Below are 72,089 nucleotides of genomic sequence, written 5' to 3'. Positions count from 1 at the left end.
TCCCAAGACTTTTTACCATCTCAAGTGACATTACATTGACACTTGCTCCTGAATCACATAAGGCATCATCAAGTTGTAAATCACCAAGTGAGCAAGGTATAGTAAATCTGCCTGGATCTTCAAGCTTGGAAAGTGTTTTTGGACTGGGTTGTTGTTCACTTGGTAAATCAAAAATTCCCATGATTTCTTCCACCTTTTCTATGTTTGCTAGAATAGCTTTGATGAACTCTATATGGCTAGGAACTTGAGACAAGCTATCCACATAAGGCAAAGGTGCTCCAACTCTATTCATATTAGCTCTGAAACTTGAGAGCACTTTCTTTTTAGCCTTTATAAGAACCCTTTGTGGAAATGGAATTGGAGGACTATAAAGAGGAAGAGCAACACTTGGTTCATCTTTCTTTTCAACCTCCTTGGAAACTATCTCCTTACCCCTTGATCCTTTCTCAGTTTTCTCAACTTTAGCAACCACCAAACTCTCAATAGCAGAACCATATAGGAGAGAATAGATCTATTCAATGGACCTTTCATTCTCATCAGCATGGCTATCCATTTTTGATTTTTCTAAACTCATACTAGTAACCATGTTCACTTCTTCCTTGAAGATGGCATTGCAAAACTCCTTTGGGTTTGGTTCTGATTTTCCTGGTAGAGAACCCATTTGTCTTGTTGAAGAGGAAGAAGTTTGTCCCTGGACCTGTGTTTGCAACCTCTCAATCTTAGCATTTAACTCACCATAGACATTCTCAACCTTGTTGTGCATGGCTTTCATTTGTGTAGCAAGTTCAATGGCACCTCTTCCTTGTCCTTCTAGGAGTTGTCTAAGTAAAGCATTTGTGTCATCTACTTGACCTTGAGGATGTGGTGCATTCATTTGTTGCTGAGGGTGAGAATAATTTTGAGGCTTGGCTTGGTAGTTTCCTTGAGGTTTTGACTGATAGTTGGGTTGGGAAGGAAAACCAGGTGGTTTTTGTGGTGGATAAGTCTGATCTTGTGGGTTCTCCACATTGGTGCTGCGGTAAGAGAGGTTTGGGTGGTTGCGGTAATTAGGATTGAACTTGTTATACCCTTGGCCACCTACATAGTTGACTTCCTCTTGACCTTCAACACAAGCTTCCATGCCTTCTTGATAAAGTTCACATTCATTGACAAAGTGAACTTGCTTTTGATTGGCCAAAAGCATCTTATCCATCTTGTCATTCAATGCTTTGATCTCCTTTCTGTGCTGCTCATTCATATCAGAATAATCTCTTGAGGTTCTATCATAATCTTCTCCATAGTTCCCATCACTTTGAGCAAGATTCTCAACCAACAACATCCCTTGTTCTGCATTTTGGCCCAAGAAGTTTCCATTGCTTGCTGTATTAAGAAGCATTCTATACTTAGGCAAAACTCCTCTATAGAGTGTACTCAACTGTGACTCTTTGGAGAGACCATGATGTGGACATTGAGAGATGTACCCCTTGAATCTTTCCCAAGCTTCACAAAAACTCTCATTTCCCTTCTGAGCAAAGCTTGATATCTCATTCCTTAGTCTTGCTGTTCTTGTAGTAGAGAAGAATTTGGAGAGAAAAGCCTTCTTACATTGATCCCAGGTGGTAATGGTGTTGTGAGGCAGATTCTTTTCCCAAATGTGAGCCTTGTCACCAAGAGAGAATGGGAAGAGGCGCAGCTTGAAGGCATCTTCAGAGATACCATTGATCTTAACAGTCCCACAAAACCTATCAAATTGATCCAAGTGATCAAGAGGGTCTTCCATTGCCAAACCATGAAATCTTGATCCTTGCACCATGTTGATAAGACTGGCCTTGATCTCAAAGTGATTGTTCTCAACTGGTGGAGCTCTAATACCAGTTCTATGTCCATTGACATTTGGTGCATCATAGGCTCCAATGAGAGGTGCTTGTCTTGGTAAATGGTTTGGAACTCTGTCATCATTGGGCTGGTCATTTCCATTATGACCAGCAGCAGGAGGAGGATTGTATTCCATAGCTTGTCTTGCTAACCGGCGATTCTCTCTTTCCAAACGGGGAATGTCTTCAACAGGCTCTAACAGATTGGCTTGACCTTGACTTCTCAAGTTCATACACCTTGCAAAAGAGAATTCAAAACACCAATGCAAACCAAGTAAGTACCAATGTAAAAGAAATGAATAGGCTCAAGCAAAGTTGAAATCCTAATGGTTAAATTGAATGCAAATGGGCAACGGCGCCAAATTGATGTAGTAACTTTAGTATCAATTATTATCAATCCACAGTATCAATTAATCAACTCACTAAGAATACACAAAGATGCTTAATCTATTCTTAAACAGGAAAATGTTCTTTTGTCACAATCTTAACTAACAAACTGATTCAAATAAAGAAAACAAGACAAATCAAACAGAGCAAACTCAAAGAAACAGAGCACAACTAGCAACAAACTTTAAATCAAGAATAAACAAGTGAACCTTGGGCAAGGTAATTGACTTGGGAGATAGCTAATCAATCCTAGATGTCTAAGCAACAATCAAGAACAATCCTATGGCTAAGAACACTTATTGAAACAAGGTTTTTTTGGTGGCTAATGGATGATGAATGTATGCAACGGTGAGATATGAATGAATGGATGGTAAGGTGTTGATCAATTTCCATTGGCTAGGTAAGCAAAGCTCTTCATCAATTTCCATTGGCTAGGTAAGCAAAGCTCTTGAAAAGTTTGGTTCAGGAATTTCATCAAACACCTTGTGGACATGGAAATCCTAAAGTCTAGATTCAAGCTATCTAGCATTATTATCACTAATCAAGATAGAAAATGCATAAATAAAGCCCTAGACATCAAAGATCAACCATCTATCTCCCTAATCTACCAAGCCCAAAAGTCCTAAAAGATCTACTCACTCATGGTCATGATCACACAAAGGAAAGAGTTTTGTCTTTGTGAAATCATAACTAAAGATTGTAGAATAGGAGATTTGAAAGAGAAATTGCTATTAAAAACTGGGAAATCAACCAAGGATTCAATAAACCAAGAGTAAACAAGCTTAAGAACCCTAAGTGGCTGCTAAAACAATAGATAAGATAAGAGATAAGTCTCCTTCATAGGTTTAGAGTATTTATAGGAGAGTAGAAGAGAGCCTAGGTCAACCCAAAACAAACTGGGTCAAACCCGGGTCAAAAATAAAACAAGTTTGGTAATTGCTCCTGCGGCCATGGTTTGGCCGCTTGTCTTGGCCGCTGGTGCATCCGCTTGCTTCTTTGTGAACTCCATCGGCCATGGTTTGGCCGCTGGTGCATGGCCGCTGATGCATCCGCTCGCCTGCCTATAAGCTCCATCGGCCAGCTCTTGACCACTGGTCCTTGGCCGCTGGTGCATCCGCTCGTCTGCTTATAAGCTCCATCGGCCAGCTCTTGACCGCTGGTCCTTGGCCGCTGTTCCATACGCTCAATGCACGTCCTCTGGCTGTATATACGCTCACTAAAATAGGTATATCTCCTTACACACACATCCGATTGTCCTGAAATTTCTTCCATTGCAAGGATTACTCAATTTCCAATAACTTTGCTGAAGAACGCCAGAGCTAAATCCCAAGGAAAGGTCTTCATACGAGTCGATCTTTGAGGGACTGCAGACTGGTTCCGAATCATCAATCATCTTGTGCGCATCCAAATGTGTGTCTTCCATTATATTGCTAATTCTTGACTTATTTAGCTCCAAAGCACCCTTTTCTTGTACATCTCTACTCCAACATCTGAGATACCAAATTTGATGCAAAATGCAACCTAAACAACCTAAATGCTAATGAATATGCACAAAACAATGAATAATTAAGCTTTAAAATCATATAAAAACACAAGATATCATCGAGTGGTTGGTCCGTCAATTAACTCCAGTCTTCGATCTGGAATGATATAGGTTCAGTAAAACATGTATAACTCTTGAACTACAGCTCCGATTGACCTGAAACCACCGGAATTGGAAAAATAACTCGATTTCCGAAAACTCTCATGAACAAGAATGAAGCTGAATCGCAACGGAAGATCTTCATTCGAATGGATCTTTGAGAAGCATGTTGTGAATCCGACCATGTACTCGACTGTGTGCCTGCTCGAGTGGTATGGTCGAGTGCCTTCTTTTCCCTTCCTGATACTTCCAATCCTCTTGTTTAGCTCCAGAAATAACACCAAGTCCTTCCTTGCCCTTTTAGAGCTCCATAACACCTAATAGTACTCCAAATGCACAAATGTATGCAATGCATCATTCTAAACATCCTAAGTGCATATTTGGAAATGAATGGCTATAAAACCTAAGGAGTCACTTCTATATGATGCAAAACATGAACTAAACAAGGCCATAAATATGGTAAAATATAATGACATCAACACCCCAAACTTAGTCTTTGCTTGCCCTCAAGCAAACAAACAAGACAAAGAGAGGAAAGTGAGGTTTGAAAATGGGATCTCATAACCTAAAGCTTATTAATAAACTAGCTAGAATCAATGTCCAAGTTACTAGTACTATGATGCAAGGTGAATGAGCTATACTTAAAGACTTTAGACAAACCTATCACAACCTTAACTGATTCAAGCCTTAGACATCCACATGCATTCAGTTCAACCATTTCATTCAACATTCATTTAACAAGAACATGAATAAACTTATGCAATGTTTAAACTCATTTGGCTTGGTAGTAAAAGGTTTAGGGAGAATTGTTCTCTCTTTATAGTGGGGCTTATCAATATCAAGGTTCTTTCATATAAAATGGATTGAGCTTTAGAAGAAGGCTAAAGGTAAGAACACTTAGACACATACAAGAACAAAACATTGTCTACCCAATGGTACCCAAAGTGTTTGATCCTAACATTCTAATCCCAAATTGTCCTAGTTCTACCCTTTAGCTTCATCACTTCTCTTTTACCCTTTTCTCTATTGTTTTTAAGCCTTAGGAGAGGTCTCTTATTTGAATCATCTAGTGGAATGGGGGTTTCTTACTTATTTGCTATGGTTCCCTTTTCTTCTTACTCTTTAATACATAAAAGCTTTTTTCCATACTCTTCTTTTCTTTCTTTCTTTTCTTTGACTAGAACCATCTTCATCAATCTTATACTTCCCATTCTTTCACTAGAGCTTAAATTCTCTTAAACACATATTCCTCCTAAAGACTCTAACCTTTTCTTTCTGTTTTTCCTCTTTTCTTTTCTTTTTCAAATCAAACCAAGTCCCAAACCCAAAAATTAAATCACCTAGTCCTATCTAGTTTGAAAATTGTAAACTAGAACTACACAAGGCTTTACTCTTGTCAGCTCAAACATAACACTTTCTACCAAACTTAATCCCAAAAAGGCCTCACACACACAAGAATAAACATGGCTTGAAAGAAGGGTTGGTTAAGGGTAGGGGAAACTGATTTTAATGCTGAAATCAGCTACTTGGATCAACAAGAGTGGTAAAAAGGAGAAAGATGATCCAAATATGTATATGGTATCCATGAGTTTAAAACAATGAACAAACTGATAATTAAAAGTCAATATTAGGTTCTTATAAGTAAGAAATGACATCAAATCACAACATGCTTCAATTTAGACCAAAATGCAATATAGGAATTCAAGGCTTGATTCAATCTTATGTTTCTAACCACTCAACTAGCATCAAAGTACTATTAACTTGGGCATTGATCCTAGTTTAGTAAATTTAAACAAGCTAACAAGGCAAAACTCATCATAGATCCCTAATGCAAATTATGAAACAGTCATAAATGAAACATGCTAACAAGATCCTAATATGCAATGCAAACTACATGAACACTCTTTTTTTTTGAAAAGAATATTGTCAAAAAATTTCGAATTTTTATAGTTTTTCTATGCCTTAGATGGAATGCAAATACAAACATGATAATGCTAAAAATTTGAAACAAGAAAACAGAAAACAATGTCAAATGCTATCTCAAACCCTCCCTCAAACTTAAATTACAAAGTCCACTGTGTAAGAGAAATTTGAAAGAGGATTCAAGAATCAAGAAGCAACACAAAATCAAGAAATGTAATGGTATATACTCCCGTCACGAACGCCACACACTAAGACCATCTAACCATTAAAATTTAACTTTATGGTCTTAAAGAACACATAATCTTCAAAGAAAACAACTCTAATCCTCACATGCAATAGATCAAATAAGCGGATCAACATCCACATTTATGATCAACCATGGAATTCTCCTCAAACATTTAACTTAAGTTTATGGTTTAAAGAACACATAAACTACATGTAACAATGTAAAACCTCACATGCAATAGAAACAGATCAACATCCACATTCATGATCTTCCATGGAATTCCCAAACAAAATTAAATGCAAAACTTCAAAAAATCTACCAAGAAAATCAAGAAGATGCAACTATATGCACATGCAAGCCGAATATAGAATGGGTCTCCCTAGAACGGGTCTCCCAACTCCAAACTAGATCGGATCAATGCTCCCTGAACTCATTGTTTTCGAAGAACTTCAGCTTCTCCAACCCACTCTCTTGCTCGCTTCAACACCTCTTCTCACAGACGTAGCAAACAACGATTCAAGGTCTCCACACAAATTTCTCTCGACTTCTCACTGATCTCTTCAACAGCCTTTGGACATTCTCTCTCTCTTTCTCTTCTCCAAAATGATAAGTAGACGTGGTATTTATAGAGAGTGTGGGCGAGCTCTTTAGTCCACACGCAGAGGTGAGGTGGCGCGATGACATTTTCTCACTCAACACTTGTCCAAAGTGTGATAATGAGGTGTCTCTCTCACATTCTCCTATGTCACAAGTGGTGAGTGGGAATAAGGAATATTCATGTAAGCGAGAGGCTATATTTGTAATTATATGTTAACCTAGTTCCTCTTGTAATTCCCTATATATATTGTACTCACACATATGTAAATGATTAAGCATTCAATCATATATAGTATCAGAGCCACTCGATACCTAACCCTAAAAAAAAAAAAAATAAAAAAATAAAAAAATCTCTACCGCCGCTCTTCTCCTCCTCTCTTCTCTTCGTTCTCTTTCTTTGTTTTCCTCTGATCATGTTTGCATCTGATACACCAGCCACTGGCTCCGAGACCATCGTCGTCTCCACTACTCCTACATTGTTGAATATCAACATGTCCAACGTGACAAAGCTCACCCCTACCAACTTTTTGATGTGGCGTCGTCAAGTCCTCGCTCTCCTCGCGGGTTACAATCTCGCCAGCTACGTTGATGGATCTGGGGTCATACCTTCTCAGTCCACTGTTACCAATGGTGTTACCACTCCGATCAAAGACTACTCTCTTTGGAAGCGTCAGGATCAACTCCTCTATAGCGCTCTTCTTGGTGCGATCTCTGTCTCCATTCAACCTCTTCTCTCCAAGGCTGAAACTGCTGCTGATATATGGGCGACCTTGTCGACGACTTATGCGAATCCGAGTGATGGCCACGTTCAACAACTCCGACAACAGCTTAAACACTGGACTAAAGGAACCAATAATATTGCCGAGTACTTTCAAGGGTTTACCACCCGTTTTGATCAACTGGCTCATCTCGGTAAATCGGTTGAGCATGAGTCGCAGGTTGAGTTCATTCTCGAAGGCCTCCCCGATGACTACAAGACCGTGGTTGACCATATTGAAGGTCGTGACTCTGTTCCGTCCTTGCTTGAGGTTCATGAGAAGCTCCTTAACTTTGAGACAAAGTTAGCAGCGAAGGCAGCAGCTACTCCGTCACTTCCTCTCACGGCAAATGCGGCCACCTATCGTGGGAATCACAACAACTCCCGTCACCATGGCAAGTCCTCCCCACGGCACAACAACAACGGTTGGTCCCAAAATCAATCTTCTCGCTCTTCCTACTCACCGCGTCCATATCAGGGGAAGTGTCAGCTCTGTGGTATTCATGGACATAGTGCGCGTTGTTGCTCTCAACTTCAGCTTCCGAGTGCTCCGTATGGTTCCAATTCCCCCTCGATGCCATGGCAACCACGAGCTCATTTGGCAACCGCTTCACAGTACAATGCAGGTAACTGGCTGTTGGACACTGGTGCTACTCACCACCTTACTTCCGACTTGAACAACTTGGCCTTAAACCAGCCTTACAACGGTGGAGAGGAGGTCACCACGGCGGATGGCAATGGCATGCCCATCTCCCATACTTGTTCCGCTTTACTCCCTACTCCTACTCGTCCTCTCAAACTGAGTGATGTCTTATATGTTCCTAATGTTAAGAAAAATCTTATCTCGGTTTCTCGGCTGTGTAACACTAATGATGTCTCTGTTACGTTCGCTCCTGCTCATTTTCAGGTGCAGGATCTCAGCACGGGGCACGTCTCCTACAAGGCAAGTCAAGGAATGAAATCTACGAGTGGCCGTCTGCGAATCCACCAATGACGTCTCTCTTTGCTTCAACATCACCAAAAACAGACATCATCTCTTGGCATTCGCGACTTGGTCATCCGTCTTTTGCAATTTTAAAGTCTCTTCTTCATCGTTTTTTCTTTACCTGTTGCTTCTTCTTCACAAACACATTTATCATGTTCTGGTTGCTTACTCAATAAATCACACAAACTCCCTTTTTATTCTAATACAATCTCTTCTCAACATCCTCTTGAATAATTATACACTGATGTTTGGACATCTCCCATTCTCTCAATCGATAACTACAATTACTACTTGGTTATTGTTGATCATTTTTCACGTTATACTTGGCTTTTCCCACTTAAACAAAAATCACATGTCCGTGACACCTTCATTGCTTTTACTTCTCTAGTCGAAAATAAATTCAAAAGACGCATTGGCACTCTCTACTCTGACAACGGTGGAGAGTTTATTGCGTTGCGCTCATTTCTTACTTCTCATGGCATCGCTCACTTCACTACCCCAACGCACACGCCGGAACACAATGGTCTCTCTGAGCGGAAACATCGTCATATTGTCGAGACAGGTCTCACCTTGCTCAGCACCGCCTCCATGCCCGTGACATATTGGAGTTATGCTTTTAGCACTGCCGTTTATCTCATCAACCGCATGCTCACACCGGTGTTAGGCGATGTGTCACCTTATGCTAAGCTCTTTGCACAGCAACCAAACTACCATAAGCTCCGCGTGTTTGGCTGCTTGTGCTTCCCTTGGCTCCGTCCATACGCGGCACACAAGCTAGACAATCGCTCCTTGGAATGCGTCTTTCTCGGCTACTCATTAACGCAGAGTGCATACTTCTGCCTTCATCGTCCAACGGGCCGTATCTACACGTCTCGCCCTGTCCGTTTTGTTGAAGATAGCTTTCCCTTTGCCATGTCCTCGCCTATCCTATCCTCGCCGGTGTCTTGTTCCGGAGGTCGCACAAGGTGTACATCATTCGGTGGTTCCGCTTCGGTCTCCTGTATGCACTCCTCCTCCTTCCTTGTCGTCGTCATCGCCTCCACGCTCCGATCCTCACCCCATGCTCACGCCACAACTCACGCCATCGCCATCACCTGCTTCCTCCGCTCCTCCTCCTTCGCCTATACCACCACCGAATCTTTCTCCTACTGGACTGGATTCACCAACACCCTCAAGCCCAACTACAACCTCTGCTAACCAAAGCCCAGTTACCCGAAGCCCACTACACTCACCGTCTCATGAATCCACCTCCACTACGTCTTCGTCTCCTCGCCATATCACACCATCGCCAACACCACCTGCTCCTTCACCAATACCAGTACCTCCACCTCCTCCTCTTGTTAATCAACACCCAATGCAAACCCGCTCCAAAAATCACATTGTTAAACCCAACCGCAAACTATCACTGACCGCGACTTTCCGCCGCTCCGACCACAGATTCCTAAAACTGTTGCGGAGGCGTTGCTGGATCCGAATTGGAGGCAGGCTATGTGTGATGAAATCAATGCTCAGATTCGCAATGGCACGTTCCTCATCGTTCCTCCCTCACCTCATCAGAACGTCATCCGCTGTATGTGGGTATTTACTCTCAAATATCTCCCTAATGGTGATCTTGACCGGTATAAGGCGCGTCTTGTGGCGAAAGGTTTCCACCAAGAGTATGGCCATGACTTCACTGAGATGTTCAGTCCGGTGATCAAATCAACTATAGTCCGTGCGGTTCTTCAAACGGCGGTGAGTAAGGGCTGGCGAACAGATCGACGTCAACAATGCATTTTTACAGGGCTCTCTCACTGACGAGGTGTATGTTGCCCAGCCACCGGGGTTTGTTGATCAGGATCGTCCGCACTATGTATGCCATCTTCGCAAAGCCCTTTATGGTCTCACGCAGGCTCCACGCGTGTGGTATCACGAGTTGCGTAGCTACCTTCTCCAACTTGGCTTCATCAACTCTGTTGCCGATGCCTCCTTGTCCGTTAATCGCAGTGGTCCGGACGTCGTCTATGTTCTTGTCTAGGTCGACAATGTGCTCATCACTGGCAATGACAACGCTATTGTCACACGTTTTATCGCTCATCTTGCTGCTCGGTTCTCACATAAAGATCTCGGGGAATTGAACTATTTTCTAGGTCTTGAGGCTACCCGCACGTCCACCGGTCTTCATCTCATGCAGCGTCGCTACATCATTGATCTACTCACTAAGACGAACATGCTCAATGCTTGTCCAGTTACTACTCCGATGTCACCTACTCCCACACTCACGCTTAATTCTGGTTCCCCTCTTGAAAATCCTCGTCCGGCAGTCTTCAGTATCTTGCGTTCACTCGTCCGGATATTGCCTACGCTGTCAACCGTCTCTCACAGTTCTTGCACCGTCCCACCGATCTCCACTGGCAAGCGGCCAAAAGAATTCTTCGATACTTGGCTGGCACTACCACGTTAGGTATTTTCTTTCGTGCTAATACGCCACTCAGTCTTCGAAAAACCCTATAGCCCAAACAGGCTGAGCCCAAAAGGCCCGATTTTTTCTGGACATATATATTTAAGCCTGAGCCCGATGTTTTTCAGGGCTGGGCCGGGCCAGCCCGCGGGCTTTGGCCCTAATTGACATGCCTATTTATACTCGATCTCTCTCGAGTTTTGTTGTGTTTTTCTGTTTTCGATGGTGTCGAAATGAATGTGGCGGCCTCTATATATAGGGTATTGGCCGAAGTCTAGGCCTTAAAAGGCACCTATGAGACAAGTCCATTCGATCATGCACGTTCGGCCATACTTGTTCGGCCATGTATGTTCGGCCGTGCCCGTTCGTTCACGAGCTCCCCAGCTGACCTACACGCTGTCCACTATCGTACAGCTGGCCGAGCTGGGTCGAGCTCCTTGGCAGTTGGTCAAGCTAGTGGTTGCTGACTGGCAGCTGGTCAAGCTGACCATAGATAGCCGACAGCTGGTCGAGCTGTCCGTAACTGGTCGAGATCTGTCTGTAGCTGGCCGAGAACTGTACGCAGCTGACCGATCTTTCTCCCATACTTGGCTTATTTTCCCTCATTATCCAAGCTAACGAGTAGCTCCTTCCCGACTTGTCCGAGATCTCCCTACCATCTCGAATCAAGTCCCGGCGTACGATCCTATTCAGGATCGCAGTCGTTACACATCATTTCTCCGCATCCTTTCTGCTTGGATTGCTGAGATAATCAAACTTCCCAAAGTTGATCTTATTCCTTGGAATCTCAATGTTCCTTCCTTTCTCTCAAATTTTACTCGCCCTCGGTGACAGTCAATGTGAGCCTTGTACTTTCCCAACCAGTTCATCTCCAAGATAACATCATGTTTCTTTAGTGGAACAATGATTAGGTTAGTAGGCATATCGACACCATTGACAATGACCAAAATTCCTCGAACTATACCGGATGGGTACATCCTGCCCGTCGGCTGCTCGAACCATTCCATATCCGGTGTTTGGTTTTTTCTTGAACCCACCTTTCCCTATCATTTCAAGGCTCACAAAACAATGTGTGGCCCCCGAATCAAACAAGGTGTGCGTTTCCACACCACCTTTACTTAATGTCCCTACACATTCCTCTAGAATGCTAAGTACCCAAATCCTCCTTTCACATGCATTATGATGCTATGTAATGCACGAATTGGAACTTAGAAAGGTTCTCGAAACATACCAATAATCACCCTGAAATTCCCAGCAGCAGTTTCCTCGGACAGCTCATACACGCGTGGTGTGACGACATGTTTCTTTGGTGGTGGTGTTACAAATATATTTGTTAAAGGGCTTTTTGCAATCAAACAAAAATGTTAACAAAAAGGTACAAATAGATTTGTTAATGGGCTTTTCGGGCTGGCCCGAGCCTGGTCAGGCTAAGCTCGAAAAACCCTATAGCCCAAACGGGCTGAGCACGAAAGGCCCGATTTTTTCTGGACATATATATTTAAGCCTGAGCCCAGTGTTTTTCAGGGCTGGGCCGGGCCAGCACGCGGGCTTTGGCCCTAATTGACATGCCTATTTATACTCAATCTCTCTCGAGTTTTGTTGTGTTTTTCTATTTCCGATGGTGTCGAAATGAATGTGGCGGCCTCTATATATAGGGTATTGGCCGAAGTCTAGGCCCTAAAAGGCACCTATGAGACAAGTCCATTCGATCATGCACGTTCGGCCATACTTGTTCGGCCATGTATGTTCGGCCGTGCCCATTCGTTCACGAGCTCCCCAGCTGACCTACATGCTGTCCACTACCGTACAGCTGGCCGAGCTTGGTCGAGCTCCTTGGCAGCTGGTCGAGCTAGTGGTTGCTGACTGGCAGCTGGTTGAGCTGACCGTAGATAGCCGACAGCTGGTCGAGCTGTCCGTAACTGGTCGAGAACTGTCCGTAGCTGGCCGAGAGCTGTACGCAGCTGACCGATCTTTCTCCCATACTTGGCTTATTTTCCCTCATTATCCGAGCTAACGAGTAGCTCCTTCCCGACTTGTCCGAGATCTCCCTACCATCTCGAATCAAGTCCCGACATACGATCTTGTTCATGATCGCAGGCGTTACACATCATTTTTCCGCATCTTTTCTGCTTGGATTGTTGAGATAATCAAACTTCCCAAAGTTTATCTTATTCCTTGGAATCTCAATGTTCCTTCCTTTCTCTCAAAATTTACTCGCCCTCGGTGACAGTCAATGTGAGTCTAGTACTTCCCCAACCAGTCCATCCCCAACATAACATCATGTTTCATTAGTGGAACAATGAGCAGGTTAGTAGGCATATCGACACCATTGACAATGACCAAAATTCCTTGAACCATAGCGGACGGGTAAATCCTGCCCGTCGGCTGCTCGAACCATTCCATATCCGGTGTTTGGTTTTTACTTGAACCCACCTTTCCCTATCATTTCAAGGCTCACAAAACAATGTGTGGCCCCCGAATCAAACAAGGCGTTTCCACACCAACTATACTTAATGTCCCTACACATTCCTCTAGAATGCTAAGTACACCGGATATGATGCTATGTAATGCACGAATTTGAACTTAGAAAGGTTCTTGTAACATACCAATAATCACCCTGAAATTGCTAGCAGCAGTTTCTTCGGACAGCTCATACACGCGTGGTGTGACGGCTTGTTTCTTTGGTGGTGGTGGTACAAATATAATTGTTAAAGGGCTTTTTGCAATCAAACAAAAATGTTAACCAAAAGGTACAAATATATTTGTTAAAGAGCTTTTCGGGCTGGCCCGAGCCCGGTCAGGCTAAGCTCGAAAAACCCTATAGCCCAAACGGGCTGAGCACGAAAGGCCCGATTTTTTCTGGACATATATATTTAAGCCTGAGCCCGGTATTTTTCAGGGCTGGGTCGGGCCAGCCAGCGGGCTTTGGCCCTAATTGACATGCCTATTTATACTCGATCTCTCTCGAGTTTTGTTGTGTTTTTCTATTTCCGATGGTGTCGAAATGAATGTGGCGGCCTCTATATATAGGGTATTAGCGGAAGTCTAGGCCCTAAAAGGCACCTATCAGACAAGTCCATTCGATAATGGACGTTCGGCCATACTTGTTCGGCCATGTATGTTCGGCCGTGCCCGTTCGTTCACGAGCTCCCCAGCTGACCTACACGCTGTCCACTATCGTACAGCTGGCCGAGCTGGGTCGAGCTCCTTGGCAGCTTGTCGAGCTAGTGGTTGCTGACTGGCAGCTGGTCGAGCTGACCGTAGATAGCCGACAGCTGGTCAAGCTGTCCGTAACTGGTCGAGAACTGTCCGTAGCTGGCCGAGAGCTGTACGCAGCTGACCAATCTTTCTCCCATACTTGGTTTATTTTCCCTCATTATTTGAGCTAACGAGTAGCTACTTCCCGACTTGTCCGAGATCTCCCTACCATCTCAAATCAAGTCCCGGCGTACGATCCTGTTCAGGATCACAGGCGTTACACATCATTTTCTGCATCTTTTCTGCTTGGATTGCTGAGATAATCAAACTTCCCAAAGTTGATCTTATTCCTTGGAATCTCAATGTTCCTTCCTTTCTCTCAAAATTTACTCGCCCTCGGTGACAGTCAATGTGAGCCTAGTACTTCCCCAACCAGTCCATCCCCAACATATCATCATGTTTCATTAGTAGAACAATGATTAGGTTAGTAGGCATATCGACACCATTGACAATGACCAAAATTCCTCGAACCATAGCGGACGGGTAAATCCTGCCCGTCGGCTGCTCGAACCATTCCATATCCGGTGTTTGGTTTTTTCTTGAACCTACCTTTCCATATCATTTCAAGGCTCACAAAACAATGTGTGGCCCCCGAATCAAACAAGGTGTGCGTTTCCACACCACCTTTACTTAATGTCCCTACACATTCCTCTAGAATGCTAAGTACCCAAATCCTCCTTTCACATGCATTATGATGCTATGTAATGCACGAATTTGAACTTAGAAAGGTTCTCGAAACATACCAATAATCACCCTGAAATCCCAGCAACAGTTTCCTTGGACAGCTCATACACGCGTGGTGTGACAGCATGTTTCTTTGGTGGTGGTGGTACAAATATATTTGTTAAAAGGCTTTTTGCAATCAAACAAAAATGTTAACAAAAAGGTACAAATATATTTGTTAAAGGGCTTTTCGGGCTGGCCCGAGCCCGGTCAGGCTAAGCTCTAAAAACCCTATAGCCCAAACGGGCTGAGCACCAAAGGCCCGATTTTTTCTGGACATATATATTTAAGCCTGAGCCCGGTGTTTTTCAGTTCTGGGCCGGGCCAGGACGCGGGCTTTGACCCTAATTGACATGCCTATTTATACTCGATCTCTCTCGAGTTTTGTTGTGTTTTTCTGTTTCCGATGGTGTCGATATGAATGTGGCGGCCTCTATATATAGGGTATTGGCCGAAGTCTAGGCCCTAAAAGGCACCTATCAGACAAGTCCATTCGATCATGCATGTTTGGCCATACTTGTTCGGCCATGTATGTTCGGCCATGCCCGTTCGTTCACGAGCTCCCCAGCTGACCTTCACGCTGTCCACTACCGTACAGCTGGCCGAGCTGGGTCGAGCTCCTTGGCAGCTGGTCGAGCTAGTGGTTGCTGACTGGCAGCTGGTCGAGCTGACCGTAGATAGCCGACAGCTGGTCGAGCTGTCTGTAACTGGTCGAGAACTGTCCGTAGCTGGCCGAGAGCTGTACGCAGCTGACCGATCTTTCTCCCATACTTGGCTTATTTTCCTTCATTATCCGAGCTAACGAGTAGCTCCTTCCCGACTTGTCCGAGATCTCCCTACCATCTCGAATACAGTCCCGGCGTACGATCCTGTTCAGGATCGCAGGCGTTACACATCATTTTTCCGCATTTTTTCTGCTTGGATTGCTGAGATAATCAAACTTCCCAAAGTTGATCTTATTCCTTGGATTCTCAATGTTCCTTCCTTTCTCTCAAAATTTACACGCCCTCGGTGACAGTCAATGTGAGCCTAGTACTTCCCCAACCAGTCCATCCCCAACATAACATCATGTTTCATTAGTGGAACAATGATCAGGTTAGTAGGCATATCGACACCATTGACAATGACCAAAATTCCTCGAACCATAGCGGACGGGTAAATCCTGCCCGTCGGCTGCTCGAACCATTCCATATCCGGTGTTTGGTTTTTTCTTGAACCCACCTTTCCCTATCATTTCAAGGCTCACAAAACAATGTGTGGCCCCCGAATCAAACAAGGTGTGTGTTTCCACACCACCTACACTTAATGTCCTTACACATTCCTCTAGAATGCTAAGTACACCGGATATGGTGCTATGTAATACACGAATTGAACTTAGAAAGGTTCTTGTAACATACCAATAATCACCCTGAAATTCCCAGCAGCATTTGCTTCGGACAGCTCATTTACGCGTGGTGTGACGGCATGTTTCTTTGGTGGTGGTGGTACAAATATATTTGTTAAAGGCCTTTTTGCAATCAAACAAAAATGTTAACCAAAAGGTACAAATATATTTGTTAAAGGGATTTTCGGGCTGGCCCGAGCCCGGTCAGGCTAAGCTCTAAAAACCCTATAGCCTAAACGGGCTGAGCACCAAAGGCCCGATTTTTTCTGGACATATATATTTAAGCCTGAGCCCGGTGTTTTTCAGTTCTGGGCCGGGCCAGCACGCAGGCTTTGGCTCTAATTGACATGCCTATTTATACTCGATCTCTCTCGAGTTTTGTTGGGTATTTATACTCGATCTCTCTCGAGCTTTGGCCCTAATTGACATGCTTGGATTGTTGAGATAATCAAACTTCCCAAAGTTGATTTTATTCCTTGGAATCTCAATGTTCCTTCCTTTCTCTCAAAATTTACTCGCCCTCGGTGACAGTCAATGTGAGCCTTGTACTTCCCCAACCAGTCCATCACCAAGATAACATCATTATTCATTAGTGGAACAATGATCAGGTTAGTCGGCATATCGACAGCATTGACAATGACCAAAATTCCTCGAACCATACCGAACGGGTACATCCTGCCTGTCGGCTGCTCAAACCATTCCATATCCGGTGTTTGCTTTTTTCTTGAACCCACCTTTCCCTATCATTTCAAGGCTCACAAAACAATGTGTGGCCCCCGAATCAAACAAGGTGTGCGTTTCCACACCACCTATGCTTAATGTCCCTACACATTCCTCTAGAATGCTAAGTACACCGGATATGGTGCTATGTAATGCACGAATTGAACTTAGAAAGGTTCTTGTAACATACCAATAATCACCCTGAAATTCCCAGCAGCATTTGCTTCGGACAGCTCATTTACGCGTGGTGTGACGGCATGTTTCTTTGGTGGTGGTGGTACAAATATATTTGTTAAAGGCCTTTTTGCAATCAAACAAAAATGTTAACCAAAAGGTACAAATATATTTGTTAAAGGGATTTTCGGGCTGGCCCGAGCCCGGTCAGGCTAAGCTCTAAAAACCCTATAGCCTAAACGGGCTGAGCACCAAAGGCCCGATTTTTTCTGGACATATATATTTAAGCCTGAGCCCGGTGTTTTTCAGTTCTGGGCCGGGCCAGCACGCAGGCTTTGGCCCTAATTGACATGCCTATTTATACTCGATCTCTCTCGAGTTTTGTTGGGTATTTATACTCGATCTCTCTCGAGCTTTGGCCCTAATTGACATGCTTGGATTGTTGAGATAATCAAACTTCCCAAAGTTGATTTTATTCCTTGGAATCTCAATGTTCCTTCCTTTCTCTCAAAATTTACTCGCCCTCGGTGACAGTCAATGTGAGCCTTGTACTTCCCCAACCAGTCCATCACCAAGATAACATCATTATTCATTAGTGGAACAATGATCAGGTTAGTCGGCATATCGACAGCATTGACAATAACCAAAATTCCTCGAACCATACCGAACGGGTACATCCTGCCTGTCGGCTGCTCAAACCATTCCATATCCGGTGTTTGCTTTTTTCTTGAACCCACCTTTCCCTATCATTTCAAGGCTCACAAAACAATGTGTGGCCCCCGAATCAAACAAGGTGTGCGTTTCCACACCACCTATGCTTAATGTCCCTACACATTCCTCTAGAATGCTAAGTACCCGAATCCTCCTTTCACATGCATTATGATGCTATGTAATGCACGAATTTGAACTTAGAAAGGTTCTGGAAACGTACCAATAATCACCCTTAAATTCCCAGCAGCAGTTTCCTCGGACAGCTCATACACGCGTGGTGTGACGACATGTTTCTTTGGTGGTGGTGGTACAAATATATTTGTTAAAGGGCTTTTTGCAATCAAAAAAAAATGTTAACAAAAAGGTACAAATATATTTGTTAAAGGGCTTTTCGGGCTGGCCCGAGCCCGGTCAGGCTAAGCTCTAAAAACCCTATAGCCCAAACGGGCTGAGCACCAAAGGCCCGATTTTTTCTGGACATATATATTTAAGCCTGAGCCCGCGGGCTTTGGCCCTAATTGACATGCCTATTTATACTCGATCTCTCTCGAGTTTTGTTGTGTTTTTCTGTTTCCGATGGTGTCGAAATGAATGTGGCGGCCTCTATATATAGGGCATTGGCCGAAGTCTAGGCCCTAAAAGGCACCTATCAGACAAGTCCATTCGATCATGCACGTTCGGCCATACTTGTTCGGCCATGTATGTTCGGCCGTGCCCGTTCGTTCACAAGCTCCCCAGCTAACCTACACGCTGTCCACTACCGTACAGCTGGCCGAGCTGGGTCGAGCTCCTTGGCAGCTTGTCAAGCTAGTGATTGCTGACTGGCAGCTGGTCGAGCTGACCGTAGATAGCCGACAGCTGGTCGAGCTGTCCGTAACTGGTGGAGAACTGTCTGTAGCTGGCCGAGAGCTGTACGCAGCTGACCGATCTTTCTCCCATACTTGGCTTATTTTCCCTCATTATCCGAGCTAACAAGTAGCTCCTTCCCTACTTGTCCGAGATCTCCCTACCATCTCAAATCAAGTCCCGGCGTACGATCCTGTTCAGGATCGCAGGCGTTACACATCATTTTTCCGCATCTTTTCTGCTTGGATTGCTGAGATAATCAAACTTCCTAAAGTTGATTTTATTCCTTGGAATCTCAATGTTCCTTCATTTCTCTCAAAATTTACTCGCCCTCGGTGACAGTCAATGTGAGCCTTGTACTTCCCCAACCAGTCCATCACCAAGATAACATCATTATTCATTAGTGGAACAATGATCAGGTTAGTCGGCATATCGACACCATTGACAATGACCAAAATTCCTCGAACCATACCGGACGGTTACATCCTGCCTGTCGGCTGCTCAAACCATTCCATATCCGGTGTTTGGTTTTTTCTTGAACCCACCATTCCCTATCATTTCAAGGCTCACAAAACAATGTGTGGCCCCCGAATCAAACAAGGTGTGTGTTTCCACACCACCTATACTTAATGTCCCTACACATTCCTCTAGAATGCTAAGTACCCAAATCCTCCTTTCACATGCATTATGATGCTATGTAATGCACGAATTTGAACTTAGAAAGGTTCTCGAAACATACCAATAATCACCCTGAAATTCCCAGCAGCAGTTTCCTCGGACAGCTCATACACGCGTGGTGTGACGGCATGTTTCTTTGGTGGTGGTGGTACAAATATATTTGTTAAAGGGCTTTTTGCAATCAAACAAAAATGTTAACAAAAAGGTACACATATATTTGTTAAAGGGCTTTTCGGGCTGGCCGTAGCCCGGTCAGGCTAAGCTCGAAAAACCCTATAGCCCAAACGGGCTGAGCCCGAAAGGCCCGATTTTTTCTGGACATATATATTTAATCCTAAGCCCGGTGTTTTTCAAGGCTGGGCCGCCAGCACGTGGGCTTTGGCCCTAATTGACATGCATATTTATACTCGATCTCTCTCGAGTTTTGTTGTGTTTTTCTATTTCCAATGGTGTCGAAATGAATGTGGCGGCCTCTATATATAGGGTATTGGCCGAAGTCGAGGCCCTAAAAGGCACCTATCAGACAAGTCCATTCGATCATGCACGTTCGGCCATACTTGTTCGGCCATGTATGTTCGGCCGTGCCCGTTCGTTCACGAGCTCCCCAGCTGACCTACACGCTATTCACCACCGTACAGCTGGCCGAGCTGGGTCGAGCTCCTTGGCAGCTGGTCGAGCTAGTGGTTGCTGACTGGCAGCTGGTGGAGCTGACCGTAGATAGCGGACAGCTGGCCGAGCTGTCCGTAACTGGTCGAGAACTTACTGTAGCTGGCCGAGAGCTGTACGCAGCTGACCAATCTTTCTCCCATACTTGGCTTATTTTCCCTCATTATCCGAGCTAACGAGTGGCTCCTTCCTGACTTGTCCGAGATCTCCCTACCATCTCGAATCAAGTCCCGGCGTACGATCCTATTCAGGATCGCAGGCGTTAAACATCATTTCTCCGCATCTTTTCTGCTTGGATTGCTGAGATAATCAAACTTCCCAAAGTTGATCTTATTCCTTGGAATCTCAATGTTCCTTCCTTTCTCTCAAAATTTACTAGCCCTCGGTGACAGTCAATGTGAGCCTTGTACTTCCCAACCAGTCCATCTCCAAGATAACATCATGTTTCATTAGTGGAACAATGATCAGGTTAGTAGGCATATCGACACCATTGGCAATGACCAAAATTCCTCGAACCATACCGGACGAGTACATCCTGCCCGTCGGCTGCTCGAACCATTCCATATCCGGTGTTTGGTTTTTTCTTGAACCCACCTTTCCCTATCATTTCAAGGCTCACAAAACAATGTGTGGCCCCGGAATCAAACAAGGTGTGCGTTTCCACACCACCTATACTTAATGTCCCTACACATTTCTATAGAATGCTAAGTACCCAAATCCTCCTTTCACATGCATTATGATGCTATGTAATGCACGAATTTGAACTTAGAAAGGTTCTCGAAACATACCAATAATCACCCTGAAATTCCCAGCAACAGTTTCCTTGGACAGCTCATACACGCGTGGTGTGACAGCATGTTTCTTTGGTGGTGGTGGTACAAATATATTTGTTAAAAGGCTTTTTGCAATCTAACAAAAATGTTAACAAAAAGGTACAAATATATTTGTTAAAAGGCTTTTCGGGCTGGCCCGAGCCATGTCAGGCTAAGCACGAAAAACCCTATAGCCCAAACGGGCTGAGCTTGAAAGGCCCGTGTTTTTCTGGACATATATATTTATGCCTGAGCCTGGTGTTTTTCAGGGCTGGGCCGGGCCAGCCCGCGGGCTTTGGCCCTAATTGACATGCCTATTTATACTCGATCTCTCTCGAGTTTTGTTGTGTTTTTCTGTTTCCGATGGTGTTGAAATGAATGTGGCGGCCTCTATATATATAGGGTATGGGCCGAAGTCTAGGCCCATAAAAGGCACCTATCAGACAAGTCCATTCGATCATGCACGTTTGGCCATACTTGTTCGGCGATGTATGTTCGGCCGTGCCCGTTCGTTCACGAGTTCCCCAGCTGACCTACAAGCTGTCCACTACCGTACAGCTGGCCAAGCTGGGTCGAGCTCCTTGGCAGCTGGTCAAGCTAGTGGTTGCTGACTGGCAGCTGGTCGAGCTGACAGTAGATAGCCGACAGGTTGTCGAGCTGTCCATAACTGGTCGAGAACTGTCCAAAGCTGGCCGAGAGCTGTAAGCAGCTGACCGATCTTTCTCCCATACTTGGCTTATTTTCCCTCATTATCCGAGCTAACGAATAGCTTCTTCCCGACTTGTCCGAGATCTCACTACCATCTCGAATCAAGTCCCGGCCTACGATCCTATTCAGGATTGCAGGCGTTACACATCATTTCTCCGCATCCTTTCTGCTTGGATTGCTGAGATAATCAAACTTCCGAAAGTTGATCTTATTCCTTGGAATCTCAATGTTCCTTCCTTTCTCTCAAAATTTACTCGCCCTCGGTGACAGGCAATGTGAGCCTTGTACTTCCCCAACCCGTCCATCTCCAAGATAACATCATGTTTCATTAGTGGAACAATGACCAGGTTAGTAGGCATATCGACACCATTGACAATGACCAAAATTCCTCGAACCATAACGGACGGGTACATCCTGCTTGTCGGCTGCTCGAACCATTCCATATCCGGTGTTTGGTTTTTTCTTGAACCCACCTTTCCCTATCATTTCAAGGCTCACAAAACAATGTGTGGCCCTCGAATCAAACAAGGTGTGCGTTTCCACACCACCTATACTTAATGTCCCTACACATTCCTCTAGAATGCTAAGTACCCAAATCCTCCTTTCACATGCATTATGATGCTATGTAATGCACGAATTTGAACTTAGAAAGGTTCTCGAAACATACCAATAATCACCCTAAAGTTCCCAGCAGCAGTTTCCTCGGACAGCTCATACACGCGTGGTGTGACGGCATGTTTCTTTGGTGGTGGTGGTACAAATATATTTGTTAAAGGGCTTTTTGCAATCTAACAAAAATGTTAACAAAAAGATACAAATATATTTGTTAAAGGGTTTTTCGGGCTGGCCCGAGCCCGGTCAGGCTAAGCTCGAAAAACCCTATAGCCCAAACGGGCTGAGCTCGAAAGGCCCGTGTTTTTCTGGACATATATATTTATGCCTGAGCCCGGTGTTTTTCAGGGCTGGGCCGGGCCAGCCCGCGGGCTTTGGCTCTAATTGACATGCCTATTTATACTCGATCTCTCTCGAGTTTTGTTGTGTTTTTCTGTTTCCGATGGTGTTGAAATGAATGTGGCGGCCTCTATATATATAGGGTATTGGCCGAAGTCTAGGCCCTAAAAGGCACCTATCAGACAAGTCCATTCGATCATGCACGTTCGGCCATACTTGTTCGGCCATGTATGTTCGGCCGTGCCCGTTCGTTCACGAGCTCCCCAGCTGACCTACACGCTGTCCACTACCGTACATGATGTGAGCACCGGATCGGACATCCGACCAGGAACACTCGCACAAGACCCGGACACCATTGGAACACTCGGATCACCCGCAGGACAACTCCGGACCAGCATGCCTAGGATAACTCCCGGTGCAACCACTCGCTCGAAGAGCTCGGCCAGAACATCCAAGCACAAGATTAACCACTTCGTCCAAGCTTTCGTCCAAGAAGACCAAGAGAGCGACTCGGACAAGGCAACCATCGGCGAGACCGTCCGTACAGCCTTCGTCCTTAACCAAGGATGAGGGCGCCAAGACGTCAGGATCATGACTCGTACTCTTTTCCCTTACTACGGGTTTTTCCCATGAGGTTTACCGGAGAAGGTTTTAACGAGGCGACGAGTCCTGATGCACAACACCGCGTTTTGAAGCCAGTGACGCGGTTCCCGCGTTCAGCCTAAGGACGTGGCCTATTTTGTCTTTTTCTTTAAGCTTTGCGTTTTGAACCTTTTCTAGATCCTTCCCTTGTGAACGTTGGAATAGTGTGACGTGTTCACCGTCTGTGGAGACGCGTCAAGGGCTACGTGTGCGGTCCATTATGAGTCCGCGTGCCCTAGTTCCCTTTAAACCCTTACGCTATTTAAGCGTCCAACGCCACGAGCTTAGGTTCTTCAGACTTGAATAAAATATAACTTTTCCCAAAGAGAGATTCTTTGTGTTCTTGTCTCCCCTCTCTTTCTCGCATCTTAGTCCGGGACTGGGCTTGAAAGAAACCCTAGAAAGACCGATCCGGGATCGATCTCTCTAGACGGCGTATGACGCTTTCCACCGCTCGTGTACACCGCCGTTCGAACCATATCGTCTCTATCACACCGCGGTCAAACCGATCGTTAGTTGTGTTTCCCTTTCGCCCCCATCTCTTCCTAGTCAACCGAGGTCGAGTTTCTTACTCGGTTCGCTAGCCATCGTTCGTCTCCGTCCGTCCGTCCGTAGCGTCCGTCCGTCCGTGCGACTCGGCAGACGACCGCGTCCGGCGTTCACATCAGCTGGTATCAGAGCTCTAAAAGCTCCTGACTCAAAGGTTGTGTCTTTCTAACCCAGAAACTCCTTCCTTTTGTTTAAAGTTTCGATCTTTAGCCTTTGTCTTAGTCTAGATCGCTTATTCTTGTTTCCGCTTGCTGAGTTAGTCTTTAGTTTTATTTTTTGGTGTTTGTGTTGTGTTATTAGACGTGTGCTTAGGTTGTTTCGTGTTCTTCCTGTTCTTCTTTTTGTTCGTCGTTGTTCTTGTCTAGGACTCCTTAGATCCATAAAGTAGCGCGTTTGCTTTTGGGTTTGTGTTGTGGTCCCAAAAGTTTTGCTTTTTGTGCGTGAGTTCGCTTTTAGGCGCGTGTAGGTTTCTTTTTGTTTAGTCATAGGTTGTCGTTAGCTTTGCTGTCTTCAATCATTGACTGTCCCAAATAAATATCTCATCCGTCAGTTTTAGACGCATTATACTCACGAATATTCGTTTTGGTTTGGACGAGGTACGTGACTCATTCGGCCAGCGCATCGCGTACGGACGAAGTCCACGTCACCGTTCGAGAATCAGCTCCCGACCGTGATATCTACCGTTCTTGACCCGAAGTCTATCCGAGATATCAACCGTCCGAGTTTCCTGTCAATCCCTCGGCTCCAAGTACCGTATCTCCGTCAATCCGTACGACCACCATCCGTACCACGGACGCTATGGCTGCACAACAACAACCGGAGATTCCATTACCCCCGCCGGAGATCGGTGCCACCTTAACGGCCCTTCGTAACGGCATAGAACATCTGGCCGAACGATTAGCCCGACTTGAACTTGCCAATCCTCCGAGAGAAGATCCGCCGCCCGTGCGACGACGTAGGCAAGAACCAGAACCGAGTGACCAGTCCGACGACGAGTATGAACCGCGTCCAAGACAACGATACCGACGCGATGATCGGTACGAACCAGGGCACAAGTTGTCACCTCCGACCTTTGCCGGCAAGTCCGACCCCGAAGCATACCTCGATTGGGAAAGCCGGATGGACCACATCTACTCGTGCTACAACTGTCCGGAGTTACGCAAAGTTTCTTACGCCGTGGCCCAACTCACCGACCACGCACTCACATGGTGGGATCGTCTGGTCGCTGATGAGCGTCGCAATCATGACCGACCGATCACCACTTGGGAAGTCATGAAAACCGTCATGAGACGTCGTTATGTTCCACCACTTTACCATCGCGAGCTCCAAAAGAGATTTAGGAGACTCACGCAAGGTTCGCGATCCGTGTAGGAATATTACGAGGAGTTCGAGCACCTAAGCAACCGACTCCAAGTAGAAGACTCCGAGGAGTCTCTCATGGCTCAGTTCCTTGATGGATTACAGGACCGGATTGCGCGTAAGGTCGAACGCCAACCATACCAGGGGTTCGAAGAGCTGCTGCACTTAGCAGTGCAAATCGAAGCCCAAGTCAAGAAGAAGATCGCCACCACGAGCCGGACCAGAGCCCAAGGTGTTCCCAACTGGTCGCCAAGCGCATCACCTTCCAACCGGCCACAAGAGAAGTCCCAAACGGCCGTCGTCGACTCGCGATTCAAGTCAAGAGAAACCACCAAGGATAGCCGACAAGATCCTCGCAAGACAACCAGCGACGCGCGCAGTCGGGACATCGTCTGTTTCAAATGCCAAGGCCGAGGCCATTATGCCCGCGACTGTCCGAATGCCCGCACCATGATCATTACCGAGTCCGGAGAACTCGAGTCCGAAGGAGAAAGGTCCGAGGCAAATGACCAAGACAATGCGGACTTGGAGGAAGCCATAGCTGAGCCCGAAGTTGGAGAGCTGTTGATGATCCGAAGAATCCTCAATGCCAGCCAAGAGCCGGACGACTCCAACCAACGAGACAACATCTTCCACACGCGATGCACGGTAAGCGGGAAGGTGTGTGGCTTGATCATTGATGGAGGCTCCTGCACGAATGTAGCGAGCTCCTACATGGTCAAGAAACTTTCCTTGCCCACCACATGCCATCCCAAGCCCTATAAGCTTAAGTGGTTAGACGATAAGACCGTGATACGCGTAAAGGACCAAGTCCTCGTCCCATTTAGTGTCGGACCGTACAAGGACCAAGTCCTATGTGATGTAGTACCGATGCAAGCTAGTCACCTCTTACTGGGGAGACCATGGCAGTTTGATAAGGGAACGTCACATTGCGGACGCACCAACCAGTATACGTTTGTACACGATAACAAACGTATCAGTTTAAAGCCTTTAACACCGACGCAAGTCCGCGAAATGCAATCCAAGTTGTCTAAGGATTCGGACTCTAAAATGAACTTCCTGATCCAGTCAAGTGACGTTAGAAAGTCCCTTAAGGACTCCAACCAAGTGTTATTGATGGTTTTTAGAGATTTGTTGGTTGAAGGAACAGGAGACTTGGGGGATACACTCCCGGACGAAATCAAGGACGTGCTTAAGCGATACTCGGACGTGTTCCCAGATGACTTGCCCGAAGGTCTACCACCTCTTCGAGGAATCGAGCATCAGATCGACTTGATTCCTGGAGCCCAGCTACCAAACCGTCCCGCATATCGAGTAAACCCGGAGGAAGCTAAGGAACTGGAGCGGCAAGTATCCGAGCTCATGTCGCAAGGATATGTCCGAGAGAGTCTTAGCCCCTGTGCCGTCCCTGTCCTACTTGTTCCGAAGAAAGATGGATCTTGGCGCATGTGCGTCGATTGCCGGGCCGTAAACAACATCACGATCAAGTACCGGCATCCGATTCCGCGTCTTGACGACATGTTAGACGAGCTCAGCGGATCAACCATCTTCTCTAAGATCGACCTCAAAAGTGGATACCATCAAGTGAGGATGAAAGAAGGAGATGAATGGAAGACCGCATTCAAAACCAAGCAAGGTTTGTACGAATGGTTGGTTATGCCATTCGGTCTATCTAATGCACCTTCGACCTTTATGCGTCTAATGAACCATGTGCTTAGAGCTTTTATCAACAAGTTCGTTGTGGTCTATTTCGATGATATCCTCGTTTATAGCTCTTGCCTATCTGACCATGTCGAGCATTTGGAACTTGTTTTAAGCACTCTCCGCGAAGAGCAATTGTACGCTAACTTGAAAAAGTGCGTCTTTGCTGCTAATGAACTTGTCTTCTTAGGTTTTGTTGTTAGTGAACAGGGGCTTAAGGTGGATGGCGAGAAGGTCCGAGCCATAGAGGAATGGCCAACACCTACCAGCGTTTCCCAAGTCCGATCGTTCCACGGGCTGGCCAGTTTCTACCGACGGTTCGTGAGAGACTTTAGCACGGTCGCCGCACCCTTTACCGCGGTGATCAAGAAGAATCAGGAGTTCAAGTGGGGAGCCGAACAAGAACGATCCTTCCTGGAACTCAAGAAGCGACTCACTCAAGCTCCTCTCCTTGTCTTACCCGACTTCAACAAGACCTTCGAGGTGGAATGTGACGCATCGGGCGTCGGCATTGGAGCCGTTCTCACGCAAGGCGGCAAACCGATGGCCTATTTCAGCGAAAAGCTCAGCGGGGCCACTCTTAATTATCCCACTTATGACAAAGAGCTGTACGCGTTGGTCCGAGCCATGGAGACTTGGCAGCACTACTTGTTAGCTCGGGAGTGCGTAATCCACACGGACCACGAGACTTTGAAGCATTTGCGCGGCCAAACGAATCTCAAGAAGAGGCATGCGAAATGGCTGGAGTTCATCGAATCCTTTCCATACGTCATCAAGTATAAGAAAGGAAAGGAGAACGTTGTCGCCGATGCCCTATCCCCAAGACACGCCTTAATCACCACCATGGACGCCAAAATTTTGGGGTTCGAGAGCATCAAGGATGCGTACGCGGAAGACGCTGAGTTTGGGGAATGTTTCAAAAATTTCGGTAAAGGCAACTATGCGGAGTTCTATGTATATGAGAGCTACTTATTCAGAGGTCGGCGCCTTTGCATCCTAGCCGGCTCTATCCGCGACCTATTAATCCGAGAAGCGCATAGTGGAGGTCTGACCGGACATTTTGGCGTGGCTAAAACTTTAACCATGCTTCAAGAACACTTCTTCTGGCCAAGGATGCGGAGCATGGTCGAGAAGCATTGCGGCCAGTGTGTGGTGTGTCGAGCCTCAAAGTCAACCACTCATCCCCACGGACTCTACACACCGCTACCAGTCTCGACAGGTCCTTGGGTCGACTTGTCCATGGACTTTGTCCTCGGACTACCGCCTATACATCGGAATGACACTATTTTTGTGGTGGTCGATCGTTTTTCCAAGATGGCGCACTTCATCCCATGCCAGAAGAGCAACGATGCAGTGCGCTTAGCCAATCTATTCTTTAGCCATGTAGTCCGTCTTCATGGCCTCCCGCGGACGATCATCTCGGACCGAGAACCGAGATTCCTTGGTCACTTCTGGCGTACCTTGTGGAAAAAGCTGGGCACGAAGTTACTCTATTCCACTGCCGCGCATCCTCAGACCGACGGACAGACCGAAGTCGTCAACCGGACACTTGGCGCATTACTCCGAACGGCTATCGCAAGCAACAAAGGAACCTGGTTAGAATGCATTCCTCTCATCGAGTTTGCCTACAACCAAGCGGTTCACTCGGCCACCAAGAAATCACCATTCGAAGTCGCCTACGGATTTAAACCTTTAACACCGATGGACTTGCTACCATTACCACCGGACGAGACCGTTTGTCAAGATGGAGCCACTAAGGCCGAAATGGTTAAACGTTTGCACGAAGAGGTCCGAGCCAACATCGAGAGGAAAAACGAGCAATACGCACGCTTTGCCAACAAGGGCCGAAAGCCAATGCTCTTTCAACCTGGCGATTGGGTCTGGCTGCACCTACGGCCGGAGCGTTTCACGCAAAAACGGAAAGACAAACTAAGCCCCCGAGGCGACGGACCATTCCGGATCGTCGAGAAGATCAACGACAATGCCTACCGCCTCGAGCTGCCCGGTAAGTACAATACGTCCACATCGTTTAACGTTGCTGATCTTGTTCCGTTTGATGCAGGTGATGACGAAGATGTTTTGGGGACAAAACCTTCGCAAGGGGGAGGGAATGATGTGAGCACCGGATCGGACATCCGACCAGGAACACTCGCACAAGACCCGGACACCATTGGAACACTCGGATCACCCGCAGGACAACTCCGGACCAGCATGCCTAGGATAACTCCCGGTGCAACCACTCGCTCGAAGAGCTCGGCCAGAACATCCAAGCACAAGATTAACCACTTCGTCCAAGCTTTCGTCCAAGAAGACCAAGAGAGCGACTCGGACAAGGCAACCATCGGCGAGACCGTCCGTACAGCCTTCGTCCTTAACCAAGGATGAGGGCGCTAAGACGTCAGGATCATGACTCGTACTCTTTTCCCTTACTTCGGGTTTTTCCCATGAGGTTTACCGGAGAAGGTTTTAACGAGGCGACGAGTCCTGACGCACAACGCCGCGTTTTGAAGCCAGTGACGCGGTTCCCGCGTTCAGCCTAAGGACGTGGCCTATTTTGTCTTTTTCTTTAAGCTTTGCGTTTTGAACCTTTTCTAGATCCTTCCCTTGTGAACGTTGGAATAGTGTGACGTGTTCACCGTCTATGGAGACGCGTCAAGGGCTACGTGTGCGGTCCATTATGAGTCCGCGTGCCCTAGTTCCCTTTAAACCCTTACGCTATTTAAGCGTCCAACGCCACGAGCTTAGGTTCTTCAGACTTGAATAAAATATAACTTTTCCCAAAGAGAGATTCTTTGTGTTCTTGTCTCCCCTCTCTTTCTCGCATCTTAGTCCGGGACTGGGCTTGAAAGAAACCCTAGAAAGACCGATCCGGGATCGATCTCTCTAGACGGCGTACGACGCTTTCCACCGCTCGTGTACACCGCCGTTCGAACCATATCGTCTCTATCGCACCGCGGTCAAACCGATCGTTAGTTGTGTTTCCCTTTCGCCCCCATCTCTTCCTAGTCAAACGAGGTCGAGTTTCTTACTCGGTTCGCTAGCCATCGTTCGTCTCCGTCCGTCCGTCCGTAGCGTCCGTCCGTCCGTGCGACTCGGCAGACGACCGCGTCCGGCGTTCACATCAGTACAGCTGGCCGAGCTGGGTCGAGCTCCTTGGCAGCTGGTCGAGCTATTGGTTGCTGACTGGCAGCTGGTCGAGCTGACCGTAGATAGCCGACAGCTGGTCAAGCTGTCCGTAACTGGTCGAGAACTGTCCGTAGCTGGCCGAGAGTTGTACGCAGCTGACCGATCTTTCTCCCATACTTTGCTTATTTTCCCTCATTATCCGAGCTAACGAGTAGCTCCTTCCCGACTTGTCCGAGATCACCCTACCATCTCGAATCAAGTCCCAAGGTATGATCCTATTCAGGATCGCAGACGTTACACATCATTTCTCTGCATCCTTTCTGCTTTGATTGCTGAGATAATCAAAATTCCCAAAGTTGATCTTATTCCTTGGAATCTCAATGTTACTTCCTTTCTCTCAAAATTTACTCGCCTTCGGTGACAGTCAATGTGAGCCTTGTACTTCCCCAACCAGTCTATCCCCAAGATAACATCATGTTTCATTAGTGGAACAATGATCAGGTTAGTAGGCATATCGACACCATTGACAATGACCAAAATTCCCCGAACCATACCGCACGGGTACATCCTACCCGTCGGCTGCTCGAACCATTCCGTATCCGGTGTTTCGTTTTTTCTTGAACCCACCTTTCCCTATCATTTCAAGGCTCACAAAACAATGTGTGGTCCCCAAATCAAACAAGGTGTGCCTTTGCACACCACCTATACTTAATGTCCCTACACATTCCTCTAGAATGCTAAGTACCCAAATCCTCCTTTCACATGCATTATGATGCTATGTAATGCACGAATTTGAACTTAGAAAGGTTCTCGAAACATACCAATAATCACCCTGAAATTCCCAGCAGCAGTTTCCTCGGACAGCTCATACACGCGTGGTGTGACGGCATGTTTCTTTGGTCGTGGTGGTACAAATAAATTTGTTAAAGGGCTTTTTGCAATCTAACAAAAATGTTAACAAAAAGGTACAAATATATTTGTTAAAGGGCTTTTTGGGCTGGCCCGAGCCCGGTCTGGCTAAGCTCAAAAAACCCTATAGCCCAAACGGGCTGAGCCTGAAAGGCCCGAGTTTTTCTGGACATATATATTTAAGCCTGAGCCCGGTGTTTTTCAGGACTGGGCCGGGCCAGCCCGCGGGCTTTGGCCCTAATTAACATGCCTATTTATACTCGATCTCTCTCGAGTTTTGTTGTGTTTTTCTAGTTCCGATGGTGTCGAAATGAATGTGGCGGCCTCTATATATAGGGTATTGGCGGAAGTCTAGGCCTTAAAAGGCACCTATCAGACAAGTCCATTTGATCATGCACGTTCGGCCATACTCGTTCGGCCATGTATGTTCGGCCGTGCCCGTTCGTTCACGAGCTCCCCAGCTGACCTACACGATGTCCACTACCGTATAGCTGGCCGAGCTGGGTCGAGCTCCTTGGCAGCTGGTCGAGCTAGTTGTTGCTAACTGGCAGCTGGTCGAGCTGACCGTAGATAGCCGACAGCTTGTCAAGCTGTCCGTAACTGGTCGAGAACTGTCGGTAGCTGGCCGAGAGCTGTACGCAGCTGACCGATCTTTCTCCCATACTTGGCTTATTTTCCCTCATTATCCGAGCTAACGAGTAGCTCCTTCCCGACTTGTCCGAGATCACCCTACCATCTCGAATCAAGTCCTGGCGTACGATCCTATTCAGGATCGCAGGCGTTACACATCATTTCTCCGCATCCTTTCTGCTTTGATTGCTGAGATAATCAAAATTCCCAAAGTTGATCTTATTCCTTGGAATCTCAATGTTCCTTCCTTTCTCTCAAAATTTACTCGCCCTCGGTGACAGTTAATGTGAGCCTTGTAATTCCCCAACCAGTCCATCCCCAAGATAACATCATGTTTCATTAGTGGAACAATGATCAGGTTAGTAGGCATATCGACACCATTGAGAATGACCAAAATTCCTCGAACCATACCGCACGGGTACATCCTGCCTGTCGGCTGCTCGAACCATTCCCTATCCGGTGTTTGGTTTTTTCTTGAACCCACCTTTCCCTATCATTTCAAGGCTCACAAAACAATGTGTGGCCCCCGAATCAAACAAGGTGTGCGTTTCCACACCACTTATACTCAATGTCCCTACACATTCCTCTAGAATGCTAATTACCCAAACCCTCGTTTCACATGCATTATGATGCTATGTAATGCACGAATTTGAACTTAGAAAGGTTGTTGTAACATACCAATAATCACCCTGAAATTCCCAGCTGCAGTTTCTTCGGACAGCTCATACACGCGTGGTGTGACGGCATGTTTCTTTGGTGGTGGTGGTACAAATATATTTGTTAAAGGGCTTTTTACAATCAAACAAAAATGTTAACAAAAAGGTACAAATATATTTGTTAAAAGGCTTTTCGGGCTGGCCCGAGCCATGTCAGGCTAAGCTCGAAAAACCCTATAGCCCAAACGGGCTGAGCCCGAAAAGGATTCTCGCCACGGTTTCCACGTTGGTCAAGCTTGGGACATTCCCTCCTAAAATGTCCGTCTTTCCTGCATAGGTAACAAGTCCTTGGCCCATCGCCATTTTCCATCCATGGACTGTTCCGGATCGCAAGATCTTTGCTTTCACAGTGACCGCATGCACCTACAGCCTTCCACCAAGAACCGCTGTGGTGCTTTCCGCAAGTCCTACACTCCCCATACTTAGCGTCGGACCTTGCGTTGTCCACCTTGTCACATTTCCTCTTCCTGTCCGTGGTTTTGGTTAGGTGGGTCGAACGCAAAGAAATCCTCTCACACCTAAGTTGTTTCTCTTCCACCAATCCAGCTTCAATCATGGCCGCCCTGTCCACCACTTCAACGACTGTAATAAAGACACCGGTCAAGAAAACCCAATGGGACAAAACTTAACAAGGGAAAAAGAGTGCATAAGCCTCACTTAACCCTTTACTGAGCACCTTGAGCTGTGATCATCATCAAAGTGGTTTGAGCCACGTCTTCTTGCTTCTTGTCCAGCTCCCAAAGTAGTCCATTGATTGCTTGGTTAAGCTGTGATCATCATCAAAGGACCCGCCTGAACGATCAATACTTCCTCTGATGCTTCCTCTAGTACAAGTTATTCCTCGGCTGCAAGCTTCTCCTTGGCTACAAGCTCCTCCTTGACTTTTTCTGGTTCATGTGGTTGGGTTGGGCTGGTCATGATTGTAATGCCGCCGAACCGTCCTATGGCCAGAAATACCCAGAGCGGCCCTGGAACGACACTTTGGAAACAGTCACCAACGATCCGGCCAAGGTTTTAAAACCCATTATTAGCCTTGGCCAGTCAATCAGTGAGGTTTTCACCACTTTCGCCACCACTTGGGCTATTCAACCTTTGCGATGCCCAAGTGTTGCGCTGTCTCGGACTAGGATCTATGAGCCGATACTCGTATTCAAATATAAAACCGATTCTTTCATTAATTAAAATATTTCACAAAGTTTAACAAAAGATTTATAGCGTTTTTATGGCCAGGCCTAATGCCAAAAAAGATTATATAGATTTTTCTTATAATATATAAACAAACTTTTTCTTTACACAAAGGCGCAAAAAACTACTTTCTGGGCTCCTATCGTCCAACACGCCCTCTAACACCCCTCTACTGGTTACCTGCAGGACAAATATTATCATAAGTAATCTAATATTACTTAGTGAGTATCAGGGGTCCCTACAGAAGATTAGATTCCCACCCGAACCCCAAAATCCCAAGGAATCAATCAAGCAACATGCAACAAGCAATCATCACACAACAATCAAGCAGAGAAAGCATGCATAAGCTAAATAACAGCAAATGCAAGCAATCAACAACATGCCAACTTGAATAAAATGAGATAAATTTTTTTAACAAGTTTATTAGGGCCCAAATATGCTGCCTTTCACCATTCCACCAAATTTTCTCCGCATTGCAACCACAAAGGCATGCAACCAGAATTTCCCCACTTATACTACACAGTCGTGTAGAAGCGTCGGCCATGGTAGCTAACCAAGTCTCTCCGAGCATTCGACATGCAACACAATCCTTTTGTCTGGTGCATGTCGTAAACAACCAGGGCGAAGGTCAGACACATCCTTGTCTTAGTGTGCTTATGGCTGTTGGACCTCTTGTCACAACGCCACACACTTAGACCTTCCATTTCATGGGTACTTAAGTTTATAAGCCTTAGAGAACTTATAAAACACTAAGTACCACCACTTAACCTCACATGCAATAGTTCAAAAATGCAGATTTGAGATTATGCATATGATCTACCATGGAGCACATCCCACACTTAGCAACCAACTCAAGGTGCATGCAAAACTCAAGAAAATCTAAAAAGAAATTCAAGAAAATGCAACTATATGCACATGAAAACTAACACTAGATTGAGTCGTTGACCACAATCTAGCTCAGATCAATGCTTTCTGAACTCACAGAATGTCGAAGAACTCAAGAGAATACCGTTGGAATCTTTGGTAGCTTCAACTTCACTTCGTAGATGCAGCAACTGATCGGCAATCTCCTTGGCAAAAATTCTTCAAAGCTTCGCTCTCTTCTCTTCTCTCTCACTTTCGACAGCCTTTGGGCACTCTTCTCTTTTCTCTTCTCCAAATGAGAAAGAACTGTTGTTTATATAGAGGTTTGGGCAAAGGAGTGATGACATGCAAAATAGGTGTGGTGTCGCCTCCTCATCTTTCAGACGTGTGGTGTTGACACCTTAAGGGGTGAGGTGTCACGCCTACATTCTCCCAAGTTGCATGGCATCAAAGTATATTCCTCTCCACTCACTACATTTTTGATGGCATCAAGAATATTCCCTTCCATTCACTCTATTTTTGGCTTAAATAATGCTTAGTGGAATCTTCCACCATTAGTGCTATTATTTTAATAATTTCTTTAAGTTAGTGGAGAAGCCACTTCGCCCCCTCTATATAATTAATACAAGATTTTAGTGGGTTCCTTCCCACTAAAACGCAGCACCTGCTTGGTCAGTGCTTGGTTCGACAGTACCTTTTACGCTGGCCCATCTGTCCGCATGATCGACCATAACCTCATCTGTTTGGTCAATTGCATCTCTTTGGTCATGTCCCAATATATTCTTTTGGTTCGACCTATCCTTCCCTCCACGTACGTCTGGTATGCCCGTCCGTTCCACGTACGCCTGGTACGTGTGTCCGTCTGTGCGGCCAACGGTTTGCCTAACTTCTGATTAAGTTTTCTTCGGACATCTTTCATCATCTCTTCTCTACCTTGTCTCCTCTTCCCTTTCAACTCCTTTCCAGGTCGTTTCCTCAGAAAATTTTGTCATGTAGTGAGGGTCACTACAATAATCTCATCAGTGTGCCTCCTTCAGAATTTCCTCCCTAATCTCCTTTCTTTGCGGCACACACACTCGACCATTCATCACAACGGTGCAATTGTTTGACGTTTGGAACTCCGTCTTATTATTTTCCGCCCAACTCTTAAGTTCCTCGTCTTTCTCTTGAGCCAAACAAATTCTACTAAGTAGATCCGCTTGATCGGCCGCCCCTAGGCCTAGTGGTTCAATCTCCTTAGGCAATGCATTTTAAATGCAAGGTTCCCATCATGTAAACCAATGCTTCTTGATTTTTCTCCGCTTCTACATCGAAGCTTCTCCTACTCAAGGCATCGGCGACTTGATTTGCCTTTCTTGGATGAAAAGCAATATCTAAAATCATAGTCCGCGACAAACTCCATCCAGTTTCTTTGCCTTAGATTTAACTCCGGCTGGGTGAATATGTATTTTAGACTCTTGTGATCGGAGAAGATTTGGACTTTTGCTCCATAGAGATATGATCGCAAAATCTTCAACATGAACACTATCGCAGCCATTTACAAATCATGCATTGGGTAATTCCTCTAGTGTTTACGCAACTGCCTTTACGCATATGCGATTACACTACCCCTTTGCATTAGTACACAACCAAGCCCCATTATTGTGCCATCGGTGTACACCACATATGGTTCATCCGCCTCCTGCAACACTACTACTGGAGCACTTGTGAACATTGCCTTTAACTCCGAGGAACTTTTCTCACATTCCTCTAACTATAGGAATTTGGTATCTTTTCTCGTTAATCACATCATTGGTTGAGACATACTCGCAAAGCCTTTTACGAATCTTCTGTAATAAGCTGCCAGCCCAAGAAAACTTTTTATCTCGGTGGCGTTCTTTGGACGTGGCCAGTCCTTTATTGACTTGATCTTTTCTGGATCCACGGACACTCCTTGGTCCGAGACAATGTGTCCAAGGAATCCAACGCTCCTTTGCCAAAACGAGCATTTGCTTAACTTAGCGAAAAGCTTATGCTCCCTTAGCCGCTCCAAGACTGCCCTTAAGTGATTTTGATGGGTTTCCCAATCCTACGAATTGTAACATCCGCGAACCAAAATGTGCGTTTTGGAGATGGGTGTCGGTCACACCAATAAATTCTGGTTTGACCAGATTGACTTAATTGTCTATTTGGATCGGTTTGGTTTAGGGAAAACCAATGTTTTTAAAACCGGACCGGTAACTGAACCGGGAAAGCTTCTGGGTCATGAGTTAATATGGTTCGACCGGGGTCAACCGGGTTCAATTGATTTTGATGATATTTTTATAAATAACAGGTAAGGATATGTTTTCTATTTTTTCTCCAATAATTGCAACTATGATATAATTGATTATACCAAATAAAATACTTCAATAATCATAATATATTTTTTTAAGTAATAAATTCAAAGTGTAACAAATTAACCATTACCAATAAAAGATATTTTAGTAATCATTCTCTTCCATTACGTACACTAGGGAAAAAAATAAACACCAAATTGAGTACCAAAACATGCACTGATCAAACATCTTTTATTATAAAAATAATTGGTTTCAATAAAATTACCTTGATTTTGAAGATTTGTGGTGTGAGTTGCAGAGAATTCAAACTAGAAGGAAAAAAAAAAACTAGTATGAAAAGTAAAAAATTTAATTACAAGAATTTTTATTTTAAGAAACCCTATTACTGCTAAGAATAAAACTAGAAAGGTAATTAATTGCACTTGTTTTTACAAAAAAAAGTTATAACCTGGTTTTATCCGGTTCAATGGCTCACCGGTTTTTGGGTTTTTGGCGGGTTGATATGGTTTTTTACCGGTTCAATTTTCTTTGGGTTTTAAATATTAACCCAACCAGGGTATGCTGCCGGTTCACGGGTTAACGTGGTTTGACCGCCAGTCCGGTCCGGTTTTGCAAACATTGGGGAAAACCATGGAACCGAGATATTTAATGGAAAATTCGACGAGAAGGGTCTTGGGAAGTGTTATTTGTCGCCGTTTCTTGAGTTTTGAGAGAGAAAGAAGTGTTCTTAAGGTTTTGGGAGAGATTGTGAGATTTCTTGGCTATTTTTGGGAGATCTGTTCATGTGGAGTGGAAATCTAGAGCTAAGAACGAAGAAGAAGCTTCCCAAGGTGTTGGATTCGTCATCTTTTGGTCAGAATCTTCCTGTAAAGACGTGAGTGCATGACCATGGCTGATCTAAGTCTGAGATTTCCTTTGTCTTGCTTGTTTAGTGTTGGTTGTGGTATTTTCTTGCTCGTTATGGTTGCTATAGGGTTCTTACGGATTCATACGGCTTTGGGATCGAGTTTTAGACGGATTAGAGGTGATGGGAAGCGAGATTTGACTCTCGGATTCAAGCAGATCGTGTCTGCGGAGTCAGTGTCGATCGACACCAGGTGGGTGTCAGTCGACACCATGGAGCAGCATCGATCGACACTGTGGGGTAGTGTCAGTCGGCACCAAGAGTGAGTGTCGTCGACACTTGGCTGGTGTCGGTCGACACCTCCCTTCCTGCGAAAACGATACTTGTTTCCTGGTTTGCATGTCTTGTTTGTTGATTGTTTATGACATTGTTATCTCAGTTGCTTGTGTGTATAACCCAGTAGATTGGAGGATTGCCTCACTGATTGTTTATAAATACTCATGCATCTCAATTTGTGTTTGTGGTGCAGGTAAAGAAAAAGTGTGATCGCGGAATCAAGGCAATGAAGAGGAGGATGTTCTAGGGGCTCGATTGGTTGTTGTCTTGCTTCGGTTAGGTTGCTAGAGTTTAGTTAGTTGAACATTGCTAGGTTGCTGGTTCTTTGTTTCATGTTGTTTGGATTATTGGTTAATGTTATGGTTTAATACTTGTTATTGAGTATTGGTTATTCAATGGTTTATTGGTATTGATTATTTTCCGCTGTTTGGTTTGATTGTGGTTAGGGGACTAGTGGGTATGGAACCACTAGTTTAGATTATTATTATTGTTATTATTATTTATTATTAAAAAAAATAGGTTGGGTTGTCTCAGTTTGGTATTTGAGCCCTTATGGTTCTACGTTTGAGTTCACTAGGCTTTGTGTTGTAGATGTTCGGGATTTGCATAATTTGATTGATTATGTGAGTTAGTCAATTGTGTGTGGCATGGGGTCCTAGAACATCCTCTTTGAGCCTACAGTGTGATTCCATGGTGAGTTATGTTTTTTTTGTGTGTACTATTTAATTGCTTGATTAGCCTTCTGTTCTTGGTAGTGCAGATGGTTAGAGAGGATGTTGTTGCTGGTTGTGGATGCGGTCGTGGTTGTGAACGCGGTTGTGGACATGGTAGGGGCAGAGTCCCAGCAGTTAGTGAGTCTGTTGAGCAGAGTGTGGAAGTTGAAGGTGTTGGCGAGTCGCAGGGCTTCCAGGAGGGGTCCACGAGTTTGGCCGGTTTGGCCAGTAATGGTGCTAGGGTTCCGGGTGCGGGAGTCCCAGTGGGTGGATCCCCTGTAAGAGGTGTTGACCTGGTGAGCTTGTTGACACAGCTATTGGAGCGGATACCAGGAATGGGTCTGGCTCATGCTCAGGTAGGGCCGCCAGTGGTGGCGGAGGGGCAGCAGCCAGGGGCTGCGGATGTGGGAGCTCATTCTCATTATGTCAGTATGTTGAGGCAGATGAGTTTCATTGGTACTGAGCGGTTTCCGGGTGGTACTGATCCTAATGTTGCAGATGCGTGGAGGACGGGAGTGGAACGTAACTTCCATTTTCTCAGATGTCCTCAGGAGTTTTGGGTGGACATAGGGGTCCACAACCTTATTAGTGATGCTTAGTTGTGGTGGAGAGCAGTGGCTGCTTGGAGGGTGCAGAGTGAGATGGCTAGGGCTGACTTCGTGGAGGAGTTCAACCGCAAGTATTTTCCTAGAGAGGCATTAGACCGGTTGGAGGTGCAGTTCATTCAGTTATCTTAGGGGACCGAGTCAGTGTGGGAGCTGGACTTAGAGTTCAGTCGACTTCTATCATATGGGGGTCGGGCGATGGAGTCTGAGGAGGTTCGGGTCAGGAGGTTTATGAGAGCCCTTCGTGAGGACTTGAGTGTCCATTGTAGAGGGCGGAGTTATGCTATGCGTGCAGAGTTGGTTGAGACTGCAGCAAAGGTTGAGGATGATATCCGGGCATAGGCAGTGATGGTTAGTCCAACATTTCAGCCTAGGAAGGCTCAACATAGTGGAGGTTTTGGCAAGGGCGTCAAGCATGCGCAGGGAACCAAGAGGAAGTGGGAAGCTACGCAGAGGCCGAGTGGTGCCGGGTGTTTTGGATGTGGTAGTATGGACCATAAGGTAGCTACACTACAACAAATATGCACATTGATAGCAGACGGAGATAGCTCATTTTCCGTCACTGCTATGAAAGATGAGATTTTTTCGGTTACTTTATAATAGCATCTTATAAACGCTATGATAGGAAAATTATGGAGCGGGAAACAAAAGTGACTTTAGTCCGCCAATACTTAGTGAAATACTAATTCACTTAACCGTCTAATTCACTTAGACGACCAAAAAAAAAAAAAACCAAAAACTCGACACTCTCTCTCTCTCTCTCTCTCATTACAACCTAAGCTCGCTACACCAACTCGATTTCTTCTTCTTCTTCTAAATCCTTATCTGAAATCTCTATCAAATCTCCAACATTATCGCCGTTTGTGAAAAGCCCCAATTTCGCCGTTCTTGAGAAGCCCTAAATCTCCATATCCATCGCAATTGAGAGGTCGAATCGAAGGGATGTCCTTCTTCTCCTAATTTCGTTATCTGTTTCGATTTTTTGTGATTTCGAACAGCTTATGTGTGATTTCGATAAGTTTAGGTCAGATTTATCTAGTTTATCTAGGTCAGATTAAAATAGTGATTTCTTAATGATATGTGTGATTTCGATAAGTTTTGATACTTGTTTTTGAGAATGTGGAGTTTCGAATCAACTTAGGGTTCGATTATTTACAGATTTGACTCAAACTTAGCTTTCGGATTTGATAATTTGCGCCTTCATAAAAGATTAAATGTGCTTTGTATACTGTCAAGTTAATGGCTATTATACTGAATGTGTTTTTTTTTCCAAGTGTTGGTGATTGCAATGTTGGGGAACTGAAGCTTCTCATTTCTCTGTACTCACACAACAGGTTAGTATCACTCAACCAAAATAATTATGATCGCTATGTTTTGTCCTTTGAGTCTGATTTGTATAAATAGCTAGTGATTAGATTAGTAAGATTTTATACAGTTTGATATTGGTTTAAGAGCATCTGTATGTGTAAGAATTAGTGCAGTATTGACTGATTAACTAATACGAAACACTATTTTAATGTGAGCTATGATTTGAAAATTGTATAATCTGTATCTCTATTTTATCTATAAAGGTTTAAACTTATATTATAACATATAATGTTGGACAAGGCATGGGTGCATCTATGCAGGTAAGGAATTATATTTCATAATTAGGTTTCATTTTGGGTTTGGATACTTTAAGATGTTCTTTTAGTTATTATTTTTTTTCTTTACTGATCCATTGAAGAGCTGATCCTGGTTATAAAAAGGGAGCTTGGAAATTTGTAAGGGATATGTCTGCGGCTTTAGGTGACATAGAAATGATAATATGTCCTTGTAAAGACTGTCGTAATGTAGTACGCCAGTTAAACAGTGTTGTGGTTGAGCATCTTGTAATAAGAGGGATGGATGAGGTATACAAGCTGCATAGTGATTGGTATCATCATGGAGATGTGAAGTCAGTGGATGAAGTTCAAAGTAAACCAAATCAATGGAATGAGGAAGTTTTTGAGTTATATAAAGCTGCTGAATTTTTTGATCAAAAGTTGGCTTGTAGAGGTGACTTAGCTGAGCAACCTGTGGGCGACTTAAGTGAAATTGCAGAGGGTGAGGACCAACGAGAAGATGAGTTCCTTGCAAAGATATTGGATGCAGAAACCCCACTATACCCTAGCTGTTCAAACCACAGCAAGTTATCGGCTATTGTGACTTTGTTTAGGATTAAGACACATAATGGCTGGTCGGATAAGAGCTTCAATGAACTGCTTCAGACATTGCCAAGCATGTTGCCAGATGATAATGTCCTTCACACATCATTGTATGATGTCAAGAAATTTTTAAAGAGCTTTCATATGGGATATGAAAAGATCCACACATGTGTTAATGATTGCTGCCTCTTCAGAAAGAAGTTAAAGAAGCTTGAAAAATGTCCCAAATGTAATGCTTCACAGTGGAAGACTAATAAGCGGACTAATGAGATAAAGAAAGGTGTCCCACAGAAAGTATTAAGATATTTTCCAATTATACCATGGCTGAAGAAAAAATGTTCAGATCAGAGGACATGGCCAAGGACTTACGGTGGCATTACACTAACAAGAGCACTGATGGAAAACTTCGACATCCAGTAGATTCTGTTACATGGGCTCAGATGAATGAAAAGTATCCTTCATTTGCAGCTGAAAAAAGGAACATCCGGCGTGGGCTGTCCATAGATGAATTTAATCCATTCAACATGAAGAATAGTAATTATAGTTGCTGGCCTGTGCTATTGGTAAACTACAATTTGCCTCCTCACCTTTGTATGAAGAAGGAGAATATAATGTTGACATTATTGATTCATGGTCCACAACAACAAGGTAATAATATTGATGTCTACCTAGAACCTCTTTTTGAGGATTTGAATCATCGGTGGAAGAATGGAAAGCTAACATATGATGCTTTTAGTAAAAGTACATTTACTCTAAAGGCAATGCTTCTATTGGACCATTAGTGATTTCCCTACGTATGGAAACCTTGATGGTTGTAAAGTAAAAGGTAAAATGGGATGTTCTATGTGTGGGAAAAATACTGATAGTATGTGGTTGAAGTTTAGCAGGAAACATGTCTACATGTGTCATAGAAAAGGTTTGGCTCCAATACACAGATATAGGGAAAAAAAGACTTGGTTTGATGGAAAAGTTGAGCATAGGAGATGATGTTCATATATATTACCCTGTTTTCCCTTAGTATATTCACATCTTTTGCATCTTTTGCTATCCATTTTGACCATTATTGCATAGCTTTAGGACTCTTCATGCATTAGAGTATAGTTGCATTGCATTTACATCTTTTCATGCATAAACAGGTGATTTTGGAGCCTAAGGAGCATGGAAGCAATGATGAAGAGAAGTGAAGCTGTCAAGAGGAGAAAGCAAGGGACTTAGGGCTGAAGAACCAAGGTCCAGAGTTCCACTCGACCAGACACTCGACCGTGTGCGGAGATGGACTCGACCGAGTGGAAGATGCACAAGAGAAGCCAACTCGACCGGTCACTCGACCGAGCACCAGGTCGAGTTGGCCGAGCCGCCTAGCTATTTTGTCTTTTAGCATTTTTATGGCTTCCACTACTTTTTCTATATAAGGCCTTGTACCCTGCAGCCACAAAGGAGTCCAGTTTTTTTAGATAGTCAAAAACCTAGTATTTACCCTTTTGGGAATTATTGCTTTTTGCACTTTTATTTTCTTAGATTTTGTACCTCCTTGAAGGAGAAAAACAAGAGATTCTTCATATTTGTTGGTTTCATAACTTTCAAAATATTGAGAATTCGAGTTTTATTCCTTCTTCAATATTGTAGATCTTTGCTTTATCTTTCTAATGATGCAAGTTTTGTTATTTTCTGGGTTTATGACTTTCTTTTTCATCATGTGTGATTGTGAGTAGTTTCCTTAGCTCTTAGGGATGGTTTAGGCTGGATGGATGTTGTGGTTGTTTGATTTGGTCAAGCTTGATTGTTGTAGGTCTCTTCTAGGCTAGATATTCTTAATGCTGATCCTATAACCGAGAGGGTAGGGTTTGATCTCAAGCCTCTTAGCATCACACCAATGTCTAAGGTGCAAAGATAAGGCTAGATCTAGAGATTTTCATTAGGAATGCTAAGAGATTAGATGTCTTGTTTGATTATTGACTATAGATGATTTGTTGCTTAATGCTTGCTTGTATAAGTTCTTTGCTTTGTGAGAACAAGCCTAGAAATATATGAGCTTGATTGTTTCTGTCATGAAGTGGATTAACATGTTCTTTGAGATCATTGTCTAGAGATTAGCTCATATTGGTTGAGGTTTGTTGATTAAGTTAGATAACCACAATCTAAAGTCCAGCCCATGAATCCATTCCTAAGACCTTCCTTGTTTATTGATTTCCTAGCTTAAATCATGTTGTTTGATCGTTGTTTGATTCGCTTTTGTATTGCTCTGTTTTTCTTGCATTGCTCTGTTTTTCGCGTTTGTCCAGCTCGACCCTGCACTCGATCTACACTCGATCGAGTGCTTGCTCGAGTTCATCCCCAGAATTCTTGTTTATGCTTTGTAGTTGTCCTGTCTCAATTCCTGTTTCATTTTAGTTGCATTTCTGTTGCATTCACTTAGTATCATGTTCATTACTTGCCTTGCATTAGTTCATTACTTGCAGTACCATAGCTTCTATTTTAGTTCTTGTTTCATCATAGCTTTGATAATTCAGTTCTCTTTACATTTAGCATCTATCTTAGTAGCTTTTACATTCTGCATTTTACATTTCATCAATAGGTTGTTAGACCCTTCACATTTGGCTTGACTTAGACATTTATGCACATCCTGATCGCTTGCAAACACTCATTTAGGATTGACATCTCTTATACTACTACAGCATAAGGGTAATTGAAACACCTTACACCCACCTGTTCATCATTCATATCTCATCATCATTCCATCACATCCATACTTCACCACCATAAAAAGATTGTTTCAATTTGGCGCCATTGCCCATTTGAGTGTGTTTTTGTGACAATTAGGATCAATAGAAGTCTAAGATTAAGTTCGTTTATCCACTTGTTCACTACTGATCTCGTTTCTTCTACTGATTGTCTGTGATTGAGTTTCAGGTACCAGCTCGACCATCAACTTGACCACCACTCGACCGAGTGTGCGATCGAGCACTTGATCGAGTCATAAGCCGGATACAAATAGACATCACTTCCCAGTCGACTTGACTACCCACTCGAGCCTGCGCTCGACCGAGTACCTGTTCGAGTCTGTACTCGCGCCTGTTGATGCAAACAAGGTCCAAGGGTCATCACAATCTTCAGAGATTCCTAGATCACATCAACAGACCACCAAGGGACCTAAGACAGCAGAGAACAAGGATCTATCAGGAACAAGAACAACAAGTGCTAATGGAGCAACAAGATCAACAAGCTCCAAGGGCAAGAAACATTGGTGCTAGAGATGCACCAAACACACATAACCAAAGAGCTGGTATTGTGCCTCCGACAGTAGCAAACAACAATTATGAGATCAAGAGTGGATTGATCTCCATGATTCAAGCCAACAAGTTCCATGGGTTGCCAATGGAAGATCCCCTAGACCACCTTGATGAGTTTGATAGGATATGTGGTCTCACCAAGATCAATGGTGTGAGTGAAGATGGCTTCAAGCTTAGGCTGTTCCCTTTCTCACTTGGAGACAAAGCTCATCTCTGGGAGAAGACACTTCCAACTAGAGCAATAACCACATGGGATGCTTGCAAGAAGGCTTTCTTGGCCAAGTTCTTCTCCAATGCTAGGACTGCTAGACTGAGGAATGAAATTTCTGGGTTTGCTCAAAGGAATAATGAAAGCTTTTGTGAAGCTTGGGAGAGGTTTAAAGGATTCCAAACTCAGTGTCCTCACCATGGCTTCAGCAATGAGTCCCTACTAAGTACTTTGTATAGAGGAGTTCTTCCCAAGATCAGAATGCTTCTTGATACAACCTCAAATGGCAACTTCCTCAACAAGAATGTGGAAGAAGGACGGGAAGTGGCTGAGAATCTTGCTCAGTCATATGGCAATTACAATGTGGACTATGACAGAACAATAAGGTCCACCTCCACTGATCAAGAGGACAAGTACAAGAAGGATTTGAAGATGGTCAATGAGAAGCTTGACAAGATCCTCCTTAGCCAACAAAAGTCCATTCACTTCATTGGTGAAGAAGAGGTTCCAGTTCAAGAGGGGGAGAGGGAATTTGCTGAGCTCTGTTATATGCAAAACCAGGGTGGATTCAAAGGCTACAACCAAGGAGGAGGATTCAAGAACAACAACCTCTCCTATAGAAGCACCAATGTAACCAATCCACAAGACCAAGTCTATCCACCTTAACAGCCTCAACAGCAAAACAACTATGCACCCAAGCAGCAGCATCAAGTGTTCTAGCCCCAATTGTGTCCCCCACCAGGGTTTCAGACTAACCAAGGCCAGGAACAAGACTTAAGAGCAATAATGCAGCAAATGGTTATTGGGCAAGCCAATGGAAAGATTGAGGAGGCTAAACAGTTTGTTGAGTTGAATCAAAGGCTCACATCCCAGTATAATGAACTTAACATGAAATTTGAAGGTCTCAACTCTAGAGTGAAGTTTATGGAGAGAAACCTTGCCTCTACTTCAGCTCCTAAGCTCAACCAACGCCCTGGAAAAGCAGTTCAAAACCCAAGGAAGTTCACTGCAAAAGCCATTCATATCTTTGATGAAGAAGTCACTGAGGACAGTGAAGTTCAAGATGAGGAGGATTGGTCATTTCTTGAAGTTCAGAGTGAAGTTTGTGCAAAGCAGACTGAATCCGGTATTGCACTCGATCAGGTGCTCGAGCCAGCACTCGACCGAGTGCCTGATTGAGTGGTCGATCGAGCTGAGGACACAAAAGCTGGTAACCCTGCTAAGTACATTCCTCCTCCTTACAAACCACCTCTACCATTACTAGGACGTTTCAAGGCACATAAGCTTAAGGAACTAAGGGAAATCATTGAGAAAAAGGAGATGATAGCTTTGCAACAAGAGGATGAGAAAGCTTTGAAGGAAGAAGTTGTGATTGAGAAACAAGAGGAAGTGATGGCCATACAAGAGGTTATCATTGCTTACCAAGAAGAAGAGAGAGGACCTGCCTTGGAACAGTATGATCCATATCCTCTCTATAAGGATTTTTTGCTTGAATTGTCAAAGAAGAAGGCTCAAGCTCAAGATGAGAAGGATCTTGAAGACCTTGGAGGAGTTATCATCCCAATTAAGCTTAAGGATCCAGGTCCATTCTATCTGCGTTGCTCACTTAGCTATCTTCACTACAACCAGTGCTTATGTGACTTGGGAGCATCTATCAGTGTTATGCCCTACTCCATAGCACAAAAGCTTGGGCACACTGAGTTCAAGTCCACCAACCTTCACATATGCTTAGCTGATGGATCAAACAGAGATGTGGTTGGCAAGTTAGAGAATATTCCAGTCAAGATAGGAAAAGCAAGGATTCATACTGATTTTGTGGTTCTAGAGATGGATAAGGAGACTGAAGATCCTATCATTTTAGGGACGCCATTCTTAGCCACTGTTAGAGCTGTTATAGATGTTAAGGAAGGTCTTGTGACCTTGAACATTGATGAGGGGATAACCATGAAGTTTACCATCTATAACCCAACCAACCTTCCTACCATTGATGATCAACCTTTTATTATCATGGACAAAGGTGGTCATGAAGGCTTAAGTGATGAGGCAACTCCAAAGGCTAAGCTCTCTCTTTAAGAGGATTCAGTGGAAAAGCTTAAGGGTTTAGTTCAAGAGTTGACTGAATTGGTGAAGGATCTCCAAGTCAAGCTCAACAAGAGGTCTTTGAAGAAGGCAAGACCAAGGCTCAAAATCAAGAAGAAATACGGTTTGTGTGTTAAGGGTGAAGTGATCAAGGGTCAACTGCACTGTGATCAAGAGGTGCCAGGGAGGATTTCATCACCTCCTTGGTATCCAAACCAAACCTAAGAAGGCAACCGAAAGTCAAGCTTAGTGACTCTAAACAAGCTCACTAGGGAGGAAGTCCCTAAGGTATCATTGTAAATAAGCTTTATTTTCCTTGTAGTTTTGATGTGTTTTCTTTTATGTTTGTGTTGGGCAGGCCTTTCAATGAAAGTGTAGATGGGTATGGAGAGATTTGGACTTGGGGAAGTAGATTCGCAAGCCCACTCGACCGGCCCACGAGAGGTACTCGACCGAGTTGGCGAAGAACTAAGGCCCACTCGATTCTCATTTCTCTAGAATGATCGAGTGGAGGGAAGAAAAAGAAGAAAATTTTGAATTTTCAAACTTTGGTCAAGGAGCTCGACCACGTGTTGGTCGAGTGGCAGCAAAAAGCAGGTCAAAGATTCCCATTTAAAATTTGAATGGTATGGACGCTCCACTCTTGTCTCTTTGTCCCATTAGCTTCTTTAAATAGAGCTTGATTCGATCATACACCGCTCACACTCTCTCATTTGTTCAAAACAATTAAATTCAAGTTTAAAATCTCTCTCAAAGTTCATCTTTTTGCTCAAGCTTAGTTCTTTTAGTTGTTGGGTCACTAACCTATTAACTTTAAGCTTTGAGTATATTCCTCTCAGTTCTATTCGAAAATGTCTTCAAGGATTACTAGGAAGTCTCAACAAACGGCTGAAAGATCCCTGGATCGTCGTGATGCTCGTCTTGAATCAAGGGGAGAAACTGGAAGAACCACTCGACCACCCACTCGAGCATGCACTCGACCGAGTAGCCGATCGAGTCGGATTTCGAGTTCAAGAAATCAGTCAGCTGAGTGATATTCATATATTTTACCCTGTTTTCCCTTAACATATTCACATCTTTTGCATCTTTTGCATCTTTTGCTATCCATTTTGACCATTATTGCATAGCTTTAGGACTAATCATGCATTAAGTTTAGTTGCATTGTATTTGCATCTTTTCATGCATAAACAGGTGATTTTGGAGCTTAAGGAGCATGGAAGCAATGCTGAGGAGAAGTGAAGCAATCATGAAGGGAAAGCAAGAGAGTTAAGGCTGAAGAACCAAGGTCCGGAGTCCCACTCGACCGCCCACTCGACCAGACACTCGACCGTGTGCAGAGAGGGACTCGACTGAGTGGAAGATGCACGAGAGAAGCCAACTCGACCGGTCACTCGACCGAGCACCGGGTCGAGTTGGCCGAGCCGCCTAACTATTTTGTCTTTTAGCATTTTTAGGGCTTCCACTACTTTTTCTATTTAAAGACCTTGTACCCAACAGCCACCAAGAGTCCAGCTTTTTAGAATAGTCAAAAACCTAGTTTTTACCCTTTTAGGAATTATTCCTTTTGCACTTTTATTTTTCTTAGATCTTGTACTTTTTTAAGAGAGAAAATACTAGATTCTTCAATATTGTTGGTTTCATAACTTTCAGAATATTGAGAATTTGAGTTTGATTCTTTCTCCAATATTGTAGAACTTTGCTTTATCTTTCATTTGATGCAAGTTTCAGTATTTTCTGGGTTTATGACTTTGATGTTCATCATGTGTTCTTGTGAGTAGTAGCTTAGGATCTTGAGGATGGGTTAGGCTGGGCTGTGTTTGAGGTTTGTTTGCTTTGGTCAAGCTTGATTGTGGTAGAATCTCTTCTAGGCTAGATGTTCTTAATGCTAATCCTATAACTGAGAGGGTAGGGTTTGATTTCAAGCATCTTAGCATCACACCAATGTTTAAGAAGCATTGATAAGGCTAGATCTAGAGCTTACCATTAGGCTTGCTATGAGATTAGAGGTCTTGTTTGGTATGAGACATATTGCTTAATGCCTGCTTGTGTAGATCCTTTACTTTGTGAGAACAAGTCTAGAGATGCATAGGTTTGATTGTTTCTTGCCATGAGAGTGGATTACACTTGTCTTAGAAATATATGTCTAGAGATTAGCTCAAAGTTTGCTTGAGATTTGTTGACCAAGTTAGATGGCATCATTCATTAGTCCAGCCCATGAATCCCTCCTCAAGGTCTTCCTTGTTTATTGATTTCTAAGTCTTAATCCTGTTGTTTGATCGTTGTTTGATTCGTTCTTGTGTTGCTCTGTTTTTCTTGTATTGCTCTGTTTCACGGATTTGTCCAGCTCGACCCTGCACTCGATCTACACTCGATCGAGTGCTTGCTCGAGTTCATCCCAAAACTCTTGTTTATGATTTGTAGTTGTCCTGTCTTATCTCCTGTTTCATTCTAGTTGCATTTCTGTTGCATTTACTTAGTGTTCTGTTCATTACTTGCCTTGCATTAGTTCATTAGCATAGTTTCTATTTCTGTTCTAGCTTCATAATTGCCATAATCATTCTGTTTCATTTACATTTAGCATCTAGTTCTAGTAGCTTTACTTTCTGCACTTTACATTTCATCAATAGGATTGTTAGTGACAAACATCCTTTGCATACTTGGCTTAACTTAGGCCCATATACACATCTTGATTATTCACAAACTCTCAGATTGGATTGACACCTCTTGTACTACAACTGCATAAGGGGAATTGAAACACCCTGCCATCCATTCATTTCATATCTCACCATTCCATACATTCATCATCCATACCACAAACATATGTGTTTCAATTTGGCGCCGTTGCCCATTTGAGAGTGTTTTTGTGACATTTAGGATCATCATTAGTCTAAAATTAAGTTCGTTTATCCACTTGTGAAGTTGCTGAACTCTAATCTTCTTTTGCTTGGCTGTCTTGAGTTTCAGGTACCCACTCGACCACACACTCGATCGAGTCAGAAGCCGTATCTAAATAGACACCAGTTCCCTGTCGACTCGACCACCCACTCGAGCCTGCGCTCGACCGTGTGCCTGTTCGAGTCTGTACTCCTGTTTGTTGATGCGCACAAGGTCAAATGGGAAAGACAATCTTCAAAGGCCTATTGACAACATCCACAGGCTGCAAAAGGGTTTGAGACATATGATATCTTGTGTTTTTATGAGTTTTTAAAGCTTAATTCTTCATTGTTTTGTGCATATTCATGAGCATTTAGGTTATTTAGGCTGCATTGTGCATCAAGTTGGAATCTCAGGTATTGGAATGGAGATATGCAAGGAAAGTGTGCTTTGGAGCCAAATAAGTCAAGGATTTGCAAGGAAATGGAAATGAAGGCAAGAAGGCCAAACAATCGACCAGCCAATCGACCATTTGGTCGATCAACACATTGTCGGATTCGTGGACTTCAAGCAATCGAGCAACCGATCGACCATTTGGTCGATCAAACCTCTATCGGATCCTTCGGACATGACACACGACAAAACGATCGACCAATGAGATCGACCAAATGGTCGATCGTGACGCGAGTCGAGACTTCGGAGACCAGAACGATCGATCGAGCAATCGACCAAATGGTCGATCGAGACGCATGCGAGACTTCAGACTTCAAGGTGCGAGACTTCGGGACTTCAGCTGATCGACCAACCGATCGACCAAATGGTCGATCACGACGGAGGACCAATCGACCAAATGGTCGATCAAGTGGTCGATCGTGTGCCATTTTGAGACCAAAACCCGGTTTGTTCCGGTTTTCTCTGAATTGTTTAATTTTAATCCGGTTTGTTCCAGTTTAGTTTATGTTTTCCTATAAATACTCCAACCCTAATTGTGGAGACTTATCTCTTATCTTATCATTTATCTCTTGTATTAGTTTTTGTTAAGCAGTCACCTAGGGTTCTTAAGCATTTCCATACTTGGTTTTGTTGAATCTTTGGTGAATTTTCCAGTTTTAATAGCAATTTGTCTTTCTAATCTCCTAATCTACAAGCTTTTATTATGATTTCACAAAGACAAACCACTTTCCTTTGTGTGATCATGATGATTAGTGAGTAGATCTTTTAAGAACTTTGGGCTTGGTAGATTAGGGAGATAGATGGTTGATCTTTGATGTCTAGGGTTTATTTTATGCATTTCCTATCTTGATTAGTGATAATATTGCTAGATAGCCTTGATCAAGCATAAATCTAGACTTTAGGATTTCCAATGCCCATAAGGTGTTTGATGAAATTCCTGAACCAAACTTTTAAAGAGCTTTGCATTCCTAGCCAATGTAAATTGATGATTAGGGTGTTTAGTGGTGTTTGAACTTGTTCTTGATGCATGCTTGTCTTTTGATTACCTTTGGAAATTGTTGATTATCATTTGACTAGCATAGGATCTATATCATGGAAATGAATTGATTTGCATTAGTGTTCTAACCATAGGATTTTTCTTGATTGTTACTTAGACATCTAGGATTGATTAGCTATCTCCCAAGTCAATTACCTTTCCCAAGGTTCTCTTGTTAATTCTTGATTTTCAGTATATTTGCTATTTGAGTTTGTTTGCCTTGAGTTTGCATTGTCTTGTTTACTTTATTTGAGTGACTTTGATTAGATAAGTAGTGACATAAGAACTTTTACTTGATTAAGAATAGATTAAGCAGTTTGTGTATTCTTGGTGTGTTGATTGATTGCAAATTGTGGATTGATAAATAATTGATACTGAAAGTTACTACATCAATTTGGCGCCGTTGCCCGTTTGCATTTTAATTGACCATTAGGATTTCAACTTTGCTTGAGACTATTCATTTACTTTGCACTGTTTGTTACTTGGATTGGATTGGTGGGTTGTCTTTGATTTTCAGGTTGTATGAACTTGAGGAGCCACGGCCTAGCCAACTTGTTTAAGCCTGTGGACGACATTCACTTACTTGAACGAGAGAACCGCCATTTAGCCCGCCAAGCCATAGAGAACAACCCTCCTCCAGCCGCTGCTCATAATGGAAATGAGCAGCCCAACCAAAACCAAGCTCTTATCCATCCTCCAAGACAACCTCGAGTCATTGGAGCCTTTGATCAGCCGAACATTCATGGGAACCGCCAAGGAATCAGAGCACTCGCTGTTGAGAACAACAACTACGAAATCAACATGGTGCAAAGCTCAAAGTTCCATGGTCTGCCTATGGAAGACCCTCTTGATCACTTGGATCAGTTTGACATGATCTGTGGGACAGTTAAAATCAATGGTATCTCGGACGATGCATTCAAACTCCGCCTCTTTCCGTTTTCTCTTGGAGATAGAGCTAGGACATGGGAGAAGAACCTACCAGTGGGATCCATTACTTCGTGGGATCAATGCAAGAGAGCCTTCCTCTCCAAGTTCTTCTCAACTACAAGAACAGCAAGGTTGAGAAATGAGATATCAAGCTTTGCACAAAAGGGAAATGAAATTTTTTGTGAAGCATGGGAGAGATTCAAGGGCTATACTATGCAATGTCCTCATCATGGTTTCTCCAAGGAGTCTCTTCTTAGCACATTGTACAGAGGAGTGCTACCAAAGATAAGAATGTTGCTTGACACAGCAAGTAATGGAAACTTCCTTGGTCAAGATGTTGATGTTGGTATGACTTTGGTGGAGAATCTTGCTCAAAGTGATGGTAACTATGGGGAGGATTATGATAGAACACCAAGAGATCACTATGATATGAATGAGCATCACCGCAAGGAGATCAAAGCATTGAATGACAAGATGGATAAGATGATTCTTGCGACACAAAAGCCAGTCCATTTTGTAACCGAAAGTGATGTGTATCAAGTATATCAAGAGGGAATGGAAGCTTGTGTTGAGGGACAAGAAGAGGTCAACTATGTGGGTGGACAAGGGTATAACAAGTTCAATCCCAATTACCGCAACCATCCTAACCTCTCTTACCGCAGCACCAATGTGGAGAACCCACAAGATCAGTCTTATCCACCACAAAAACCACCTGGTTTTCCTTCTCAACCCAATTATCAACAAAAGCCTCAAGGGAATTACCAAGCAAAGCCTCAAAGCTATTCCCAACCTCAACAACAAATGCATGCACCACAGCCTCAAGGTCAAGTAGATGACACAAATGCTCTACTTAGACAACTCCTAGAAGGACAAGGGAGAGGAGCCATTGAACTTGCTACAAAAATGAAGGCCATACACCACAGGGTTGACAATGTATATGGTGAGTTGAATGCTAAGTTTGAAAGGTTGAAAAATCAAGTCCAAGGACAAGCTTCCTCATCCTCTACTAGACAAATGGGTTCCTTACCGGGAAAACCAGAACCAAACCCAAAGGAGTTTGTCAACGCCATAATGTTGATGAGTGGCAAGCAACTACCAACAAATGAGCTCAATAGGGACATTGAGCCTAAAGGAGGGGAGGTAGTGGTTGAGATTGATGATGAAGATGAGCTGATATTGAAGGATTTGGGTAAAGATAAAGAAGCTGAAGGAGTTGTGGTTGACAAAGGGAAGAGTAAAGTGGTTGAGGAGCCTAAGCAAGACAAGACCATTGATGAAATTTGAAAGAAAAGTAAAGGTGTTGCCAAAGAAACTCTGTTTGTGCCTCCACCTTATGAACCAAGGCTGCCATTTCCTGGAAGGTTCAAGAAGCAACAAGTGGACAAGTATAGAGCCATGTTTGATGCACAAATGAAGGATGTTGCTATCACAATGCCTATCATTGATGCATTCTTGTTGAACCCCTCTTACAGCAAGTTCCTCAAGGATGCAGTTTTGGAGAAGAAGAAAGCTCTCCAAGGAATGGATATCTTGACTCATGAGTGTACTGCTATCATTCAAAACAAAGTGGTGGCAAAGAAGCTTGAAGATCCTGGTAGCTTCACTCTCCCTTGCACTCTAGGACCTTTATCTTTTGGCCATTGCTTATGTGATTTGGGGTCTAGTGTGAGTTTGATGCCTCTCTTGGTTGCTAAGAGATTGGGTTTCACATACTACAAGAAGTGTATGATCACCCTTGTTCTTGCTGATAGATCAATTAGAACCCCGGTTGGAGTGCTTGAAGATATCCCGGTGATGATTGGTCATTTTGAGATTCCAACCGACTTTGTTGTTCTTGAAATGGATGAAGAACCAAAGGATCCACTCATTTTTGGGAGACCATTCCTAAGAACTGCTGGAACAATGATTGATATGAAAGGTGGGAAGATACAGTTGAATTTGGGAAAGGAAGCTTTGACTTTTGACATCAACCAAGTGATGAGGAAGCCTACAATTGGATTGAGAAAATGGAAGCTTTAGCTGATGAGCTTTTGGAGGAATTGGCCATAGAAGATGAGCTCCAAAGCACTTTGACAGTTAAGCAAGGAGAGTTTGGGTTACTTAAGGAGGATAGTGAAGGATATCAAAAGATTCTTGACTCTCACAAGCCTTCTAAAGATGGTGGAAGCTTCCTTGAGTTGAAAGAGCAATTGGTGTGTTCAGTTGAGCTAAGTTTGAATGAGGATTGGAGTGAGCTTAAGGCACCCAAGATTGAACTCAAACCACTCCCTAAGGGGCTAAGGTATGCTTTCCTAGGTAAAAACTCTACTTACCCTGTCATTATCAATGAGGAGCTTAGTGAACATGAAACTGTTACTCTTCTTGGTGAATTGAAAAAGTTTAGGAGAGCTATTGGTTATTCACTTGATGACATAAAAGGGATTTCTGAAACTCTTTGCATGCATATGATTCATTTAGATGATGAATCAATGACTTCCATTGAACCAAAAAGAAGGTTAAACCCTAACTTAAGGGATGTGGTGAGGAAAGAGATTCTTAAACTCCTTGATGCTGGTATCATATATCCAATATTGGATAGTACATGGGTTTCTCCTGTACATGTGGTACCAAAGAAAGGAGGAGTTACAGTTGTTAAGAATGATAAAGATGAGTTGATTCCTACAAGAACTATAACTGGTCATAGAATGTGTATTGATTATAGGAGACTCAATGCTGCATCTAGGAAAGATCATTTTCCTTTACCATTCATTGATCAAATGCTAGAGAGGCTTGCTAGTCATACTCATTATTGCTTTCTTGATGGTTATTATGGTTTCTTTCAAATCCCCATACATCCAAATGATCAAGAAAAGACCACTTTCACATGTCCTTATGGTACTTTTGCTTATAGAAGGATGCCATTTGGATTGTGTAATGCTCCAGCTACATTCCAAAGATGCGTGATGTCAATTTTTTCTGATCTAATTGAGGATGTTGTGGAGGTTTTCATGGAAGACTTCTCCGTCTATGAAGATTCTTTTTCTGGTTGTCTTTCTAATTTGTGCAGGGTCTTAAGAAGGTGTGAGGAAACAAATTTGGTCTTGAATTGGGAGAAATGTCACTTCATGGTGAAGGAAGGGATTGTTTTGGGTCATAAGATCTCTGAGAAAGGCATTGAAGTTGATAGAGCTAAGATTGATGTGATGACCAATCTAGCACCTCCAAATTCGGTCAAGGGAATAAGAAGCTTTTTGGGCCATGCTGGGTTATATAGGAGGTTCATTAAAGACTTCTCAAAGATTGCTAGACCTCTTACAAGGCTTTTGTGTAAGGAAGTTGAGTTTGAGTTCAATGAGGAGTGTCTTCAAGCTTTCAAAAAGATAAAGGAAGAGTTGATTAGTGCTCCAATAGTTCAAGCCCCAGATTGGAATTTGCCATTTGAAATCATGTGTGATGCTAGTGACTATGCAGTTGGAGCTGTGCTTGGTCAAAGAAAAGATAAGAAGCTTCATGTTATATACTATGCAAGTAGAACCTTGTATGAAGCTCAAGTCAAGTATGCTACAACAGAAAAAGAGCTCCTAGCTATTATCTTTGCATTTGAGAAGTTTAGGCAATACTTGGTGGGTTCAAAAGTGGTTGTTCACACTGATCATGGAGCATTGAAATATCTCTTAGCAAAGAAGGATGCTAAACCAAGGCTGTTGAGATGGATTTTGCTACTTCAAGAGTTTGATTTGGAGATTAAAGACAAGAAGGGCATTGAGAATGGAGTAGCTGATCATCTATCAAGATTAAGGATTGACAATGAGATTCCAATCAATGATGCACTTCCTGAAGAACAGATAATGGCGATTCAACTGCTTGACAACACCAATGAGACTTGGAAGAAGCTTGGAGAGGTCATGAGGTTGGAAGAGAATGGTCCTATTCAAAGACATCAACAACTACTATTGGGATGCACCATACCTCTACACTCTTTGTAAAGACAAGATTTATAGGAGATATGTTGCCAAGGAGGAGATTGAAGGGTTAGTAGAACTATGTCATGGAGCAGCCTATGGAGGTCACTTTGCTACATTCAAAACAGTCACAAAGATTCTTCAAGCTGGGTTGTGGTGGCCTACAATGTTCAAAGACACTCAAGAGATCATCTCCAAGTGTGATTCATGTCAAAGAAGAGGAAATATCAGCAGGAGAAATGAAATGCCACAAAATCCTATTTTAGAGGTTGAAGTGTTTGATGTGTGGGGTATTGACTTCATAGGACCATTTCCTTCTTCCTATGGTAACAATTACATACTTGTGGCTGTTGATTATGTCTCTAAATGGGTTGAAGCCATAGCTAGTCTTACCAATGATGCTAAGGTAGTGTTGAAGTTGTTCAAGACAATCTTCTTCCCAAGGTTTGGTATTCCAAGAGTGGTCATTAGTGAGTGAGGGAAACACTTTATCAACAAGGTCTTTGAGAGTCTTCTCAAGAAGCATGGAGTGAAGCATAAGGTTGCTACACCTTACCATCCCCAAACTAGTGGTCAGGTTGAGATTTCAAACAGAGAAATCAAGTCCATTCTTGAGAAAACAGTTGGTATCACAAGGAAGGACTGGGCAAAGAAGCTAGATGATGCTCTATGGGCATATAGAACTGCCTATAAGACACCAATTGGAACAACTCCTTTCAACCTTCTCTATGGAAAGTCTTGTCATTTGCCAGTTGAACTAGAGTATAAGGCAATGTGGGCAGTCAAACTTCTTAAATTTGATATCAAGACTGCTGTTGAGAAACGTTTGGTGCAGCTGAATGAGTTAGAGGAAATTCGCCTTGATGCTTATGAGAGTTCAAAGATCTACAAAGAGAGGACTAAGGCATTCCATGACAAGAGGATTCTCCCAAGGGTGTTCAAAGAAGGAGACCTGGTCTTGCTGTTCAATTCTCGGTTGAGGTTATTCCCAGGAAAGCTCAAGTCTCGTTGGTCAGGACCATTCAATATCAAGGAAGTTCGACCTTATGGAGCCTTTGTGTTGTTAAACAAGTCCGGGAATGAGTTTGTTGTGAATGGACAGAGATTGAAGCCCTACTTGACCAATGATTTCATCAAGGAAGGAACCACGGTTTCTCTCTCGGAACCTCAAGATGCCTAAAAGGCGCGGTAATGTCAAGCTAAGTGACGTAAAACAAGCGCACTTGGGAGGCATTCCCATGGTATCCTTGTAAATATTTTCTTTTTCTTCAGTATGAATTAGTATTTTTAGTTTGGTGTGTGTTCTTTGGTTGTTTACAGTTTTCAGGAAGTCACGATGTTAAGGTCAGCTAAGTGCGAGTTCAGATGGTGAGGATTAGCCCGTACGATCGAGAGACCAATCGACCATTTTGGTCGATTTGACAGAAGAACGATTGACCATTTGTCGATCGTGTGGTCGATCGTCTAAACCGGAGCCTGTCCTGCCTCGGCAAATGATCGAGGATTGCTCGATTGCACAAGGAGTGTGATCGACCATTTGGTCGATTTTCAAAATATTTGATCGACCAAATGGTCGATCATGTGGTCGATCAATATCTCGCAGCCAACACCAAAGCTGTCCGGAGTAAGGAAGCGATCGAGTGTTTGGTCAATCAAACCAAGCAAACGATCGACCAAATGGTCGATTGTTTGCTCGATCAAATGTCTTTAAACCAGGTAAGTCAAGGTAAGTCAAAATTCTGACTTTGTGTTACTTATATTGACCCAAAATTCCCCTTGGTTTAGCTTCTAAACCGCCCTAAACCGGTCAAATTCGATTTGAGGCTAATTATATGAGATAATCGACCAAACCCTCGACCCTTCTTCCTCTTTGCTCCCTCTTTCGCGACATTGCACACTAGCTCATTCATACACGCCGCTCTCTCGTTCCTAACTCGATTTTGTTGGTTCAAAGTTCATTCTCACTTGCATTTTTTTTTCCTTAGAATCCTTCTTCATCACTCTAGTTCTCAAGCAAACAAGGTAACATCTCTCTTTCTCCATAATTTCGAATTCACCAAGGTTTGTCAAATTATGAAAATTTCTTGTGTAACTAGGATTACATGCTAATAGGACAATATTATGCTTGTTTCAGACTTTGTGAGCCTTAGGTGTTGATTATTAGAGCTTGTTTTGCATAGTTTGGTGAAAATCTTTGAATTTTAGTGGTTTAGGGTTCTTGATTGGGAAAAGTGTCAAAAAAATTGCTAGAGCTTGTTAGAATTTGGGGCTTTTATTCTCTTTGGCTTTCTTTGTTGTTGCTTAAGAGTTTTGTTTGCTAATTGGTTCAATTCCCTTTGAAATTTGACAAGTCTAGGATTTTAGCAAAATGTGAGAATTTTGATTATTTTAGGAGCATTGAGCGTGTGATGTCTAGTTGTGTTTGAGGTGTGGTTTATTTGCTTTTGTTTTGGTCATTGAGATATTGGCTTTACTAGCATTGTTTCACAATAGAATGATTTGAGGGAAATTCGAGACTAGCACTTGCAAAGATCTTATGAATTTTTCTCTTGTCACCCATTTGGTTTTGAATGTGTTTATAGGTACAATGGCTGGTCCTAAAGATCGCTCCGAGAAGAAGAAGACAACCGAAACATCAGTTGAACCACCTGCAGCTCCTTGGACATCGAGTGAGCTAAAAGCTCTTCAGAGAATCAGCAAAATGAATGTTGTTCCCACCACAAGAAACAACTTGAAAGTAAATAAGTGATATAAATGACTTGACGGCTGAGTTATAATATTTACGGGAAATCGAAAAGTCATGTGACAGATGAGTTATAGTGAGTTATGGATGAGTTATAGTAAATATATGGCTGAGTTAGTAAAAAAGATTGATAAAACACCACTAACAACAACATTAGTTTGCTTGGAATCCATAACCATTAACAAACAACATTATAGAAACATAATCCCATCATACACTATCTCATCCTGCTATCTTAAATAGACCAAACATGATTATATAACCAAAAACTATCACAACTATCATAACCTTCATCCTTGCTTTCAATTCTGATTTTGCATCTTCAACCCTCTCAAATAGCTCCTTCCCAAGCTCCATTTGTAGTTTTTCAGTTTGAACAGAGAAAGACTCTACCTCATCCAACAGTGCCTCATCGACCCACTTGAAGACGTGTTCATCATTCATAAGCTATCAAGGTGATGGAGACCACAATTGGAACAAGAACAGATTCAGTATAAACCAACAAGAACAGATTCAACATAACCAAGAACAGACTCTACCTTCTTCGCAGCTGCATACCCACAACGGAAGTATCGTCGACAAGGATTTAACTCCGATTTCGAATTTTTGGCCACGATTGCTTCTCCACACCAACATCTCTTAGGTACGCCAACAAATGTACCTCGTCCTCTCTCTCGGACATTTGATGCACAACTCGAATCTCCAGATACATTGCTCATGATTTACGAGAATTTGATTTTTTAGGGTTTAAGCATTCGACATTTGGGGATTTTCGTTTTTAAGAAGAAGAACATCACTCGACAATTAAATATTAATATTATTAGGTTAACTTATGGTTTCCCGCCAACAACTGGATTTTAAAATTATTAGGTTAACTTATGGTTTCCCGCCAAAATATCGCTTTACGGCTGAGTTATAACCATTATTGGAAAACGAAAGGTCACGTAACGGCTGAGTTATAGTGACTTATGGCTGAGTTATCACAAGAAAAAATTTGAAAGTAAATGAATGATATATATGATTTGACGGCTGAGATATCATATTTACGGGAATTCGAAATGTCGCACCGATTCATGTTACGGCTGAGTTAGAGTGAGAATGGCTGAGTTACCTCAAGAAACTTTATGAAAATAAATGGCTGATATATATGACTTTGCGGCTGAGTTACAATATTTATGGGAAAACGAAAACTCTCAACGATTCATGTGACGGCTGATTTATAAATCTTTAGTGGCTGATTTATCATAATACCGGCTGAGTTATATTAATATGAAACATTACAAAAAGAAATAAAAATCAAACAAGTTCAGGGTTCATAAAGAAGAGGAGACGACATTACAATGGAATTAACTTCTAAAAACTGATTAAGAGGAGGAGGAACCATGAGCTTTTAGTTAATCCCAATCAACAGGAGGAGGAACCACACACAGGTCGGCATCGGCCTCCGCAATCTCTCTCATCTCCTCTAACTTCTTGTGCTCTGTCGCTAAGTCGACAAGTTCTCCAGCCAAGATTTGATTCAGTTGGTTTAGTTGAGCGTCGATTAGTTCCACTTGATGCACGAGGACAGTCTTCTCTTCCTTCTTCGTCATATGCTCATCCATCATACGCAGAATTTCTGCGTAGCGACGCTTTGACTCCGCCTCGTCCGCGGCCCTTGTCTGAGAAAAGGCTTCGGACACACCCATTAGTGATTCCTCTTCCCACTCGTAAGCTTCTGGGACTCTTGCTGGCGATAATGCTTCGTCTGCCTTGCGTTTTTGACGTCTACTGGAACCCTCTCCGTCCATAGCTCGGCTATCAAAATAAAAACAACCGTCACCAACTGATAGGTGCAATGATCGGAAAATATGCAATAGATTGAGAGGGGATGGAGAGGAGACTTACATATGCAATGATCGAAGGATATATTGATATTGGTTGTAGAGGAGATTTGTAGGTGCAATATATTGTGAGCGGAGAAGAAGGAAACGATACAATGAGTAAGAAACCGAAACGATACAATGAATTAAGAGAATTTAAAGGAAAAACAATAGGTTAACTTTTGGAAAAACGAAAGGTCACGTCGACTATTAGGTTAACTTATGGTTTCCTGCCAAAATATTGCTTTACAGATGAGTTATATTTTTACGGATTCATGTTATGGCTGAGTTATAGTTATCAAAAGACAGGTCGCGTCTCTTATTAGGTTAACTTACGGTTTCCCGCCAAAATATCGCTTAACGGCTGAGTTATAGTTTTTTACGGGAAAACGAAAGGTCTTGTATATTCATGTGATGGCTGAGTTATAGTAAGTGATGGCTGAAATATATATATATATATATATATATATATATATATAACTTGACGGCTGAGTTATCACTAGGATTATTAGTCTATTACATGAATAGCTTATGGTTTCCCACCAAAATACGATACAATGAATTAAGAGAATATAAAAGAAAAACAATAGAAAAACGAAAGGTCACATCGATTATTAGGTTAACTTAAGGTTTCCTGCTAAAATATTAGTTAACGGCTGAGTTATAGTTTTATGGATTCATGTGATGGCTGAGTTATAGATATCAAAAGAAAGGTCGCGTCTATTATTAGGTTAACTTACGGTTTCCCGCCAAAATTTTGCTTAACGGCTGAGTTATAGTTTTACGGGAAAACGAAAGGTCTCGTATATTCATGTAATGGCTGAGTTATAGTAAGTGATGGCTGAAATATATATATGACTTGACGGCTGAGTTATCACTAGGATTATTAGTCTATTACATGAATAACTTATGGTTTCCCGCCAAAATATGCTTAACCCTAAAATCATTATTCTATTTATTACCTCTCAACTACAAATAGAACCAAGTGCCTGAGTTATAATATTCCCGTTTTTAGTCTATTACCTCTCAACTACAAACTAGAATAAAATTATTTTTTTCAACACTATATCCGCGCTAGCACCCAAGATGCCGGATCTCCCCGACGACGTTTTCATCAAAATCGTTTCCCTTGTTGCAAAAAATGCTGCAGAATATGGTGGATGGACCGCACTTGGTTCTATTTTAAGGGCTGGTCGTAGGGGGAAAAATGCAGTATATAGTGATGAAGTTCTAAAGACAACTGCTATCTATTGCCTTTGTACTGATCCCTCATCATAAATCAACACATCCAATGCCCCTGATGGTGGCCTCCAAAATGAAGCGCGGCACAGGCCTTTCTTCGTCAAATGCTTTGACGCCGGCAACCCCATTGCCATTTACTTCGAAGGGCTAAGGGTTGTGGCTGAGGATAGAGATATCCAGCATGGGATTGATATTCTCAGTCGTATTGTACCGGCCGATGGTCATGCCACCTAAGCATGTGGGGTACTAAGTATTTGTCAAGGGAATGAGGATATGGCCATCCATTATCTCCAGCTGTTTGATGCAAATCATTATCCTCTGATGTCTTCGGATGCCATTGTAAGCGGTAATTATTTTCTGGATGATTTATCTCGTTTTGATACGGCCCGGAAAAAGTCATACTCAGCCTCCCATCGCTATCCTGACAGCCCGCCACTCCCTTCACCCACTTGTGCTGTGATGTGTTCCCGTTCTCTCTGCTTCGGAGACTTTGAAATCAAGTGCAAAAACTGTTACCTTTGGTGGTTGTCCCTCAAAGTCTCTAAGATCCTTTAGGGTTTCTAGCAGTGATTTCCAGTTTTACCTTATCAATTTGTGACTCTAATTTCTGTTTATTTTAAAATAATTGTTTTCCATTTATTCGTATAGTTTCCCATCTTTTTCATGTATTAAACGTCCCTTTTTTCTTCGGCTAATTCTATGTATCCACCTTTCATGCTTCCACATTTTAGTATCTACTCTCATGTATTGGCTGAGTTATAGTTTTACGGGAACACGAAAGGGCACGTCGATTCATGACGGCTGAGTTATAGTAAATAACGGATGAGTTATCAAAATGAACAATCTATATGGCTGAGTTATCAAAAGAAAGGTCGATTCTATTATTAGGTTAACTTGCAAAAATATTGCTTAACGGCCGAGTTATAGTGAGTTATGACTGAGTTATAGGAACAATCTATATGGCTGAGTTACAGGTCATGTGACGGATGAGTTATAGAGAATGATGACTGAGTTATCATTATAAACAATTTGAAGAAATGACCTTCGTTTCTAATGATAACTCAGCCATAATTCTCATCGATTCATGTATTGACTGAATTCTAGTTAGTAATGGCTGAATTATCAGTAGGAATAATCTGAAAAGGTCTCGTCGATGCGTCTATTACAGGAATAACTTATGGTTTCCCGCCAAAATATTGCTTACCAATAAATTAGGTTAACTTGCAATAATTTTATTGTTTAGTTTCCCGCCAAAATATTCCTTTACGGCTAAGTTATAGTTTTACGGGAAAGCGAAAGGTCACGTCGATTCATGTTATGGCTGTGTTACATGAATAACTTATGGTTTCCCGCCAAAATAATGCTGCAGAATATGGTGGATGGACCGCACTTGTATCTATTTTAAGGGCTGGTTATAGGGGGAAAAATGCAGTATACAGTGATGAAGTTCTAAAGACAGCTGCTATATATTGGCTTTGTACTGATCCATCAGAAATCAACACATCCAATGCCCCTGATGGTAGCCTCCAAAATGAAGGGCGGCATAGGCTTTTCTTCGTCAAATGCTTTGAGGCCGGCAACCCCATTGCCATTTACTTCGAAGGGCTAAGGGTTGTGGCTGAGGATAGAGATATCCAGCGTGGGATTGATATTCTCAGTCGTATTGTACCGGCCGATGGTTTCCATTCATACTCATACTCAGCCTCCCATCGCTATCCTGACAGCCCGCCACTCCCTTCACCCACTTGTGCTGTGATGTGTTGTTTGAATTATGGTTTCCATTCTCTCCGCTATGGAGACTATGAAATCATGTGCGAAAACTGTTACCTTCTGTGGTTGTCCCTCAAAGTCTCGAAGATCCTTTAGGGTTTCCAGCAGTGATTTTTAGTTTTACCTTATCAATTCGTGACTCTAATTTCTGTTTATTTTAAAATAATTGTTTTCCATTTAGTCGTATAGTTTCCCATCTTTTTCTTGTATTAAACGTCCCTTTTTTTCTTCGGCTAATTCTATGTATCCACCTTTCATGCTTCCACATTTTAGTATCTACTCTCATGTATTGACTGAGTTATAGTTTTACGGGAACACGAAAGGTCACGTCGATTCATGTGACGGCTGAGTTATAGTGAATAACGGATAAAATATCAAAATGAACAATCTATATGGCTGAGTTATCAAAAGAAAGGTCGCGTCTATTATTAGGTTAACTTGCCAAAATATTGCTTAACGGCTGAGTTATAGCTTTACGGGAAAACGAGAGATATAGTCGATTCATGTAATGGTTGAGTTATAGTGAGTTATGACTGAGTTATCGAAAAAGACAATATGAAAACAAACGACTGATCTATATGGCTGAGTTATCAAAAGAAATGTTTTTGTAATTATTAGGTTAACTTGCCAAAATATTGCTTAACGGCTGAGTTATAGCTTTACGGGAAAACGAAAGACGTGTTTCATTAAATGTGTTGCTCGGTCTTTTATAGTTATTCTCGGGACACAGCGGAATTTTCGCTGCAGTCTGATTGGTGGACTCAGCGGCGGTTACATCCCATGACTCTATATAAATAGGGATGAAGGTTTGGGGAATAAATCATTCGAACTTCCACCAGCGTAAGAAATAGAAGGATGCCAGCAAGAACTCGATCCGCATTGCTGAGACAGGCCCGGGAATGGATAGCCGCCGCATCCGGCAATCGGGAGCCGGAAAATCCCATTCCACAGGAGGTAGGAGAGACGTCCTGATCTCGTGAGGTCGCTCCAAACTCAAATACTGTAGACCCCGGTGTGTCTCCCCTTCAGCTAGAACTCCGAGAGTACCGAGCTCGGCGAAAGAGGATGGGCGCGTATATTCGGGCGCTTCGGCTGAAACTTGACCAGCTCCATCGTTTTTACCGTTTAGAGGGAACCATTCTAGTCCTGGAAGACCTTATCGTCGAAGGTTACTTCTTGGCACACTGGCGAATGGTCCGTCTACTTGATGAGCACAAGTCGTGCAAAGAACTGGTCGATCAGATGGATGTACCCAATCTCCAGAAAGGCGATCGCGAACCCCTGAGGGAAACCGCCTTCCCGTTCGTGATGGATGTCTGGGCCTATCGAGCTTGCTTGACTAGGTTAATCCGATACGTCAATTTCCTGGAGTCGTCGGGTGAAGCCTTCCGCGAGCGCCATCTTCTTGAAGGCCCATGTGCCTTTATAGAGGACATGATGTCCAGAGGCTCCGGATTGCCAATCGAAAGGCTAGAGGCCTTACAACGGGTACGAGATTTCTATCGAATTGCGGTGAACGAACTCGCAGTGGAGGAACCATTGGAGACTGACATATCTGGCCCAGCTCCCGTTCTGCGATTGCAGGACCGTCCAGAACGCTAGAGGGTTGGTGGCGAAACTTTTCGATCGGGCTCCCCCGACCAGAGATCTCTCGTTTAGGCGTTGTTATTATATATATTTTTTGTTGTTGTTTGGATGAAGTGTAATGGAAACTAATCAAAACGATTTTAGTGAAGTTTAATGTCATGGCTGAGTTATAAAATTTACGGCTGAGTTATAGCTTTTACGGGAAAACGAAATATATAGTCGATTCATGTCATGACTGAGTTATCAATGAAACAATCAAACGACTGATTTATACGACTGATTATATGGCTGAGTTATAGTTTATTACGACTGAGTTATCATGATACAGGACGAAATATATCGTCGATTCATGTGATGGCTGAGTTATAGTGTGTTATGGCTGAGTTATAGTGTGTTATGGCAGAGTTATACTACTTGACAGATGAGTTATACCACAAAATAATAATACTTTGACAGATGAGTAATACCACAAAATAATACCACAAAGTAATAATACTTTGACAGATGAGTAAGAACACAATATAAACTATAGAGCACAAGTTTTCGCATTGTGCCCAACTTGCTTACATCGCGAACATGCGTGTTGCTTCCTAGGGCGTTTATTTTCAGTGGCAACTTCCAAAGATGATTTAATCCTACGCTTCTTTGGTCTTCCTGGCTGGTTCACAACAATCGGAGGCAAGTACTTCTGATTATCCACAATTTCAGGAGCAGGGAATGATTCATCTGGAGGCATGATTGAACCAGCCCATCCGTTAACCAAATCGACACTCCTAAATTTCGTATCGCACATGGATATACGAGACACATCCATATGCTCTGCAGCTGCGATTGCATGGATGCATGGTATTTTCTCGTGGTCGAAACGACGGCATGTGCAACTTTTTATTTCTAAATTTACAACATGCAAAGATGATCCATATTTCACTTGAACACGTACAGCATCAATCGTTTGTACCTTCATAAGTCTTGCTCCGGTGACATGGTCCTATAAGGGAGTAGAACAAAAAACAAAACGCTTTAGGCTGAGTTATGAAAACAATTATGGCTGAGTTATTGAAACAACAATGGCTGAGTTATGGAAACTATAATGGTAATGGCTGATATAAGGAAACAGTTACGGCAGAGATATGGTAACTGTTACGGCTAAGTTATCAACATTGACGACTGACTTATGTAAAATTACCTGTAATAGTTTCTCAACACCTCGAGTGAGCGTTGTTTGCTGCGAATTCGCATCCTCTCTCCGTTCAGAAAACCATCTGGTCATCATATCCAGTATCGATTCTAGAAGTTGAACTATGGGAAGACTTCTAGCATTTGACAGTGCATGGTTCATTGATTCTGCAATATTCGTTGTCATTAAATTGTACCTTTTACCCGGGAAATGAACACGCGCCCACATTCGGACACCAGCTCGTTGGATGTATCCATGTAGTTCGGGATGACGTGCTTCAATCTCATTGAAAGCCTCATTAAAATCAGTTAGCCTAAAACACTTTGCCGCTTTTTTCACCAGAGGGAACAAATGTTTTCCTTTGAACTTCACCAAGATGTTCTAATACAAATGGTAAGTGCAAATTCCACGTGAACCAACGGATACACTTGACGAATCGCTTTCCCTATTGACTGATGTCTGTCGGAGATTACCGCAAGATCCTTTTCGTCTGGAATGGCAACTTTGAGTTGTGTAAAGAACCAACGCCAAGACTCATCATTTTCAGTGTCAACAACAGCGAAAGCTAATGGGAAAATTTGAAAGTTACCATCCTGAGCTAGGGCTGTTAGAAGTGTCCCTTTGTAACTACCATGGAGAAACGTTCCGTCGACAACAACAACTTTGCGCATGAAAGCAAACCCAGCAATACTCGCACCAAAAGCAATAAAAACATATTTGAATCTATCTTCATCACCTATTTGAAGACGCGTGACTGTACCCGGATTTTCCCTTTTTAACTTGAATATGTAAGAAGGCAACTCGCTAAAACTTTCCTCAGGAGTTCCCTGATGGATCTGCCTTGCATTCAGCAGCGTTCGATATGCCTTCCAATAACCCATCTGTCGACACCAACAAATTAATAAATCAGCCATAATATATAAATAACTCAGCCGATACATTCGAATAAGTCAGCCTTAAGTAATCAATAAATGAGCCGTAAAATGTAAATAATTCAGCCTATACATACCTATAACTCAGCCATTGTTATCAATAATTAACTCAGCCTATACATACCTATAACTCAACCATTATTATCAATAAGTCAGTCGAAACATAGTAATTACCTTTAGACTAAATTGCTTATTGAAAATGACTCCGACACTTATAGGTTTAACATCCGGACCAAGATCACCAAGATAGTCCCTGTAAAGACCTGCAAGTACATCAGCTGTTGATTGACGGCATCTAGTAGAACGTTCCGTCACAGAACATGTGTGTTCCGAATCGTATACACGAACATGAAAATCCGGGTCATCCCCTTGTACAGATGCACGAACTCTCCAAATACATCCTTTAACCCAACACCTAAAAACCACTTGTCTCGGATTTGAGACTGGTACATTAAAATCAAATCCATCCCTAACCGAAATAAGTTTCACGTGATTCCTGAACTGCTTTTTGCTACTGTATCGTTGTCCTACAGCAATTTTTAGCGTTGACACCTCAAACCTAATAGCCTCCGGATTCATCTTCGATCCGGCAAAGTTATCATCTCTATGAGCTTTCTTCTGAGGAGGCGGAGTAGGTGGGTCTTCCACTGTACTCTGAGGCTCGCCCAATACAGAAAACTTCTCGTCATCAGATGACTCACCATCGGAGTCGTCAAAAACATCAAATCGGGTTGAAAATTCATCGTCTTCTTCTTCGTCAGATGCTACTTCAACAGCTTCTTCTTCGTTTTCTTTGTCAACAATCTTACCATAATCAAAACAAGTGCCTTCAAATCCCCCACCGCACACTTCGGGGGTAGATTCTGCTTTCGAGTCTCTGCTTCGCCGAATCATACTTCCTCTAGCTCCACTAGTTTCTGTAGACTCTTTCGCCGAGAACTCTACACAGAGACGTAGCTGATCGGTTTTCCATAGACCCAAAAAACATTGCAACTGTCATTCATTGGAGACAAAAACTGGTGGAGTATCATGCGCCATATGTTTCATTGCCCTGTTCGAGAACATGTAGCTGAGCTTTAGCTCATGTCTAAACGAGTCCAATCCGTAGTCTTCAAGAACAAACTTAACAAGCTTGTCGTATGTTGTGCCTCCATCTATCTGCACAACTATACACCCTCTCTCGTCGGAGTTAAATACATATCTCTGTGTCTTTATCCAATTACCGGACACAACTAGTACCGGCACTGGATCCATGAAATATAATGAAGAACAAGGTGGAGAAGAACAAAAGTAGAAGAACAAGGTGTGAAGATGAAAGTGAAGAAGAAGTAGAAGAACAAGGTGAATAAGAAGGAAAAATAGTTCACTTATTAACCAGTTGAAGAACCAGAGTCGAACGACGTTTCGTATTTCCGGAGAAAAAGATGATGACATGGAATGCTGACATGGATGCTGCATCCGACGTGGCAAATCAGCCATGAAACAATACCATAACTCAGCCTAACTAAAACTCAGCCACAACACGAAAAACATTACAGTAATTAAAAAGCAAAAAAAATTGCTGCCAAACTCAGCCGCTTCATGAACTGAAAATATGTAACTCAGCCTATTACGGCTGAGTTATAGTTTTTTTACCATAACTCAGCCGTAACTACATCTCATAAGTCAGCCATTTTTCATAACTCAGCCAGTCGGAAAATGGCAACTCAGCCGTGTCGTTGTGATAACTCAGTCAAAATTTTGACAACTCAACCGTGTCGTAACGATAACTCAGCCAAAATCTTGACAACTCAACCATCAGGTGAAAACTCAGCCATTACTACAGCTGAGTTATGCGCATAACTCAGCCAAATTTAATAAGTCAGCCATAACTCTTGGCTGACTTATAAGCGTAACTCAGCCAGATTTTTATAAGTCAGCCGTCCGCTCTTACTCAAATGTTTTTTTGAGTAACTCAGCCGCAACATACCTATAATTCAGCCGCAACATACTCTATGTCGCGTTACGGCTGAGTTATGGTATACGTCAGCGATTTCTGATGTGGCGTCTGACGTGGCAATGGCATTTTTGTAATAACGTTTTTCCGGTAACATAAAACAGGGACACGCTGGGTATTTTGAAAATACCCGAAACATTCTAGTAATAAAAAAGTTTTTTGTAGATTCTGGTAATATTACCTAAAATGAGTAACATTTGAGTAATTCACCCAAAAATTAAAGGAATAAGACCATAAGTAAAGAAGAAAAAGGGGTTAAGTTGAATAAGGTTGAGTTTTTGGGTTTAAAAGGAAGATAAGAAAGATAAGAATAAGGGGTAGAAAAGCTTTCAGTATCAATTATTTATCAATCCACAATTTGCAATCAATCAACACACCAAGAATACACAAAATGCTTAATCTATTCTTAATCAAGTAAAAGTTCTTATGTCACTACTTATCTAATCAAAGTCACTCAAATAAAGTAAACAAGACAATGCAAACTCAAGGCAAACAAACTCAAATAGCAAATATACTGAAAATCAAGAATTAACAAGAGAACCTTGGGCAAGGTAATTGACTTGGGAGATAGCTAATCAATCCTAGATGTCTAAGTAACAATCAAGAACAATCCTATGGTTAGAACACTAATGCAAATCAATTCATTTCCATGATAGAGATCCTATGCTAGTCAAATGATAATCAACAATTTCCAAAGGTAATCAAAAGACAAGCATGCATTAAGAACAAGTTCAAACACCACTAAACACCCTAATCAATTTCCATTGGCTAGGAATGCAAAGCTCTTAAAAAGTTTGGTTCAGGAATTTCATCAAACACCTTATGGGCATTGGAAATCCTAAAGTCTAGATTTAAGCTTGATCAAGGCTATCTAGCAATATTATCACTAATCAAGATAGGAAATGCATAAAATAAACCCTAGACATCAAAGATCAACCATCTATCTCCCTAATCTACCAAGCCCAAAGTTCTTAAAAGATCTACTCACTAATCATCATGATCACACAAAGGAAAGTGGTTTGTCTTTGTGAAATCATAATAAAAGCTTGTAGATTAAGAGATTAGAAAGACAAATTGCTATTAAAACTGGAAAATTCAACAAAGATTCAACAAAACCAAGTATGGAAATGCTTAAGAACCCTAGGTGGCTGCTTAACAAAAACTAATACAAGAGATCAATGATAAGATAAGAGATAAGTCTCCACAATTAGGGTTGGAGTATTTATAGGAAAACATAAACTAAAACGGAACAAACCGGATTAAAATTAAACAATTCAGAGAAAACCGGAACAAACCGGGTTTTGGTCTCAAAATGGCACATGATCGACCACTTGATCGACCATTTGGTCGATTTGTCCTCCGTCGTGATCGACCATTTGGTCGATCGGTTGGTCGATCGGCTGAAGTCCCGAAGTCTCGCACCTTGAAGTCTGAAGTCTCGCATGCGTCTCGATCGACCATTTGGTCGATTGGTCAATCGATCGTTCTGGTCTCCAAAGTCTCGGCTCGCGTCACGATCGACCATTTGGTCGATGCCATTGGTCGATCGTTTTGTCCTGTGTCATGTCCGAAGGATCCGATAGAGTTTTGATCGACCAAATGGTCGATCGGTTGCTCGATTGCTTGAAGTCCGCGAATCCGACAATGTGTTGATCGACCAAATGGTCGATTGGCTGGTCGATTGTTTGGCCTTCTTGCCTTCATTTCCATTTCCTTGCAAATCCTTGACGTATTTGGCTCCAAAGCACACTTTCCTTGCATATCTCCATTCCAATACCTGAGATACCAACTTGATGCACAATGCAGCCTAAACAACCTAAATGCTCATGAATATGCACAAAACAATGAAGAATTAAGCTTTAAAAACTCAAAAAAACACAAGATATCAACATAAGCAAAGGAGAGTAGTTCCAGAACAGCAAGAGGTTCCAATCATCATGGAGCAACAAGATCCAGTTCCAAGACCAAGGAACATTGGTGCTGGAGATGCACCCAACACACACAACCAGAGAGCTGGTATTGTGCCTCCCACAGTAGCAAACAACAACTTTGAGATCAAGAGTGGATTGATCTCCATGATTCAAGCCAACAAGTTCCATGGGTTGCCAATGGAGGATCCCCTAGACCACCTTGATGAATTTGATAGAATATGTGGTCTCACAAAGATTAATGGAGTGAGTGAAGATGGATTCAAGTTGAGGCTCTTCCCATTCTCACTTGGAGACAAGGCTCACCTTTGGGAGAAGACTCTTCCTACTAGAGCAATAACCACATGGGATGCTTGCAAGAAGGCTTTCTTGGCCAAATTCTTCTCAAATGCAAGGACTTCTAGATTGAGGAATGAAATTTATGGGTTTGCTCAAAGGAACAATGAGAGCTTTTGTGAAGCTTGGGAGAGGTTTAAAGGATTTCAGACTTAGTGTCCTCACCATGACTTCAGCAATGAGTCTCTCCTAAGTACCTTGTATAGAGGAGTGCTTCCCAAGATCACAATGCTTCTTGATACAGCTTCAAATGGCAACTTCCTCAACAAGAATGTGGAAGAAGGTTGGGAATTAGTTGAGAACCTTGCTCAGTCTGATGGGAATTACAATGAGGACTATGACAGAACCATAAGGTCCACCTCCACTGACCAAGAGGACAAGTACAAGAAGGATTTGAAGATGGTCAATGAGAAGCTTGACAAGATCCTCCTTAGCCAACAAAAGTCCATTCACTTCATTGGTGAAGAAGAGGTTCCAGTTCAAGAGGGGGAGAATGAGTTTGCTGAGCTCTGTTATATGCAAAACCAGGGTGGATTCAAAGGCTACAACAAAGGAGGGTTCAAGAACAACAACCTCTCCTATAG

General features: G+C 43.0%; 1 protein-coding gene, 4 non-coding genes and 1 pseudogene across 5 annotated transcripts; 2 read left to right on the top strand and 4 right to left on the bottom strand.

Annotated features, from left to right (window-relative positions):
* Positions 1-511: 511 nt before the first annotated feature.
* On the bottom strand, positions 512-2,086 carry LOC147933173 (uncharacterized). The gene has a single exon (XM_087477549.1). It carries the CDS (start codon positions 2,084-2,086, stop codon positions 512-514), a length of 1,575 nt encoding a protein of 524 aa, XP_087333675.1.
* Positions 1,431-1,537, top strand: LOC147933174 (small nucleolar RNA R71). The gene has a single exon (XR_015576710.1). It is a non-coding gene; the product is annotated as a small nucleolar RNA R71 (small nucleolar RNA).
* A 42,635-nt stretch (positions 2,087-44,721) lies between the features above and the next one.
* On the bottom strand, positions 44,722-44,828 carry LOC147933172 (small nucleolar RNA R71). The gene has a single exon (XR_015576716.1). It is a non-coding gene; the product is annotated as a small nucleolar RNA R71 (small nucleolar RNA).
* A 6,758-nt stretch (positions 44,829-51,586) lies between these two features.
* On the top strand, positions 51,587-55,956 carry LOC147933170 (uncharacterized; annotated as a pseudogene).
* On the bottom strand, positions 52,121-52,227 carry LOC147933171 (small nucleolar RNA R71). Its single transcript, XR_015576707.1, has one exon. It is a non-coding gene; the product is annotated as a small nucleolar RNA R71 (small nucleolar RNA).
* A 15,615-nt stretch (positions 55,957-71,571) lies between the features above and the next one.
* Positions 71,572-71,678, bottom strand: LOC147933169 (small nucleolar RNA R71). The gene has a single exon (XR_015576838.1). It is a non-coding gene; the product is annotated as a small nucleolar RNA R71 (small nucleolar RNA).
* Positions 71,679-72,089: the final 411 nt, after the last annotated feature.

This window comes from Camelina sativa, chromosome 12 (assembly GCF_030686135.1).
Source record: "Camelina sativa cultivar CO46 ecotype springtype chromosome 12, ASM3068613v1".
Classification (NCBI taxonomy): Eukaryota; Viridiplantae; Streptophyta; class Magnoliopsida; order Brassicales; family Brassicaceae; genus Camelina; species Camelina sativa.
The sequence above is the reverse complement of the archived record's forward strand: the minus strand, read 5'-3'. Positions and strand labels throughout refer to the sequence as shown.

What these genes read in the sequence shown, in the direction of transcription:
- LOC147933173 (XM_087477549.1), bottom strand. Translation starts at nt 2,086, where the DNA reads ATGAACTTGAGAAGTCAAGGTCAAGCCAATCTGTTAGAGCCTGTTGAA.